Here is a 59,772-nt window from a genome sequence, read left to right on the forward strand (position 1 = left end):
ATTTTGTTGAAGAGAAATAACATGTCAAGGGAGATAACTACGTGAGTTTTCACTGTGAGCATTATTAGCTCATACATAGTACAAAATCGGGCTGGTATCTCATGAACGTCAGTATTACAAATGGTCAATCCTACAGTTCTTTAAGTGGACCCCCTATGTTTCTAAACAGAAAGAAAGGACACAAATTCAGAAATTCCCTCTTCTCCTCACTCTCTATCCTCTCCCTCTTTTTACCTCCTAGCTACAACTTGAAAAGGAAAAGTGGGCGTTCTAAAAATATGATGAATCATAACTTATGATTAAAGGGTTGCTGTGGTTTTCAAGTGCAAAGGCTGAAATACTCACCATGACTTTCAAAGTCCTCAAACGCTGTGCCATAGTCTTGCTTACCCCCTTTCCTCCCAGGGCTTCTGCTCATGTGTGTTCCAGCATGCCTGACACTTGCTGTCCCTCATGAATATGTCCCAACCATATCATTCACTACATTTTCAGTATTTCCTAGTGGCTAAATGACCTTCGTCTGATAAACGTCCACCTTCCATTGCTTCCTGAGGATCAGCTGCTTATTTAATCCATTAAAAGAAAAAGAAACCCATATGTATAGGATACTAAACCTCTGCCCCCTCAAATATACCTCCCACCCTTTCGATAGGAATTTTTCCTGAGACTGTGCTGCCTCAAGCAGAGGCCAGTGAAAGCTGGAAGCCCTGACACATTCAGATCCTCTCATCACTAAGAAAAATATGTTCCCAGAGCTTCAAGCTTCTCAGGAGACAGAACTAAACCATGGCAACTTCCCTAAAACACAGTCCTGCATGGGAGGCAAGGAAAAGAACACAGTTTACTTGAGTTTGAAAACTTACCTTATTTCTCATAAAAGAGATGAGGTCCAATAGAGAGCTCCTAGATTTGCTCTCGCAATTCGGATTTACTTTGAAGATGAATCATGTGCAGTAAGTGTGCAACATGTGAACCGTACATCCAATAGATTTACTCAGCTTTCCAGTGCAAGGTCTGTGGGGAGAGGAGATACTCCACAGATAGCCAGTCTTTCCTAGAAGGCCTGAGTTAGAGCTGTAATATCAGCATAAAATTTCTCACTTCCAGTCTTAGAACTTTCAAGAATTAAAAGGAAACATCCCCACTATTCTATGATAGGAACATCTCTAAAAGCAGCTCTGTAACCACCCGCCCAAAAAAACCCTGGAAGAACACATGAATCAACATTTCTTCCTCCTCCATCATATATTTATAGAGATGTCATAGACGTTCACAAATGCTGAGCCTTTGAAGGGACAAGACTCTGCCCTTCCCACCCAACCCCAAGGGATAAACTCAGTCAATCCTTGACCACAGCAACCTCAGTGCCATGGATTCCTGAACAAGGCCATCAATGGGCAGATTCTGTCCTCAGAGCCCTTCTCCCCTACCAGTCTGTCCTAAGGGACACCTCTCATTTCAGTTACCAAGTGCTCCACTCCTGTCCCTGCCCTACGGAAAAAGCAAGCAGGTATAGATCACTGAAAGTTCCCAAATGTTCTGCTCTTTAAGCCAAATCTTTTGTAACCCCATACGAAACTCAGAGGCCATGTAGAGTTTGAAACACATGTGATATAATTGAATTCTAGCTTCAGTATTTTTGTCTCTGTCATTTTAAGCAAGGTTTTAAACTTCTCCCCCTTTCTCATTCTAGAAAATGTCACTCTTAGATATAATATTATAAATCTTAATGATACTCATAAAATATAAAATTATAATGAAACTAGTCATTAAAATTCCTACAATTTCTATATATTTTGAAGTCAGTTAGTTGGCAGGTAAAGAGAGAAGAGAAAAAATATGGAAATGAAGATGTTTTTAAGTAGTTTTTATTTTTAAATCAACTCAAGTTATACTTAACAATGAACTGCACTTTTGTTATTGAGCAATTCTACACATTACTCAGCGTTCATCACAAGTGTCACAGACTGGCTACCTCTGGAGTATCTTCTCTCCTTTTGATCTCCTTTACTATTTCACCCAGCCGCCCACCTCCCTTCGGCAACCAGCATTTTATTCTCTGTATTTTAGAGTCTGGGTTTTTGTTCTCTTCCTTCTTTGCTCATTTGCCTTATTTCTTAAATTCCACATATGAGTGAAATCATACGCTATTTGACTTCCTCTCTCTGATTTATTTACCTTATGGGCACTCTAAGTCCCTCCGCGTTGTTGCAAATGGCAAGATTTCATTCATAATAAGGCTAAGTGTTTCTGCATGTACGTACCACATCATTTTTTTTAATTTACATGCAAGTTAGTGAGCATATAGTTCACTAATGATTTCAGGAGTAGAATCCAGTGACTCATCCCCTACATCTGACATCCAGGGCTCATCCCAACAAGTGTCTTCCTCAATGTCCGTTGCCCATTTATCCACCCACCCACTCACAACCCCTCCGGAACCCATCAGTTTGTTCTCTACATTTAAGAGTTTCACGCATTGTCCCCTTCCCTGTTTTTACACTATTTTCGCTTCCTTTGCCCTATGGTCATCTGTTTTGTATCTTAAATTCCACATATGAGTGAAGTCATATGATATTTGTCTTCTCTGACTGACTAATTTCCCTCAGCACAATACTCTAGTTCCATCCACATTGATGCAAATGGCAAGATTTCATTCTTTTTGATTGCCAAGGAATACTCCAGTGTGTGTGTGTGTGTGTGTGTGTGTGTGTGTGTGTGTGTGTACCACATCCTCTTTATCCATTCATCTGTCAATGGACGTTTGGTCTCTTTCCATACTTTGGCTTTTGTCATTAGCGCTGCTATAAACAATGGAGTGCACATGTCCCTTCAAAACAGCATACCTGTATCCTTTGGATAAATATGTAGTTGTGCAATTGCTGGCTCATAGGGTAGTTCTATTGTTAATTTTTTGAGGAACCTCCATACTGTCTTCCAGAGTGGCTGCACCAGCTTGCATTGCCACCAGGAGTGCAAAAGGGTTCCCCTTCCTCCGCATCCTCACCAACATCTATGGTTGCCTGAGTTGCTAATGTGTGCCATTCTGACAGCTGTGAGGTGGTATCTCCCTGTGGTTTAGATTTGTATTTCCCTGGTGATGAGCGATGTTGAGCATGTTTCCATGTGTCTGTCAGCCATCTGGATGTCTTCTTTTGAAAAGTGTCTGTTCAGGTCTTCTGTCCATTTCCTCACTGGATTATTTCTTTCTCAGGTGTTGAGTTTGACAAATTCTTTATAGGCTTTGGATACGAACCCTTATCTGATATGTAATTTGAACACATCTTCTCCCATTCCATCATTTGCCTTTTGTTTTTGCTGATTGTTTCTTTCACCACGCAAAAGCTTTTTATCTTGATGAGGTCCCAATAGTTCATTTTTGCTTTCTTCCCTTGCATCCAGAGACATGTTGAGCAAGAAGTTGCTGCAGCCGAGGTCAAAGAGGTTTTTGCCTGTTTTCTCTTCTAGGATTTTGAGAGCTTCCTGCCTTACACTTAGGTCTTTCATCCATTTTGAGTTTGTTTTTGTGTACGGTGTAAGAAAGTGTTCCAGGTTCATTCTTCGGCATGTCGCTGTCCAGTTTTCCCAATACCATTTGCTGAAGAGTGTCTTTATTCCATTCTATTTTCTTTCCTGCTTTGTGAAAGATTAGTTGGCCATATGTTTATGGGTCCATTTCTGGGCTCTATATTCTGTTCCCTTGATCTACGTGTCTGTTTTTGTGGAAGTACCATACTGTCCTGATGATTACAGCCTTGGAATCCACCTTGAAGTACAGAATGTGATGCTCTAGCTTTGGTTTTCTTTTTCAGGATTGCTTTGGCTCTTCAGGGTATTTTGTGGTTCAACACAAACTTTAGGATTGTTTGTTCTAGCTCTGTGAAGCATGTTGGTCTCATTTTCATACAGATTGCATTACATACATAGATTTCCTTGGGTAGTATTGACATTTTAGCAATATTTGTTCTTCTAATCCATGACCAGGGAATATTTTTCCATCTTGTTGTGTGTCTTCTTCCATTTCTTTCAGTAGCTTCCTATTGTTTTCAGTGTATAGATTTCTCACCTCTTTGTTTAGGTTTATTCCTAGGTGTCTTATGGTTCTTGGTGCACTTGCCAATAGGATCAATTTTTCGATGTATCTTTCTGTTGCTTCATTATTGGTATATAGAAATGCATCTGATTTTGTGCATTGAATTTATATCCTGCGACATTGCTGAATTCACGGATCAGTTCTGGCAGCTTTTTGGCGGAACCTTTGGGTTTTCTATATGGTGTATCATGTCATCTGCAGAGTGAAAGTTTGACTTCCTATTTGCCAACTGGATGCATTTTATTCCTTTGTGTTGTGTGATTACTGAGGCTAGGACTTTCAATACTATGTTGAATAACAGTGGAGAGAGTGGACATCCTCGTCATTTTCGTGACCTTGTGGGAAAGCTCTCAGTTTTTTCCCCACCAAGGATGATATTAGTGGTGGATCTCTCATATATAGCTTTTATGAACTTGAGGTATGATCCTTTTATCACTACTCTTTGAGGCGTTTTATCAAGAAAGGATGCTGAATTTTGTCAAATGCTTTGTCCGCATCTATTGACAGGTTCATGTGGTTCTTCTCCTTTCTTTTCTAAGCAAGATGTATGACATTGATTGGTTTATGGAAATTGAGTCAGTCTTGCATCCCAGGTATAAATCCCACTTGTTCATGGTGAATAATTCTTTTAGTGTTGGCTAGGGTCTTGTTGAGAGCTTTTACGTCCATGTTCATCAGGGAAATTGGTCTGTAGTTCCTTTCAGTGGGGTGTTTGTCTGGTTTTGGAATCAAGGTAATGCTGGCCTCATAGAATGTGTTTGGAACTTTTCCTTCCTTTTCTATTTTTTCAAACAGAATAGGTGTTAACTCTTGTTTCAGTGTTTGGTAGAATTCCCCTGGAAAGCCATCCAGTCCTGGACTCGAGTTCTGGGGAGATTTTTGATTCAATGTCTCTACTGGTTATGGGACTGTTCAAATCTTCTATTTCTTCCTATTTCAGTTTTTGTAGTTTATATGTCTCTAGGAATTTGTCCGTTTCTTCCAGATCGCCCAATTTATTGGCATATAATTGTTCATAATATTGTCTTAATATTGTTTGCATTTCTGCAGCGTTGGCTATGATTTCCCCTCTTTCATTCTTGATTTGATTTATTTGCGCCCTATCCTTTTGCTTTTTTGATCAAACTTGTTAAAGGTTTATCAATTTTATTAATTCTTTCAAAGAACCAACTCCTGGTTTCATTGATCTGTTCTATTGTTTCTTTTTTTTTTTTTCCAATTTCGACAGAATTGATTTCTGCTCTAATATTTATTATTTCCTGTCTTCTGCTGATTCGCTCTTCTTTTCCCAGCTCTTTTAAGAGTAAAGTTAGGTTGTGTATCTATGACCTTTCTTCCTTCTTTAGGAAGGTGTGCATTGCAACATACGTCCCTCTTATGACTGCCTTGGCTGTGTCCCAGAGGTGTTTATCTGTGGTATTATCATTTTCATTGGCCCATATACTTTTATGTACCACTTTAACTTCTTGGTTAACCTATTCATTTGTTAGTAGGATATTCTTTAGTCTCCAAGTATTTGTTGCCTGTCCAAATATTTTTTGAGATTTCGCGTTTCACTGTGTTGTGGTCTGAAAATATGCAAGGTATGATCTTAATCCTTTTGTACTTATTAAGGGCTGATTTGTGTCCCAGTATGTGATCTATTCTGGAAAATGTTCCACGTGCACTGGAGAAGAATATGTATTGTGCTGCTTTAGGATGAAATGTTCTGAATATATCTGTTAAGTACATCCAGTCCAGTGTGTCATTCAAAGCCTTTGCTTCTATGTTGATTTTCCACTCACATGATCTGTCCATTGCTATAATTTGGGTGTTGAAGTCCCTTACTATTATTGTATTATTGTCAATGATTTCCTTTATATTTGTCATTAATTGATTTATAAATTTGGGTTATTTCACATTGCGGCATAAATGTTTACAACTGTTAGATATCCTAGGTATATAAACCCCTTAATAATGATCTAATGCCCTTCTTAATCTCTTGTGACAGACTTTATTTTAAAATCTACATTGTCTGTTATAAGACTGGCTACTCCAGCTCTCTTTTGGCAACTGGGAGCCTGTTAGGTGGTTCTCCATCTCTACTTTCAATCTGAAGGATTCTTGATGTCGGGCGCCTGGGTGGCTCAGTCGGTTGAGCGTCCGACTTCAGCTCAGGTCATGATCTCGCGGTCTTGAGTTCAAGCCCCTCATCGGGCTCTGGGCTGACAGCTCAGAGCCTGGAGCCTGCTTCATATTCTGGGTCTCCCTCTCTCTCTCTGCCCTCTCCTGCTCATGCTATCTCTCTCTGTCTCTCAAAAATAAATAAACACTGAAGGTGTCCTGATGTCTAAAAGGAGTCCCTTGTAAACAGCATATAGATGGATCTTGTTTTCTTTTCCATTCTGTTACCTAATGTCTTTGATTGCAGCATTCAGTCCTTTGACATTTAGAATGAGTCCTAAAAGATATGAACTTATTGCCATTGTATTGTTATGGAGTTGAAGTTTCCGGTGGTATTCTCTGGTCCTTTCTAGTTTTTGTTGCTTTAGATCTTTTTTGTTTTGTTTCGTCTTTTTCCCTCCCAAGGAGTTCCCCTTAAAATTTCTTGCAGGGCTGGGTTAGTGTTCACCAACTCCATCCGGTTTGTTTGGGAAACTTTTTATCTCTCCTACTATTTTCAATGACAACTTTGCTGGATAATGAATTCTTGGCTGCATACTTTTCTGATCCAACACATTGAACATATCTTGCTACTCCTTTCTGGCCTGCCAAGTTTCTGCGGATAGGTGTGCTGTGAACATGATCTGTCTTCCCTTGTAGGTTAAGGTTTTTTTTTTCCCCTTGCTGCTTTCATGACTCTTTCCTTGCCTGAGTATTTTGTGAATTGGAATATGATATGCTTCTTTGATGCTCTGTTTTTGTTGGCTCTAATGGCAGTTTTCTGGGCTTCCTGGATTTTGAGGTCTACTTTTCCACTCTTATTTACTCACATGACCCTTCTACCCCTTTTTCTCTCTCTTCATCTTCTGGGACCCCTACGATTTGGATATTATTCCCTTTTAATGAGTCGCTGAGTTCTCTCATTCTTATCTCATGCTCTTTTGCCTTAGTTTTCCTGTTTTTCTCAACTTTATTATTCTCCATAATTTTGTCCTCTATGTCATTGGCTTGCTGCTCTGCTTCATCCATCCTTGCCACTATGGCACCATTTGAGATTGAATGTCAGTTATAACTTTTTTAATTTCACTCTGACAAGAGTTTACTTCTTTTATTGCCACGGAAAGCGATTTTGTGTGTGTGTGTGTGTGTGTGTGTGTGTATGTTTTAAGCTGAGTAGTATTCTTAATATTGTGATTCTAAATTCTGGTTGTGACATCTTGCTTATAACTGAGTTGATTAAGTCTCTGGTTGTCACTTCCTCTTCTTTCTTTTCAGGTGAATTTTTTTGTCTCATCATTTTGAGGGATGAAAAAGAATTAATAAAGTAAAAGAAAAAAAAATTTAAAACAACACAAAAAATATCAAATAAAGAATGCTGGATTGTAGGTGTGTTTTGGTCTGGTTGTTGAAAGAAGCTTGATAAAATAGAGAACAAAGGAAATAAAACAAGTGAAAAAAGGGGGACAAAAAGAAAATCATTTGAAAATTTAAAATAACAAATACAATAAGAATAAAATGAAATGATTAAAGTGAAATAGGATTTAAAAATTTACAAAAAAGTAAAAAGTAAACTAGAAAACCTAAAGAGAAATCTTTTTATAAAACTGGAAAATAAATATGTTTTTCTCTTTGTCTTTTCAAGAATGAGAAAAGAAAAGAAAAGAAAAAGAAAAAAAATGGAATAGATGGACCAGTGAACAGAATGAGATATGGTTGAAAGAAATCCAGTTTCCCCCAGGAGTCAAACTATCAAGCACTTATGGTTGTAAACTAAGTAGGCAGACACTTGTGGCATTCCTCTAGAGCACCATTGGCCCACTTGGAAGGGTCTTGGTGTAATGGCTCAATCCTCCACGAGATGGCGCTGCTTAGTTTGTTAGAGTGGAAGGTTGTGGCCAGCATGGGTGTGTAATCACATGCTCAGGAGGGCTGAAAATGGAAACACCAAGCTACCCAGTCTCTAGTATCAGAACTCTGTGAACTCCCCCACCAGCAATCAAGCACTCCTCCTTTGTCTCAGGCTTCTGTCCACTCCCCACAACTACACTGCCTGTGACCAAGACATCAGTCCACCAGGCAGCACCTTCTCCCCATGTTTTATCTCAGATGGGGCCATGTATCCAAACCCATCGTTTCTGAGGGACTCACAGCTATGACCCACTGAGATGCTCTGGGGGAAGGTCTCAAGAGCAATGGCCGGTGCCTGCCTGCCGCCAGGAAGGTTCACATGACTGCAATGTTGCAGATACCCAGAGAGTTCTGCCTGGTGCCAGCCTGTGCTAGAAAAAGTTCATGCAGTCGTGTAGCAGCAGTGATTCAGGGATTATGAATTACGGTAAATCACAACACAGATATGGCACCAGGCTTCACCCTTAACATCCTCGTCGCAACTCCAGTGAACGTGGCTGTTACCCAGGGTCTGCTGGGACCTATGCCTGTGGGGAGGCCACCCAGCATTTACCAAATGTTATCCTGGAAGGGAAACTTCCTCTCCCCATGTGGCCCTAGCACCCCCTCGGACCTCACTGATGCTGAGGAATTCACCCTTCCAAACAGAGCTTCACCGGGTACTGAGCTGTGGAGTTTCAGCTTCTGCCCACCCCTGTTTATGGAGACATAATTAAACCCTCTCTTTTCTAAGTTCTCTTCCTCCCTTTCTTGTGGGTGTTTCCTCTTTTTTTCTTGTTCACTAACCTCTTTTAGGGGGAGTGCATTTCCTGTACTCTCGCCCTGTCTCTCTCCTCTGTCCACAAGCAAAAACAGCTCCCTACTATCCACAGCTTCTCTCTCCCCCAGTTTACCTCTCTGCACCATGTACCTGCTGAGTTCTGTGCCTCAAGTGGCAGATTGTTGTGTTAATCCTCAAATCTCTTCTCTAGGTGTGCAGGTGGTTTTGTGTTGATCTAGCTGTGTTTCAGGGACGAGAACGGGAAAAAAAGACTTCCCTGCTGCTCCACCATCTTGGCCCCTCCAGTGCTGTCTCCCATCACTTTCTAAATTAAAATAAATTCTGTTGAAGCCCAGTGTTCATACAAATTATAATGTAACTTTTCTTATGTAGCAAGGTGTTAAAACTGAAATGTTGTATAGACACAATGGATGTGAACTGTGTGTCTAAATCACCTTATGCTGATTTCCAAACAAAAGGAAAAGATGAAGGAAAGTATCCTACTAGAAAAAGGATATAGACGTGGTCAGGTTATAAAGTGGCCAAGAGAATTATGAAAAAAATCCTTAAGTAAATCACTGTAGACATATGTCAGTCCCTCACCCCAGAATTCACATGTGTCTGTGTGTGTGTGTGTGTGTGTGTGTGCACAGGCTTGTGTGCGTGTGTGTGTTTGCATGCTGGAGCACTACTTGGAGAACCTAGCATGGGGCCCTCCATATAGGTACTCAGAGCAGAATGAGATAAGAAAAGTCAAGGAAGGAAGAGAGACTGGTTGGTATCAGGTGAGGGTGACTGGTTGACATTAGCCTATGTTAGAAGTTTTCCATATAAATATAACTCTTTGGGAGCAGATATGCCTGGATCTTTCCCCACACACTCCCACAGAGAAGCCATAAGGAGAACTTCTAGGGACTAGCTCAAAAGAGATCACTGGGAAGGGTACAGAATTTGGAAGGAAACCACTGGCTTTCTGAGGGCTAACAAGGGGTCATCAGTGATCATAAGAAACAGAAATCTTCTTCCCACACCAAGGATACTAAAATTAGAAAGCCTACAAAAATCCCCCAAAAGGAAGTCAAAGAAAAATCTTTCACTATTTGCCAGAACCAGACTGGGTGAGTGAGTATGTTAAGGTACCAGGTCAAGTAAGACTTTTTAGTCCCCTGACCACTTCTTCCACCCCTATGAACTGACTTTATCTAAAATCTAAGGGAAGCTGGACCTAAATGATCTAAACATGAGAAGAAAATTCCCACAGCTTTCTGAATACTAATGAATATTTTCTTTCTCCCACTATATTAAATTTTAAAAATCAACAAATGATAAGAATTAAATGTTTATTTTTATTATGTCTTGGTCACTTAAGAATCGATTATTCTAAATATAAACTTCACATGACCAGATTCATGCTTCAGAAATGAAACTGCAAGACACAAAACTAGGAAGATCAGGAGTCTTCACTTAGAACATAAAACATAATTTCCTCTTGTAAATATGGCACTGAGAGCTCTGACAAATGTTCTCTTTGGGATTTAACTATTGATTCTGCCACTTCTTTCTATGTAGGAGTCTTGGGTATCTTAGATGAGACATGATAACATTTGGTCTTCAGTTGCTAGAAATGATCTCATACTTAGGAAGGTCATTGGATTCTTTTCTCATTAGCCTATATCACATAAAGTAATTCTTCTTGGTGTCAATTTGGTGTGAATTGTAAGTTCCGACACTGAAACAGCATCACATGACGGTACTTAATTATGAGATTAAGATGTGGTGGTGGCGGAGGTGGTGGTGGTTATGGTGGTAGGGTGTTTATTACAGATATCAATTAGTTTAACTTCAAAAATTAAAATAAGTATTTAAACATTCCTCTCAAAACCAGAAGACCATAATCAAAAAGCAGTAATGTGGACCTTCAATCCTGGGTTCTCCCAAGGAATAGGAAATTTGAATTTTCAGACACCATTGGGAACCATAAATAAATAAATAAATAAATAAATAAACAAAGTGTTTTCCTGATATGCAAATGAATGTAAGAGCCAAGGAAGTCAAGCTAATCTAGGTCAATTTTATAGAGATACCCAGAAACTGCATTTGTTTCCCTGCAAACGTTCAGATACCCAATGAGTGATTCTCCAATATAAAAAGGCAAAGCTTCTATCCCACCTGGATACAGTTACCACTTTCCTTTCACCTTTGCTTTCTCTACACTGTACATTGTTTTCTAGCCATGCTTCTACCCCTTAACCTTCTGCATATTCCTGCTGCCAAACCCCCTCACTGACCCTGATCTGTGACAATGAAAGAGAAGGACCCTGCCAAAAAGCAGTTCACTGGCTGATACCGCCCATCACTGCCAAGTGTAAAACTCTCCTTCTCCCACCATTCACTGAACACTGAGAGTGTTATCCAGTGACAGTCGAGGTTTTCACTGAGGTTTCCAGCTCTTCGTGGAGTTTAAGGGTCCATCCATGTCCCAGTGAGTCAGGCTCAGGCAAGGATTCCACCACAGAATTTTCTCAGAACATCTTCCCCAACTCCCAGGTTGTCAAGACCACAACCTTCATTTCTAAGTTCTGGGTCCATAGGGATTAGCTCTATGTCCAAGTTCTTAAAGACTAGAATAAAATCTGTAGAGAATTAGTGTGTGCGCGCGCACACACACACACACACACACACACACTCATTCTGTCAATAATCAATACATTATTTTCTGAAGACAAATCGTACAGGAAGAGAAATTATCATGTAAATATAGCCAGGTATCAAAAGAATTCAGCTGAGAGCCAGCCCAGTTTGTTCACAATATTTATGGATATTAAGTAATCCTATTCTAATGCCATTCTCTCTGAATAAGGGTTGTGTATATATTCGTACTTATTCATAATAATTCAATTAAATATATAAAATAATAGTGAAATTAAAATTTCCCAATGGATTTTTCCCACAATGAGAATAATTCACCTTGCCTGTCCATGAAGGAAAACCAAGCTGTTAAGGAAAAATACATTGAAATCCCTGAATATCGTGTATCCAAAGAAGTCATACTTTGCTACACCATAATTTCTTCATGGCTTTTTTCACTTCCATATTCCTCAGTGTATAGATCAGAGGGTTCAGCAGGGGCATCCCAATTGTATAAAACACAGCCACTATTTTGTCAATTGGAAATGTAGCTGGGGGACGTGTGTATATGAATATGCATGGACCAAAAAATAAGACAACCACAATAAAGTGGGAGGTGCAGGTGGAAAGGGCTTTTCGCCTTCCTTCAGCACTGTGGTTACGCAGAGAGTACAAGATGACAATATAGGACATAAGCAGGATTATGAAACTCACCGTGCATATGGCCCCACTGTTGGAAACAACTAGCAAATTTATCACATAAGTGTCCATGCAGGCAAGTTTCAACAAGGGCTGCAAGTCACAGAAATAGTGGTCAATCACATTGGGGCCACAGAAAGGCAATCTCAAAGCCAGGAAAATTTGTGCCGAAGAGTGGATACAAGATCCCACCCAAGCTAGAATCACCAAAACACTGCACACGTGCCGGCTCATGATGGTTGTGTATCGCAAGGGCTTACAAATGGCTACATAGCGATCAAAAGCCATGAGGATGAGCACCAAGATTTCCATGCACCCAAAGAAATGGAGTGTAAAGACCTGAATCATGCACTCATTGTAGGAAATGGTCTTCTTCTGAGCAAGGGCATCCACAATCAATCTGGGGGCTGTGGTTGTAGAGAAGCAAGTGTCAGCAAAAGACAGATAGAATAGGAAGAAGTACATGGGACTCGCAAGGCTCCTGCTTGTTTTAATAGTCACCAAAATGAGAAAGTTCCCCAACAGTGTTGCAAGGTAAAAGATCAGGAAGACCCCAAATACTGCCCTCTGCTTTCCTGGATCCTGTGTCAGCCCAAGGAGAATGAATTCAGTCACACTGCTATTCATTGCAATTCTACTGGCTGAAAGTAAGGTGCAGTGGAGGACAAGGCTGAATCTGCAAAGAGAAGAAAAGAAGTGACAGCTTGGGAAGATCGGTGGGCTGAACTCTGAATGCCTTGCTTTTGCTCCATGTTATGTTACCTCTGACTGCCTTCAATCCCCTATGACTCTTGGTAAAACTGCAGATGCCCAAGCCTCTCCCAGATCTATCTGCTGATTCAGAAGCTAACTGAATTGGATCAACAAAGCCTTCGCATCTGGGGAGATAAAATTAAATATCCTTTAAAAATTATGATTTCTACCAAGATTGAAAACTGCAGAACTTCACTTCTCCTTTGGCAAGTGCCTTAACTATCTCAAAATTTAGCTTTCATATGAAAAACAGAGTGCAAATATTTGCCTTACCTGATCCTGAGTTTTCTTAAGAATTAAAAGATTGTTTATGCACACAGATACACACATATATCTCATGTGTTTTGCGTTTTATCTATATGCTTTGACATCTAAAAAAGACTATTCCACTAAGAATAAGCACTCATATTGTCGGAGAATCCCTCTGGAAGAAAATACTCTCAGTTCAGTTCGCTTATTTTTGGGTCTCTGACCCCTTCGTCTCTGAACCCATCAGTTTCTTGGATGCAATATGCTTTACGTAAATCTATTTTGACCATCTTTTACTTACGCCTTTCCTGTTCAATGTCCGCTTCCCTGATGTCATTATATAACAAAGGTCAAGGCAACTTTGAGGTTGGAATAATAGAGGAAAACTGTTTACCCTCTTGACTGTACTCTGGGACTAAACTCAGAATATTGAGCGTCTCTGCCTCTGAATTAAACATGCCATAAAATTCCTAATGATGCCTATAATCTAAATAGTTTTGTAACCCAGAGATATTCATTTTATCCTGATTTCACCAGCATACTTCTAAAAACTTCATCTGAAACATATCCCATAATTCTAACATACTATGTTATGATTATTCTACATCAAGTTTTTGTTCATAACATATTGAGTTTGTCATTGAAATCTTAATATAATATCATTTTGTGTCCTGATTTTGACTTGGAATTATTATAGCCCTTCTTCCCATTTTACCATACTTATCGTTAGTTTCACTGTTAATTTAATTATGTGATATTGTGTTAAGTGTCTTAAATGGAATCTCTTTGACTGTTTGTCCTTTGAGATATTTATATTGCTTCCAATTTTGACTCACATAAATAGCAACTTAGAGTAGTTTCCCAAGTAATATGCTGCTGTCCCAAATGCTAGAGATTATCATTGCTGTGGATAATTAGTAAAAATGTTTTTCAATATGGTATGTCCATTTATTAACTATATTTATGATGAAATAATTCATGTTTATCATTAATATTTCAAAGTACATAGAAAAATGAAAGAAAATTTAAAGCTGTCTCCAAATTATTGAATTTATAAACGCACTCTCAGAAATAACTACTTTTGGTTTTCTTTTAGAAATATCTTTTAAGAAACATTCTCTAAGTATATTTACATATGAATGTATCTCTACATCCTTTTACTATATACACATATGGTCAATATTTCAAGGTTGATGATTTTGCAGAAAAGCTGATGAACATGCAAACAAACAAAAAAGGTTATTTTATGACGATCTTATTCTCTCATTTGGTTAGTAGAAAACAATTGAATTTTGTTATATACATACACATTTTTATCAGCAACCACATTTTACATTGTTACTACATTTTTAATGAAAATGTTGTTCTCTTGAGAATTTTTTGTATTTGTTCAGTTCATATTTTGCAATCTTGATATTTTACCTGGGATGGCTATTCATCAAGAAAATAACTACATTTCTTGGTCAAGAGCACAGTTGCTGCAGTCAGATGTCTTGGGTTCAAATCCCAGCTCCACTCTTTACTAGCTGGGGAAAGCTACTTTACACATAACATGGTTACACTGCAGATAAAATGAGAAAAACATCCAGCTTATGATAAGCGAGAGCTATGTAAGTCCCCGCCTCTGCTACTTTCCCTATTATGATTTTACTTTTTCCCTTTTTCTTGACCTTTTTTCCTTTTCTTATGTTACAAGCTGTCCATTTTCCCATTCTAATTTAGTCTTTTTGCAAAACATTTTATAATGGTACTGCCATCCCCTTCTCTCATACTTCCATAATCATCTTTGATTTTAAATATCAAATCACAATTACCTGGACTTATGGCAAAAATGGGCAAAATATTCACTTCTTGTTAATGATTTTTGAGTTTTAAGATACATGTAGATGAAATCATTAATTATGTAAGGGACTATGTGGTTGGTATTAGAAGAATAGAATCCATCTGCAGAGAGAAGAGTAAAAATTCCTAACAGACAGATGGTCAGTGAAAAACTCCAGATTCTGTTAAGAGATGAACTATAGTTTGACTGAAGAAAGTCAGAATCTGAACCAGGTTCCCTGAGATGCAAACATCCTAAAGCAGAGCAGAGAGGTAGGTTAGCACAGTGAGAGCATCGAGGCTGAAGCGGAACAGCTGGATTCATACCCCACCCACTGCGCAGTATGGTGCCATGTGGCAGAAGTCCTTACATACCTCTGTGCTTCATTTTCTTCACCTGTAAAAGAATCTACTTTTTAGTGTTTCTATGAAGGCTAAATAATTCAGTATGTACGACGCAGAAGAGATGCAGGTATTTAGTAACTGTGATTGGAATGGTTCTTTCATTATGATTACTAGTATCAATATTCCATTATGATTATTAATATTACCAAGATATTAATCTACCTGTTCATTTACCCATACTGCATCTGCACAATGCTTTTTCACACTAATTTCCTCCCCCTGAGTGACTGAAATCATCTTGGCACTAATTTGCTCATGGTGATCAGAAGCTGGTAATGGCAACTCCAAATATCGTTAATACATACTAAAAAACAAATACAAAGTGCAAACAGCTTCCCTATATGTGACCCATGATGACATGAAAGTAGAAATAAAATATACCCTGGTTTGTAAAGAGTTTGTGATGCAAAGATATGAAAATCAGAGGGGTGAGAGCATTTGACATGAAAGAAACCAACCAACGTTTTAATGGGGGTGATGGGACAAATAGAGAAGATCAATATGAAACCGCTGGTTTAGACGGACTCTAGCGTCAGCAGAAAAACTTGGAAAAGCAAGGTTTTGTCTCTGCCAAAAGCCATGGAAGCCTGGTTATGAAATTTGAACATATTTTTGCAGTCAAGTATGAGATTTGGAGATATACAAGATATGACAGCTGATTTTATTAAGATATATTCAGCGCAGAAGGAAAAACTCATTCAGCTGTTTATCAAAATTTAGTCATCTAGTTTTCTAAACATAGTCCAGTTGGATTTGAGCTTATCTGGACTGAGGTGCCTGCTCCCTTCAAGATGTCAGGGTTGCCCTGAAGATATCAGTCTTTGTACATCCTGCACTTAGAAACTCAATGGAGAGCATACAGGGGAATTCACTGTGGCCCCAACAGAATGAAGATTGACCCAGCAGGCATCCCGAGTATGATTCAGTGGTGACTCCAGACCTGTCCCTTCCCCTCTCAGAGGAGGAGCAGATGGGCTCCCTCTCAGCTGTCTCTGCGGGGGGCGGGGAGGAGGCAGCAAAATCACAGGCCTCCTCTCAGCTTTAATAAGATCTTTTGGTCGTTGTTGCTTCTTAGTTTGTTCTCGTTGCTAAGACTTAATTTTTTTAGACCAGTGCCACATTCACAGCAACACCAACACACAGGTACAGAGATTCCCCATATGGTCCCTAGCCGCCACCCAAATATCACCCCTGCCATTACCAACATCGCCCGCCAGAACGGTACATTTCCCAGAACTGATGAGCCTACCGTGACACATCCTCATCACCCAGAGTCCAAAGTTTACCCCAAGGGTCACTCTTGGGTGTGGTACATTCTATGGTTTTGGTAAATATTAGTAACATACATCCATCATCGTAATATCATACAAAGTATTTTCACTGATCTAAAAACATAAACATAAACATAAAATAAACATAAACATAAAATCTATGTTTAGATTCTCAAAACATGGGACATAAAAACTCCTTTCACACAGTGTCTAATACTCATTAAAATCTAATTAAAATGTCTCACGCCATCTTATTGGAGAAAATAACACGTCGAGGGAGATAACTACGTGAGTTTTCACTGTGAGCATTATTAGCTCATACATAGTACAAAATCAGTTACTCATAAACAGCAGTCTTACAAATGGTCAATCCTACAATTCTTCAGATGGACACTCTATGTTTCTATACAGAAAGAAAGGACACAATTTCAGAAATTCTGTCTTCTCCTCGCTCCATCCTCTCCCTCTTTTTACCTCCTAACTACAACTTGAAAAGGAAAAGTGGGCGTTCTAAAAATATGATGAATCATAACTTATGATAAAAGGGTTACTGTGGTTTTCAAGTGCAAAGGCTGAAATACTCACCATCACTTTCAAAGTCCTCAAACGCTGTGCCATAGTCTTGCTTACCACCTTTCCTCCCAGGGCTTCCGCTCGTGTGTGTTGCAGCCATGCCTGACATTTGCTGTCCCTCATGAATATGTCCCGACCATCTCATTCCCTACACTTTGAGTATTTCTCAGTGGCTAAATGACCTTCGTCTGATAACCTCCACCTTCCATTGCTTCCTGTGTCCAGAGTACCCTGTCCATCTCCTGAGCACAGCCTTCCAGGTTTTCCCAAACAACTTTCTTGCTACTTGCCTTCCACTGCTAAAATGTGTGTGTGCGTGTGTGTGTGTGTGTGTGTGTGTGTGTGTGTGTGTTTGAATCATGCAACCCTTGATTATAGTCTTCTTTCCTTTTCTCTTTAAAATCTTTTCTCATTGGAATTCACATCTCATTAGGCAAATTCACATTGTTCTAATTTGTGCACTTCCGACTAGGCTGGGAAGTAGCTTAGCAGAGAGCAGTCAAAAAGCAACCAGTACCAGAACTCAAATTTTTGTGCTCCATGGTAATCTCTCCCACTCTAACACTCCACACCTTACCCACCAGTGCCATGCAAAGCAGCAGACTCCATTCATTTGGGTGCAGTCAGCGTAAAGCCAGAAACCATGAATCAGTAAAGAAGAAAAGCACTTCCATGCCTAGTATGTATACCCTGACTCTCAAATGGATGCAAACTTGAAGAGGGATCAAAATAAGATCAGAATTTATTTATATTTATATTTATATTTATATTTATATTTATATTTATATTTATGTTTATGTTTATGTTTATTTATATATATTCATATTCATATTTATAACTTAAACCCACAGTGTAAGGTTGAGCAAAGAATCTTGTTAGGGATAAAGAATACTTCTCTCGGATTTCAATAGAGAGTTTGCTTCTCATTCCTCCACTCCATATATGCCCCTTACCCCAACAGCAGAAAGAGAATATAATTCTTAGCTGTAAGCAGGTTTTTCAGGAGGTATGGACAGCCAACTTTAGTATCATTACTGGCAGAACAATCAATATATCACAGATCGAGGTATCAACAGTATTAATGCATACAGACTGCATGTGGTCAGTATACAACCTGTTCCTTTTCCAGAACTTAAGCCTTGTAAATAAGAAATCCACATGAATAGGGGTGCTTGGGTGGGTCAGTCAGTTATGTGTCAGACTCTTCATTTCAGCTCAGGTCATGATCTCACAGTTCGTGGGATCAAGCCCCACATAGGGTTCTGCGCTGACAGCCTGCTTGGGATTCTCTCTGTCTCCCTGACTCTCCCTTACTCATTCTCTCTTTCTCTCTCTCTCCTCTCTCTCTCTCAAAATAAATAAAAAACATTTAAATAAAATAAATAAATTGAGGGTCAGCTGCTTATTTAATCAATTAAAAAAAAGAAACCCATATGTATAGGATACTATACCTCTGCCCCCTCAAATATACCCCCCACCTTTCCAATAAGCATTGGTCCTGAGAATGTCCTGCCTCAAGCAGAGGCCAGTGAAAGCTGGGAGCCCTGACACATTCAGATCCTCTCATCACTAAGACAAATATGTTCCTGGAGTTTCAAGCGTCTCAGGAGACAGAATTAAATCATGGCAACTGCCCTAAAACCCAGTCTTTCGTGGGAGGCAAGGAAAAGAACATAGTTTACTTGGGTTTGAATATTTACCTTATTGCTCGTAAAGGAGATGAGATCCAATAGAGAGCTCCTTGATTTGCTCTCGCAATTTGGATTTACTTTGAAGATGAATCATGTGCAGTAAGTGTGCAACATGTGAACCATATATCCAATAGATTTACTCAGCTTTCCAGTGCAGGGTCTGTGGGGAGAGGAGATACTCCACAGACAGCCAGTCTTTATTAAAAGGACTGAGTTAGAGCTGTAATATCAGCAGAAAATTTCTCACTTCTATTCTTATAATTTTCTAGAATAAAGAGGAAATATCCCCACTATTCTGCTATAGAAACGTCTCTTAAAGCAATTCTGTAACCCCAAAACAACTCCCCGGAAGAGCACACGAATTAAACATTTCTTCCTCCTCCATCTGATATTTATAGAGATTCCATAAATGTTCACAAATGCTGAGCCTTTGGAGGGACAAGGACTCTCCCCTTCTCACCCAACCCAAAGGGATAAACTCAGTCAATCCTTGGCCACAGCAAACCACAGTGCCAAGGATTCCTGAACAAGGCTGTCAATGGGCAGATTCTGTCCTCAGAGCCCTTCTCCCCTACCAGTCTGTCCTAAGGGACACCTTTCATTTCAGTTACCAAGTGCTCCACTCCTGTCCCTGCCCTATGGAAAAAGCAAGCAGGTATAGATTCCTGAAAGCTACCAAATGCTCTGATATTTAAAGCAAATCTTTTCCAACACCACACAAAACTCAGAGCCCATGTACAGGTTGAACCACATGTGATGTAATTGAATTCATGCCTCGCTATTTGTGTCTCTCACTTTAAGTAAGTTTCTAAACTTCTCCCTGTTTCTTATTCTAGAAAATGTCACTCTTAGATATAATATTATAAATGTTAAAAATACTCATAAATTATAAAATTACAATGAAAACTACTCATTAAAATTTCTACACTTTCTAAATATTTTGAAGTCAGTAAGTTGTCACGTAAAGAGAGAAGGGAAAATATATGGAAATGAAGATGTTTTCAAGTAGTTTTTATTTTTAAATCAATTCAAGTTATACTTAACAATGAAATGCACTTTTGTTATTGAGCAATTCTACACATTACTCAGTGCTAATCACAAGTGTCACAGACTGGCTACCTGTGGAGTATCTTCGCTCCTCTTGATCTCCTTTACTATTTCACACAGCCGCCCACCTCCCTTCAGCAAACAGCATTTTCTGCTCTTTATTTTAGAGTCTGGGTGTTTTTTTTTCTTTTTCCTTTCTTTGTTCATTTGCCTTATCTCTTAAATTCCACATATGAGTGAAATCATGTGCTATTTGACGTCCTATGACTGATTTATTTAGCTTATGGACACTCTAAGTCCATCCATGTTTTTGCAAATGGTAATATTTCATTCATTTTAATGCTATTACTGCATTGTACATACCAAATTATATTTGTTAATTTACATCCAAGATATTGAGCATATAGTTCACTAATAATTTCAGGAGTAGAACCCAGTGATTCATCCCCTACATCTCACACCCAGTGCTCATCACAATAAGTGTCTCCCTCAATGTCCTTTGCCCATTTATTCATCCACCAACTCACAATCAATCCAGCACCCATCCTTTTGTTTTATATATGTAATTTTATTTCCTTTTCTTGTTCATGAAGAGATAAAGAGAAAAAATTGATACTTATTCCCATTTTTATGAAAAGATTTTTCTTCAGTTTTTTCTACTGTATTTTTCCATTTTTGTGAACTTTTAAATCGATTTCACTTTCATCATTTCTTTTTATTCTATGTTATTGTATTCATTATTTTAAATTTTCAACTGTTTGCCTTTTTTCACTTCTTTTCTTTCCTTTTTTTCTCTATTCAATCAAACTTCTTTCCACAACCAGACCAAAACACACCTATGACCAGCATCCTTCATTTGATTTTTTTGTGTTGATTTTAATTTTTTAATTTTTATTTATTTACTTTATTTTGTTAATTCTTTTTCTTCCTTCAAAATGATGAAATGAAGGAATTCACCTCAAAAGAAAGAAAAGGAAGAAATGACAACCAGGGACTTAATCAACACAGTTACAAGCAAGATGACAGAACACGAATTTAGAATCACTATAATAAGAATAATACCCAAAGTAACATAAAAAACAAAAAACACAAAGAATCCCTTTCTGTGGCAATAAAATAAGTAAGCTCCAGTCAAGGTGAAATTAAAAATGCTATTACTGACATTCAATCTCGAATGGTGCTATGGTGGCAAGGATGGATGAAGCAGAGCAGCAAATTCATGATACAGAGGACAAAATTATAGAGAATAATGAAGCAGAAAAAAAAAGAGGAAAACAAAGGCAAAGAGCATGATATAAGAATGAGAGAACTCAGTGACTCATTAAAAAGGAGTAACATCCAAATCATATGGGTCCCAGAAGACAAAGAGAGGGAAAAGGGGTAGAAGGGTCATGGGAGCAAATAATAGTGGAAAAGTAGACCTCAAAATCCACAAAGCCCAGAAAACTCCCATTAGATTCAACAAAAACAGGCATCAAAAAGGCATATCATAGTCAAGTTCACAAAATATTCAGGCAAGGAAAGAATCATGAAAGCAGTAAGGGAAAAAAAAAGTCCTTAACCTACAAGGGAAGACAGATCAGGTTTGCAGCAGACCTATCCTCAGAAACTTGACAGGCCAGAAAGGAGTGGCAAGATATGTTCAACATGTTGAATCAGAAAAATATGCAGCCAAGAATTCGTTACCCAGCAAGGTTGTCATTGAAAACAGAAGGAGAGATAAAAAGTTTCCCAGACAAACAAAACTGATGGAGTTGGTGAACACTAAACAAGCCCTGCAAGAAATTTTAAGGGGAACTCTCTGAGAGGAGAAAAGACGAAACAAAACAAAAAAGATCAAAAGAAACAAAGACTACAAAGGACCAGACAATACCACCAGAAACTCCAACTCCATACAACACAATGGCAATAAGTACATATCGTTCAGTACTCACTCTAAAGGTCAACGGACTAAATGCTGCAATCAAAGACATAGAGTAACAGAATAGATAAAAAAGAAAAAACAAGATCCATCTATAAGCTGTTCACAAGAGACTCATTTTAGACTTAAGACACATTCAGATTGAAAGTAAGGAGATAGAGAGCCATCTATCATGCTAATGGTTACCAAAGGAAAGCTGGGGTAGCCAGTCTTATATCAGAAAATCTAGATTTTAAAATAAAGAGTGTAACAAGAGATGAAGAATGGCATTAGATCATAATTAAGGTGTCTATCTACTAAGGAGATTTAACAATTGTAATCATTTATGCCCCCAAGTTTTGATACAACAAATTTACAAATCAATGAATCACAAACATAAAGGAAATAATTGACAATAATACGATAATAATAGGGGACTTCACCCAAATTACAGCAATGGACAGATCATCTGAATGGAACATCAACAAAGAAACAAAGGCTTTTAATGATATACTGGACTGGATATACTTAACAGATATATTCAGAACAATCCATTCTAAAGCAGCACAATACATATTCTTCTCCAGTGCACGTGGAACATTCTCCAGAAAATATCGCATACTGGGACACAGATCAGCCCTGAATAAGTACAAAAAGATTGAGATCATACCTTGTATATTTTCAGACCACAACACTGAAACACAAAATCAACCACAAGAAAATATTTGGAAAGTCAACAAATACTTGGATACTAAGGAGCATCCTACCAAAGAATGAATAAGTTAACCAAGAAGTTAAAGAGGTACATAAAAAGTATATGGGCCAAAGAAAATGATAACACCATAGCACAAAATCTGCGCACAACCAAGGCAGTCATAAGAGGGAGGTATGTAACCATGCACGCCTTCTTAAGGAAGGAAGAAAGGTCTCAGATACACAACCTAGCATTATACTTAAAAGAGTCGGAAAAAGAACAGCAAATAAAACCCCAAATCAGCATTAGACAGGAAATAATAAACATTAGAGTGGAAAACAATTGTATCAAAATTGAAAAGAAAAAAGTAGAACAGATCAATGAAACCAGGAGTTGGTTCTTTGAAAGTATTAACAAAATTGGTAAACCTATAACAAGCTTGATCAAGAAGAAAAGGAAAGGACCCGAATAAATCAAATTGAGAAAGAAAGAGGAGAGATCACAACCAACACTGCAGAAACACAAACAATATTAAACAGTTGTATGAGCAGTTATATGCCAATAAATTGGGCAATCTCGAAGAAATGGACAAATTCCTAGAGATATATAAACTACAAAAGCTGAAATAGGAAGAAATAGATTTGAACAGCCCATTACCAGTAAAGAAACTGAATCTGTAATCAAAAATCTCCCCAAAACCAGAGTCCAGGGCTGGATGGCTTTCCTGGGGAATTCTACCAAACACTGAAAGTAGAGTTAACGCCTATCCATTTGAAGGTGTTCCAAAAAGTAGACATAGATGGAAAAGTTCCAAACACATTCTATGAGGCCAGCATTTACCTTGATTCCAAACCAGACAAACACCCCACTAAAAAGGAGAATACAGCCAATTTCCCTGATGAACATGGATGCAAATCTCTCAACAAGATCCTACCCAATCTGATCCAACAATACACTAAAAGAACTATTCACCACGATCAAGTGGGATTTATACCTGGGATGCAAGGATGACTCAATTTCCACAAATCAATCAATGTGATACATCACATTAGTAAGAGAAAGGAGAAGAACGACATGAACCTGCCAATAGATATGGAGAAACCATTTGACAAAATTAAGCATCCTTTCTTGATAAAACCCCAGTTTGTAAACGTAAACTTTCTTTCTAAGTTTTGTTTCTCTCTTTCTTGTTCAGTCCTTGTGGGTTTTCTACTCCCTCTCTTCCTCATCAGCTGCTGTTAGAGGGAGTGCATTTCCTGTACTCTCGCCCTGTCTCTGTCCTCTGTCCACAAGCAAAAACAGCTCCCCACTATCCACAGCTTCTCTCTCCCCCAGTTCACCTCTCTGCACCATGGACCTGCTGAGTTCTGTGCCTCAAGTTGCAGATTGTTGTGTTAATCCTCAAATCTGTTTTCTAGTTGTGCAAGATGGTTTGGTGATGATCTAACTGTATTTCAGGGAAGAGACAGAGAAAAGAAAAACTACCCTGCTGCTCCACCATCTTGGCCCCTCCAGTGCTGTCTACCATCACTTTCCAAATGAAAATAAATTCTCTTCAGGTCCAGTGGTCATACAAATTGTTTATAATGTAACCTTTCTTATGTAGCAAGGTGTTAAAACTCAAATGTTGAATAGACACAATGGATGTGAACTTGTGCCTAAATCATCTTATGCTACTTCCAAACCAAGGAAATGATCAACAGAAGTATCCTACAACTAGATAAAGGATATAAGCGTGGTCGGGTTATAAAGTGGCTGAGTAATTTGTGAAAACAGCTTTAGAGAATTCACTGTAGAGATATGTCTGTCCCTCACCCCAGGGGTGTGTGTGGTGTGTGTGTGTGTGTGTGTGTGTGTGTGTGTGTGCACGTGCGTGTGTGATGGAGCCCTACTCTGAGAATCTAGCATGGGACCCTCCATATGGGTGCACTGAGCAGACTGAGGTAAGTAAAGTCAAGGAAGGAAGAGAGACAGGTTGGTATCAGATGAGGGTGACTGTTTGACATCAGCCTATGTTAGAAATGTTTCTTCATTAATAGAACATTTTGGGAGCAGAGATGCCTGGACGTTTCCCAGAAACTACCACACAGAAGCCATAAAGAAATCTTTTAGGGACCAGCCCAAAAGAGTTCACTGGGAAGAGTACAGAATTTGGAAGTTAACCACTGGCTTTCTAAGGGCTAAGAAGGGGTCATCAGTGATGAAAAGAAATAGAAATCTTTCCACATCAAGGATGCTAAAATTAGAGAGCGTACAAATAGCCCCCCAAAGGAAGGCAAATAAAAAGCTTTCACCATCTTTGATGTGACACAATAACATTTGCTCTTCAGTTGGTATCTCACATACTTATGTAGGTCATTGGATTCTTTTCTCATTAGCCTGTATCACTTAAAGTAATTCTTCTTGGTGCAAATTTTATGAGAACTATACATTCAGATACTGAAACAGCATCACATGACAGTACTTAATTATGAGATTATGATGTGGTGATGGTGGACGTGGTGGTGGTTATGGTGGTAGGGTGTTTATTGCACATCTCAATTGGTTAACTTCAAAAATCAAAATATGTATTTAAACATTCTCCTACAAAACCAGAAGACCAGAATTGAAAAGCACTATGTGTGGAGCTTCAATCCTGGGTTCTCCCGAGAAATAGAAAATTTGAATTTTCAGACACCATTGGAAATCATAAATAAATAAATAAATAAATAAATAAATAAATAAATAAAGTGTTTTCCCGATATGCAAATGAATGTAAGAGCCAAGGAAGTCAAGCTAATCTAGGTCAATTTTATACAGACAACCAGGAACTGCATTTGTTTCCCTGCAAACGTTCAGATATCCAAAAAGTGATCATCCAATATAAAAAGGCAAAGCTTCTTCTATGCCACCTGGATACAGTTACCACTTTCCTTTCACCTTTGCTTTCTCTACACTGTACATTATTTTCTAGTGCCCTTCTACCCCTTAACCTACTGCATATTCCTGCTGCCAAACCCCCTCACTGACCCTGATCTGTGAAGATGAAAGAGAAGGACCCTGCCAAAAACCAGTTCACTGGCTGATACTCCCCATCACTGCCAAGTGTAAAACTCTCCTTCTCCCACCATTCACTGAACACTGAGAGTGTTTTCCAGAGACAGTCCAGGTTTTCACTCAGGTTTCCAGCTCTTCATGGAGTTTGAGGGTCCATTCATGTCCCAGTGAGTCAGCCTCAGGCACACATTCCACCACAGAATTTTCTCAGAACATCTTCTCCAACTCCCAGGTTGTCAAGACCACAACCTTCATTTCTAAGTTCTGGTTCCATAGGGATTAGCTCTACATCCAAGTTCTTAAGGACTAGAATGAAATCTGTAAGAATTAGTGCGCACACACACACACACACACATACACACAATCATTCTGCCAATAGTCAGTATATTTTTTTCTGAAGACAAATTGTACAGGAAGAGAAATTATCATGTGAATATGGCCAGCTGTCAAAAGATTTCAACTGAGAGCCACTCCAGGTTGTTCACAATGTTTACGGATTTTAAGTAATCCGATTCTAATGTCATCCTCTGTGAAAAAGGGATGTGTATTTATCCGTACTTATCCATAATAATTCAATTAAATATATAAAATAATAGTGAAATTAAAATTTCCCAATGGATTTTTCCCACAATGAGAATAATTCACCTTGCCTGTCCATGAAGGAAAACCAAACTGTTAAGGAAAAATACATTAGAATCCCTGAATATCCTGTATCAAAAGAAGTCATACTTTGCTACACCATAATTTCTTCATGGCTTTTTTCACTTCCATATTCCTCAGTGTATACATCAGAGGGTTGAGCAAGGGGGTCCCAATTGTATAAAACACAGCCACCATTTTGTCTATTGGAAATGTAGCTGGGGGGCGTGTGTATATGAATATGCATGGACCAAAAAATAAGACAACCACAATAAAGTGGGAGGTGCAGGTGGAAAGGGCTTTTCGCCTTCCTTCAGCACTGTGGTTACGCAGAGAGTACAAGATGACAACATAGGAGGTAAGCAGGATTATGAAACTCACCGTGCATATGGTTCCACTGTTAGAAACAAGTAGCAAATTTGTCACATAAGTGTCCATGCAGGCAAGTTTCAACACGGGCTGCAAGTCACAGAAATAGTGGTCAATCACGTTGGGGCCACAGAAAGGCAATCTCAAAGCCAGGAAAATTTGTGCCAAAGAGTGGATACATGATCCCACCCAGGCTAGTATCACCAAAACGCTACAAAAGTGCCAGCTCATGATGGTAGTGTATTTCAAGGGCTTACAAATGGCTACATAGCGATCAAAAGCCATGAGGATGAGCACCAAGATTTCCATGCACCCAAACAAATGGAATGTAAAGACCTGAATCATGCACTCATTGTAGGAAATGGTCTTCTTGTGAGAAAGGGCATCCACAATCAATCTGGGGGCTGTGGTTGTAGAGAAGCAAGTGTCAGCAAAAGACAGATAGAACAGGAAGAAGTACATGGGAGTCCCAAGGGTCCTGCTTGTTTTGATAGTCACTACAATGAGAAAGTTCCCCAACAGTGTCGCAAGGTAAAAGATCAAGAAGACCCCAAATACTGCCTTCTGCTTTCCTGGATCCTGTGTCAACCCAAGAAGAATGAATTCAGTCACACTGCTATTCATCGCAATTCTACTGGCTGAAAGTAAGGTGCAGTGGAGGACAAGGGCTGAATCTGCAAAGAGAAGAAAAGAAGTGACAGCTTGGGAAGATCGGTGGGCTGAACTCTGAATGCCTTGCTTTTGTTCCATGTTATGTTACCTCTGACTGCCTTCAATCCTCTATGACTCTTGGTAAATATGCAGATGCCCAAGCCTCTCCCAGATCTATCTGTTGATTCAGAAGCTAACTGCCTTGGATCAACAAAGCCTTTGCATTTGGGGAGGTAAAATTAAATGTCCTTAAAAAATTCTGATTCCCACCAAGATTGAAAACTGCAGAACTTGAACTGTCCTTGGGCAAGTGCCTTAACTATCTCATAATTTAGCTTTCATGTGAAAAAGGGAGTGCAAACATTTGCCTTAGCTCATCCTGAGTTTCCTTAAGAATTAAAAGATTGTATATGCACACAGATACACATATAGGTGTTATCTATTTGCTTTGAAATCTAAAAAAACTCTATTCCACCATGATTAAGCACTCATATCGTTGGAGAATCCCTCTGGAAGAAAATATTCTCTGTTCAGTTCACTCATTTAGGTCCCTGACCCCTTCATCTCTGATCCCATCTGTATCTTGGATGTAATATGCTTTACAAAAGTCTGTTTTGACAATCTTTTACTTACACCTCTCATGTTCAATGTCAGCTTCTCTGATGTCATTATAAAACAAATGTCAGGACAACTTTGTGGTTGGAATAATTGAGGAAACTGTTTACCCTCTTGACTGTATTGTGGGACTAAACTCAGAATATTGAGCATCTCTGCCTATGAATTCAACATGCTATAAAATTCCTAATGATGCCTATAATCTAAATAGGCATCAGAGATGTTACTCAGAGATGTTCATTTTACCCTGAAGTCACCAGCATGCATCTAAAAATTTCATCTGAAAAGTATCCCATAATTCCAACATACTGTGTTATGATTGTTCTATTTCAAATATTTGTTCATAACATGTTGAGTTTTCACTGAAATCATCATATAATATCATTTTGTGTCCTGATTTTTGACTTGGGACTATTATAACACTTCTTCCCATGTTATTATGTTTATCATTAGTCTAACTGTTAATTTAATTATGTGACATTGTGTAAAGCTTTTTAAGTGTCATCTCTTTGATCATTTGTCTTTTGAGATATTTATATCGCTTCCAATTTTGATTCACACAGATAACAACTTAATTTCCCAAGTATGACGCCCCTGTCCCAAATGCTAGAGATTACCATTGCTGTTTACAATTATTAAAAACGTTTTTCAATATTTTGTGTACATTTATTAACTATATTTTTGATGAAATAATTCACGATTATCATTAATTATTCCAAGTACATAGAAGAATGAAAGAAAATTTAAAAGCTGTCTCCCAATTATTGTATCTATAATCCTACTCTTTGGAAATAACTATTGGTTTTCTTATATGTCTTTTAAGAAACATTCTCTAAGTATATTTACATTTGTGATTATCTCCACATCTTTTTACTATATACACATATGGTCAATATTTCAAGGTTCATGATTTTGCAGAAGATGCAAACAAACAAAAAAGGTTATTTTATGACATGATCTTATTCTCTCATTTGGTTAGTAGAAAAAAATTGCATTTTGTTATATACATACACATTTTTATCACCAGCCTCATGTTACATTTTTACTACTTTTTTTACATGTTTACTACATTTTTAATGAAAATATTGCTGTTACGAGAATTTTTTTATGTTTGTTCAGTTCATATTTTGCAATGTTGATATTTTATCTGGGATGGCTATTCATCAAGAAAATAACTACATTTTTTGGTCAAGAACACAGTGGCTCCAGTCAGATGTCTTGGGTTCAAATCCCAGCTCCACTTTTTACTAGCTGGGGAAAGATACTTTAACATAACATATAATACTCACTTCTTAATGATTTTTGAGTTTTAACATACATGTAGATGAAATCATTCATTATGTAAGAGACTATATGGTTGGTATTAGAAGAATAGAAACCATCTGCAGAGAGAAGTGTAAAAATTCCTAAGAGACAGACGGATCAGTGAAAAACTCCAGGTTATGTTAAGGGATGAACTACAGCTTTAACTGAAGAAAGTCAGATTCTGAACCAGGTTCCCTGAGATGCAAACATCCTAAAGCAGAGCAGAGAGGTAGGTTAGCACAGTGACAGAGCATCGAAGCTGAAGCTGAACCACCTGGATTCATACCCCAACTGCTGCACAGTATGGTGCCATATTTCACAAGTCCCGATATATCGCTGGGCTTCATTTTCTTCACCTGTAAATGGGAGGAATAAAATAATCTACCTTTTAGAGTTTCTATGAAAGCTAAATAATTAAATATGTACAATGCATAAGAGATGCAGATAGGCAGTACATGCTTTTGGAATGGTCCTTTCATTAAGATTATTGGCATCAATGTTGTATTACGATTATTAATATTATCAAGATATTAATCTACCTGTTCATTTACCCCTAATACAGCTGCACAACTGTTTTCACACTAATTGCCTGTGGGGGATAAGCTTAGGAATCCTCTGGGCTTACACCGATGGGTTAACAAGGCATAGAGAATTACAGTCATAAAACAATCACACCCGACTTTGAGTTAGCCAGATTGACACCCCAAGAATAGGGGGTTGCAAAGGCACCCCGAGTATAAGGAGGCAAAAAGGCGCCAAGAAGGAATAAGGAGGTGTAAAGGCACCCCAAAATAGACACCAGTGCAGAACCCCCAGCATAAAGAGGGATTGGCAAAGGCCTAAAATAGGAACAGGTGCAAAGGTGCCCAACACATAGGTATATGAAATAAACTAGATTAGATGTTCAGGTTGAAAGCATTCCCAATTTAGTGCTACATCAGAAAAGCTGCTTTCGCAGGAGCATAGGGCCAAGTTAGGTAAATTGGTGAATTGGACTCTGCACTGCTGCGCTGCAGGCAAAGCAGCCCAGAGCAGAGAGGGTTAACAAAAGAAAAGGTGCCTTGTTAACTCTGAGGTTATTTCCCCTACCTGCCTCATGCCCTAGGCTAGCTAAGATAAACAGAGGTTCTGCCTCATATACACTGTAAACAACCTTCCTCCTGATTGCCCTGCACCCAGATTTGTTTTGTATTAACCCAAACCCCTAACCCCAAATACCTTCAGGACCCCCTTTTCCTCACAACCACAAGTTAATGTTGACAAATTCATTCTCTCTTTGTGCACGTCCATCGCTATGTTTGTAATCCTTCTCATCCTAATAAAAACAGGGCAAAGACACTTATTCAGATCTCTTGTCCTTCCCAGACATTAGCCATCTCTCGTTTTTCATCCTGTGTCCCACTCTCTTGCCAGACAAAAGAGAATTTTACAGCCAGAGCCTCTGACAATTTCCTTCTTCGAATGACTGAAATCATCTCGGCACTGTGGTTTCTGCTAATTTGCTCATGGTGATCAGAAGCTGGGAATGGCATCTCCAAATATCGCTAATAAACACTAAAAACCAACAACAAGGTGCAAACAGCCTCCCTAAATGTGATCCATGATGACATGAAAGCAGAAATAAAATAGGCCCTTGGTTGTAAAGAGTTTGTGGTCCAAAGACATGAAAATCAGAGGGGTGAGAGCATTTGACATGAAAGAAACCAACCAACGTTTTAATGGGGATGATGGGACAAATAGAGAAGATCAATATGAAACCTTTGGTTTAGACTGATTCTAGTGTCATAGTAGAAAAACTTGGAAAGGTAAGGTTCCCTCTCTGCCAAAGCCATGGAAGCCACGTTATGAAATCTGAACATATGTTTGCAGTCAAGTATGAGATTTGGAGATATACAAGATATGACAGCTGATTTTATTAAGATTTATTCAGCACAGAAGAACAGAATCATTCAGCTGTTTATCAAAATTTAATCATCTGGTTTTTCTAAATTTTGCCCAGTTGGATTTGGGCTTACCTGGAATGAGTGCCTGCTCCCTTCAAGATGTCAGGGTTGCCCTGAAGACATCCATCTTTGAATCCCCTGCATTAGAAACTCAATGGACAGCATACAGGTGGATCCGCTGTGGCCCCAACAGAATGAAGATTGACCCAGCAGGCATCCCGAGTATGATTCAGTGGTGACTCCAGACCTGTCCCTTCCCCTCTCAGAGAAGGAGCAGATGGGCTCCCTCTCAGCTGTCTCTGTGGGGGGCGGGGAGGAGGCAGCAAAATCACACGCCTCCTCTCAGCTTTAATAAGATCTTTTGGTCGTTGTTGCTTCTTAGTTTGTTCTTGTTGCTAAGACTTAATTTTTTTAGACCAGTGCCACATTCACAGCAACACCAACACACAGGTACAGAGATTCCCCATATGGTCCCTAGCCGCCACCCAAATATCACCCCTGCCATTACCAACATCGCCCGCCAGAACGGTACATTTCCCAGAACTGATGAGCCTACCGTGACACATCCTCATCACCCAGAGTCCAAAGTTTACCCCAAGGTTGACTCTTAAGTGTGGTACATTCTATGGTTTCAGTACATACTAGTAACAGACATCCATCATCGTAATATCATGCAGAGTATTTTCACTGATCTAAAACAGGATCAGTTTAGATTCTCAAAACATGGGACATAAAAACTCCTTTCACACAGTGTCTAATACTGTTAAAATCTAAATTAAATCTAAATTAAAATCTAAATAAAATGTCTCACACCATTTTGTTGAAGAAAAATAACATGTCAAGGGAGATAACTACGTGAGTTTTCACTGTGAGCATTATTAGCTCATACATAGTACAAAATCGGACTGGTATCTCATGAACGTCAGTATTGCAAATGGTCAATCCTACAGTTCGTTAAGTGGACCCTCTATGTTTCTAAACAGAAATAAAGGACGCAATTTCAGAAATTCCCTCTTCTCCTCTCTCTCCATCCTCCCCTCTTTTTACCTCCTAGCTGCAATTCAAAAGGAAAAGTGGGCATTCTAAAAATATGATGAATCTTAACTTATGATTAAAGGGTTACTGCGGTTTTCAAGTGCAAAGGCTGAAATACTCACCATGACTTTCGAAGTCCTCAAACCCTGTGCCATAGTCTTGCTTACCACCTTTCCTGCCAAGGCTTCTGCTCGTGTGTGTTCCAGCCATGCCTGACACTTGCTGTCCCTCATGAATATGTCCCGACCATTTCATTCCCTACATTTTTAGCATTTCTTAGTGGCTAAATGACCTTCGTCTGATAACCTCCACCTTCCATTGCTTCCTGTGTCCAGAGTACCCTGTCCATCTCCTGAGCACAGCCTTCCAGGTTTTCCCAAACAATTTTCTTGCTACTTATCTTCCACTGCTAAAATGTGTGTGTGCGTGTGTGTGTTTTGAATCATGCAACCCTTGATTATAGTCTTCTTTCCTTTTCTCTTTAAAATCTTTGCTCATTAGAATTCATATCACATTAGCAAGTTCACATTGATCTATTTGGTGCATTGCAGACTAGGCTGGGAAGCAGCTTAGCAGAGAGCAGTCAAAAAGCATCCAGTACCAGAACTCAAGCCTTTGTGCTCCATGGTCATCTCTCCATCTTGAACACTCCACACCTCACCCACCACTGCCCTGCAAAGCATCAGACTCCATTTATTTGGGTGAAGCCGGCATAAAGCCAGAAACTATGAACCTGGAAAGAAGAAAAGCACTGCCATGCCCAGTATGTATCCTGACTCCCAAATGGATGTAAATTGAAAAGGGATTAAAAAAGAGAGCAGAATTTGTATCGATACTTATGATTAGATTTATATTTATATATATTTTTTATGTTCATATTTATCATTTAAGCCCACAGTGTAAGGTTGAGCAAAGGATCCTATTAGGGATAAAGAGTACTTGTCTAGGATTTCACTAGAGAGTTTGTTTCTCATTCCTCCACTCCATATATACCTCTTACCCCAACAGCAGAAAGAGAATATAATTCTTAGCTGTAAGCAGGTTTTACATGGGGTCTGGATAGCCAACTTTAATATCATGACGTCGGAACAGTGTATCATAGAATCGTGGTATCGAGTGTATCAATCCATAGAGACTGCATATGGTCAGTATACAACCGGATCCTTTTCCTGAACGTAAACCTTGTAAATAAGAAATCCGCCTGGGGGTGCCTGGGTGGCTCAGTCGGTTAAGCATCGACTTTGGCTCAGGTCATGTTTTCACAGTTCATGAGTTTGAGCCCCACGTTGGGTGCTGTGCTGTCAGCTCAGAGCCTGGAGCCTGGTTCAGATTCTGTGTCTCCCTCTCTCTCTGCCCCTCCCCTGCTCGCTCTCTGTCACACTGTCTCAAAAATAGATAAAACATTTTTAAAAAATTTAAACAAACAAAAAATTCACCTGTATAGGGGCACCTGGGTGACTCAGTCAGTTATGTGTCAGACTCTTCATTTCAGCTCATGCCATGATCTCACGGTTCATGGGACAAGGCCCACATTGGGTTCTGGGCTGACAGCCTGCTTCAGATTCTGTCTCTCTCTCGCTCTCTCACTCACCCAGTCTCTCTTTCGCTATCTCTCCTCTCTCTGTCTCTCTCGAAATAAATAAATAACCATTTAAACTAAATTTAAAAAATTGAGGATCAGCTGCTTATTTAATCCATTAAAAGAAAAAGAAACCCATATGTAGAGGACACTATACCTCTGCCCCCTCAAATATACCTCCCACCCTTTCGATAAGAATTTTTCCTGAGACTGTGCTGCCTCAAGCAGAGGCCAGTGAAAGCTGGGAGCCCTGACAAATTCAGATCCTCTCATCACAGAGATAAATATGTTCCTTGAGCTTCAAGCTTCTCAGGAGACAGAACTAAATCATAGCAACTTCCCTAAAACCCAGTCCTTCATGGGAGGCAAGGAAAACAACATAGTTTACTTGGGTTTGAAAACTTACCTTATTGCTCGTAAAGGAGATGAGATCCAATAGAGAGCTCCTAGATTTGCTCTCGCAATTCGGATTTACTTTGAAGATGAATCATGTGCAGTAAGTGTGCAACATGTGAACCATACATCCAATAGATTTACTCAGCTTTCCAGTGCAGGGTCTGTGGGGAGAGGAGATACTCCACAGATAGCCAGTCTTTCCTAGAAGGCCTGAGTTAGAGCTGTAATATCAGCATAAATTTCTCACTTCTATTCTTAGAACTTTCAAGAATTAAAATGAAACATCCCCACTATTCTATCATAGGAACATCTCTAAAAGCAGCTCTGTAACCCCCCCCAAAAAACCCTGGAAGAACACATGAATTAACTTTTCTTCCTCCTCAATCAGATATTTATAGAGATTTCATAGACGTTCACAAATGCTGAGCCTTTGGAGGGACAAGGACTCTGCCCTTCCCACCCAACCCCAAGGGATAAACTCAGTCAATCCTTGACCACAGCCACCTCAGTGGCAAGGATTCCTGAACAAGGCCATCAATGGGCAGATTCTGTCCTCAGAGCCCTTCTCCCCCTCCAGTCTGTCCTATGGGACACCTCTCATTTCAGTTACCAAGTGCTCCACTCCTGTCCCTGCCGTACGGAAAAAGCAAGCAGGTATAGATCACTGAAAGTTCCCAAATGCTCTGCTCTTTAAGCCAAATCTTTTCTAACCCCGCACGAAACTCGGAGCCCATGTACAGGTTGAACCACATGTGATGATATTGAATTCTAGCTTCACTATTTATATGTCTGTCACTTTAAGCAAGTTTCTAAACTTCTCCCTATTTCTTATTCTAGAAAATGTCACTCTCAGATATAATATTATAAATCTTAATGATACTCATAAAATATAAAATTATAATGAAACTACTCATTAAAATTCCTACAATTTCTATATATTTTGAAGTCAGTAAGTCGGCAGGTAAAGAGAGAAGAGAAAAAATATGGAAATGAAGATGTTTTTAAGTAGTTTTTATTTTTAATTCAACTCAAGTTATACTTAACAATGAAATGCACTTTTGTTATTGAGCAATTCTACACATTACTCAGAGGTCATCACAAGTGTCACAGACTGGCTACCTCTGGAGTATCTTCTCTCCTTTTGATCTCCTTTACTATTTCACCCAGCCGCCCACCTCCCTTCGGCAACCAGCATTTTATTCTCTGTATTTTAGAGTCTGGGTGTTTTTTCTCTTCTTTCTTTGCTCATTTGCCTTATTTCTTGAATCCACATATGAGTGAAATCATACGCTGTTTGACTTCCTTTGCCTGATTTATTTAGCTTATGGGCACTCTAAGTCCATCCGCATTGTTGCAAATGGCAAGATTTCATTCATAATAAGGCTAAGTGTTTCTGCATGTACGTACCACATCATTTTTTTTAATTTACATGCAAGTTAGTGAGCATATAGTTCACTAATGATTTCAGGAGTAGAATCCAGTGACTCATCCCCTACATCTGACATCCAGGGCTCATCCCAACAAGTGTCTTCCTCAATGTCCGTTGCCCATTTATCCACCCACCCACTCACAACCCCTCCGGAACCCATCAGTTTGTTCTCTACATTTAAGAGTTTCACGCATTGTCCCCTTCCCTGTTTTTACACTATTTTCGCTTCCTTTGCCCTATGGTCATCTGTTTTGTATCTTAAATTCCACATATGAGTGAAGTCATATGATATTTGTCTTCTCTGACTGACTAATTTCCCTCAGCACAATACTCTAGTTCCATCCACATTGATGCAAATGGCAAGATTTCATTCTTTTTGATTGCCAAGGAATACTCCAGTGTGTGTGTGTGTGTGTGTGTGTGTGTGTGTGTGTACCACATCCTCTTTATCCATTCATCTGTCAATGGACGTTTGGTCTCTTTCCATACTTTGGCTTTTGTCATTAGCGCTGCTATAAACAATGGAGTGCACATGTCCCTTCAAAACAGCATACCTGTATCCTTTGGATAAATATGTAGTTGTGCAATTGCTGGCTCATAGGGTAGTTCTATTGTTAATTTTTTGAGGAACCTCCATACTGTCTTCCAGAGTGGCTGCACCAGCTTGCATTGCCACTAGGAGTGCAAAAGGGTTCCCCTTCCTCCGCATCCTCGCCAACATCTATGGTTGCCTGAGTTGCTAATGTGTGCCATTCTGACAGCTGTGAGGTGGTATCTCCCTGTGGTTTAGATTTGTATTTCCCTGGTGATGAGCGATGTTGAGTGTGTTTCCATGTGTCTGTCAGCCATCTGGATGTCTTCTTTTGAAAAGTGTCTGTTCAGGTCTTCTGTCCATTTCCTCACTGGATTATTTCTTTCTCAGGTGTTGAGTTTGACAAATTCTTTATAGGCTTTGGATACGAACCCTTTATCTGATATGTAATTTGAACACATCTTCTCCCATTCCATCATTTGCCTTTTGTTTTTGCTGATTGTTTCTTTCACCACGCAAAAGCTTTTTATCTTGATGAGGTCCCAATAGTTCATTTTTGCATTCTTCCCTTGCATCCAGAGACATGTTGAGCAAGAAGTTGGTGCAGCCGAGGTCAAAGAGGCTTTTGCCTGTTTTCTCTTCTAGGATTTTGAGAGCTTCCTGCCTTACACTTAGGTCTTTCATCCATTTTGAGTTTGTTTTTGTGTACGGTGTAAGAAAGTGTTCCAGGTTCATTCTTCGGCATGTCGCTGTCCAGTTTTCCCAATACCATTTGCTGAAGAGTGTCTTTATTCCATTCTATTTTCTTTCCTGTTTTGTGAAAGATTAGTTGCCCATATGTTTATGGGTCCATTTCTGGGCTCTATATTCTGTTCCCTTAATCTGAGTGTCTGTTTTTGTGGCAGTACCATACTGTCCCGATGATTACAGCCTTGGAATCCACCTTGAAGTACAGAATGTGATGCTCTAGCTTTGGTTTTCTTTTTCAGGATTGCTTTGGCTCTTCAGGGTATTTTGTGGTTCAACACAAACTTTAGGATTGTTTGTTCCAGCTCTGTGAAGCATGTTGCTCTCATTTTCATACAGATTGCATTACATACATAGATTTCCTTGGGTAGTATTGACATTTTAGCAATATTTGTTCTTCTAATCCATGACCAGGGAATATTTTTCCATCTTGTTGTGTGTCTTCTTCCATTTCTTTCAGTAGCTTCCTATTGTTTTCAGTGTATAGATTTCTCACCCCTTTGTTTAGGTTTATTCCTAGGTGTCTTATGGTTCTTGGTGCACTTGCCAATGGGATCGATTCCTCGATGTATCTTTCTGTTGCTTCATTATTGGTATATAGAAATGCATCTGATTTTGTGCATTGAATTTATATCCTGTGACATTGCTGAATTCACGGATCAGTTCTGGCAGCTTTTTGGTGGAACCTTTGGGTTTTCCATATAGTGTATCATGTCATCTGCAAAGAGTGAAAGTTTGACTTCCTCCTTGCCAATTGGATGCATTTTATTCCTTTGTGTTGTGTGATTACTGAGGCTAGGACTTTCAATACTATGTTGAATAACAGTGGAGAGAGTGGACATCCTCGTCATTTTCGTGACCTTGTGGGAAAGCTCTCAGTTTTTTCCCCACCAAGGATGATATTAGTGGTGGATCTCTCATATATAGCTTTTATGATCTTGAGGTATAATCCTTTTATCACTACTCTTTGAGGGGTTTCATCAAGAAAGGATGCTGAATTTTGTCAAATGCTTTGTCCACATCTATTGACAGGTTCATGTGGTTCTTCCCCCCTCTTTTCTAAGCAAGATGTATGTCATTGATTGGTTTATGGAAATTGAGTCAGTCTTGCATCCCAGATATAAACCACTTGATCGTGGTGAATAATTCTTTTAGTGTTGGCTAGGATCTTGTTGAGAGCTTTTACATCCATGTGCAACAGGGAAATTGGTCTGTAGTTGTTTTCAGTGGGGTGTTTGTCTGGTTTTGGAATCAAGGTAATGCTGGCCTCATAGAATGTGTTTGGAACTCTTCCTTCCTTTTCTATTTTTTCGAACAGCTTCAAAAGAATAGGTCTTAATTCTTGTTTCAGTGTTTGGTAGAATTCCCCGGGAAAGCCATCCAGCCCTGGACTCGGGTTATGGGGAGATTTATGATTATGGATTCAATTTCTTTAGTGGGGCTATTCAAATTATCTATGGAGTTGGAGTTTCCGGTGGTATTCTCTGGCCTTTCTAGTCTTTGTTGCTTTTGATCTTTTTTGTTTGTTTCATCTTTTTTCCTCCCAGGGAGTTCCCCTTAAAATTTCTTGCAGGGCTGGGTTGGTGTTCACCAGCTTCATCAGGTTTGTTTGGGAAACTTTTTATCTCTCCTTCTATTTTCAATGACAACATTGCTGGATAATGAATTCTTGATGCATACTTTTCTGATCCAACACGTGAACATATCTTGCCACCTCTTTCTGGCCAGCCAAGATTCTGTGGATAGGTCTGCTCTGAACATGATTTGTCTTCCTTTGTAGATTAAGGGTTTTTTTTTTCCCTTGCTGCTTTCATGACTCTTTCCTTGCCTGAGTATTTTGTGAATTTGAACATGATATGCCTTTTTGATGCTTGGTTTTTGTTGACCCTCATGGCAGTTTTCTGGGCTTTCTGGATTTTGAGGTCTACTTTTCCACTCTTATTTGCTCACATGACCCTTCTACCCCTTTTTCTCTCTCTTCATCTTCTGGGACCCCTATGATTTGGATATTATTCCCTTTTAATGAGTCGCTGAGTTCTCTCATTCTTATATCATGCTCTTTTGCCTTAGTTTTCCTGTTTTTCTCAACTTTATTGCTCTCCATAATTTTGTCCTCTATATCATTGACTTGCTGCTCTGCTTCATCCATCCTTGCCACTATGGCACCATTTGAGATTGAATGTCAGTTATAACTTTTTTAATTTCACTCTGACAAGAGTTTACTTCTTTTATTGCCACAGAAAGCGATTGGGTGTGTGTTTGTGTGTATGTGTTTGTGTGTGTGTATGTTTTAAGCTGAGTAGTATTCTTAATATTGTGATTCTAAATTCTGGTTGTGACATCTTGCTTATAACTGAGTTGATTAAGTCTCTGGTTGTCACTTCTTCCTCTTCTTTCTTTTCAGCTGAATTCCTTCATTTCATCATTTTGTAGGATGAAAAAGAATTAATAAAGTAAAATAAATAACTAAAAATTCAAAAATTTAAAACAACACAAAAAATATCAAGTAAAGAATGCTGGATTGTAGGTGTGTTTTGGCCTGGTTGTTGAAAGAAGCTTGATAGAATAGAGAACAAAGGAAATAAAACAAGTGAATAAAAGGGGACAAAAAGAAAAACATTTGAAAATTTAAAATCACAAATACAATAAGGTAGAATAAAATGAAATGATGAAAGTGAAATAGGATTTAAAAATTTACAATAAAGTAGAAAGTAAAGTAGAAACCATAAACAGAAATCTTTTTATAAAACTGGAAAATAAATATGTTTTCCTCTTTGTCTCTTCAAGAATGAGAAAAGAGAAGAAAATGAAAAAAAAATTGAATAGACAGACCAGTGAACAGAATGAGATATGGTTGAAAGAAATCCAGTTTCCCCCAGGAGTCAAACTATCAAGCACTTTATGGTTGTAAACTAAGCAGGCAGACACTTGTGGCATTCCTCTAGAGCATCATTGGCCCACTTGGAAGGACCTTGGTGTAATGGCTTGATCCTCCACGAGATGGCGCTGCTTAGTGTGCTAGAGTGGAAGGTTGTGGCAAGCATGGGTGTGTATTCACATGCTCAGGAGGGCTGAAAATGGAATCACCAAGCTACCCAGTCTCTAGTATCAGAACTCTGTGAATTCCCCCACCAGCAATCAAGCACTCCTCCTTTGTCTCAGGCTTCTGTCCACTCCCTGCAACTACACTGCCTGTGACCAAGACATAAGTCTGCCAGGCAGCACCTCCCTCCCAAGTTTTATCTCAGATGGGGCTGTGTATCCAAACCCCTCACTTCTGAGGGCCTCACAGCTATGACCCACTGAGATGCTTTGGGGGAGGGTCTCAAGAGCAATGGCCAGTGCCTCCCTCCCTCCAGTAAAGTTCACATGACTGCGATGCTGCAGATACCCAGAGAGTGCAGCCTGGTGCCAGCCTGTGCTAGAAAAAGTTCATGCAATCATGTAGCAGCAGTGATTCAGGGATTATGAATTATGGTAAATCACAACACAGATATGGCACCAGGCTCCACCCTTAACATCCTCATCTCAACCCCAGTGAACATTGCTGTTATCCAGGGTCTGCTGGGACCTATGCCTGTGGGGAGGCCACACAGTGTCTACCAAAAGTTATCCCGGAAGGGAACTGCCTCTCCCGGTGTGGCCCTAGGACCCCCTCGGACCTCACTGTCTGCTGCTGGGGAATTCACCCTTCCAAACAGAGCTTTGCTGGGTATTGAGCTGTGGAGTTTTAATTTTTCCCACCCCTGTTTATGGAGACTTAATTAAACCCTCTCTTTTCTAAGTTCTCTTTCTCCCTTTCTTGTGGGTGTTTCTGCTCTTTTTCTTCTTCACCAGCTGCTTTTAGAGGGAGTGCATTTCCTATACTCTCACCGTGTCTCTTTCCTCTGTCCACAAGCAAAAACAGCTCCTAGTATCCACAGCTTCTCTCTCCCCCAGTTCACCTCTCTGCACCATGTACCTGATGAGTTCTGTGCCTCAAGTTGCAGATTACTGTGCTAATTCTCAAATCTCTTCTCTAGGTGTGCAAGGTGGTTTAGTGTTGATCCAGCTGCATTTCAGGGAGGAGAAAGGAAAAAAAAACTTCCCTGCTGGTTCTCCATCTTGGCCCCTCCAGTGCTGTCTACCATCACTTTCTAAATTAAAATAAATTCTGTTGAGGCCCAGTGTCCATACAAATTGTAATGTAACCTTTCTTATGTAGCAAGGTGTTAAAACTGAAATGTTGTATAGACACAATGGATGTGAACTATGTTCTAAATCACCTTATGCCTATTTCCAAACCAAAGAAAAAGATGAAAGAAAGTTTCCTACTAGATAAAGGATATAGACGTGGTCAGGTTATAAAGTGGCCAAGAGACTTGTGAATAAAAGCTTTAAGTAAATCACTGTAGAGATATGTCTGTCCCTCACCCCAGACTTCACATGTGTCTGTGTGTGTGTGTGTGTGTGTGTGCACGCGTGTGTGTGTTTGTGTGCTGGAGCACTACTTGGAGAACCTAGCATGGGGGCCCTCCATATGGGTACTCACAGCAGAATGAGATAAGAAAAGTCAAGGAAGGAAGAGAGACTGGTTGGTATCAGATGAGGGTGACTGGTTGACATTAGCCTATGTTAGAAGTTTTCCATGTAAATATAACTCTTTGGGAGCAGATATGCCTGGATGTTTCCCCACACACTCCCACAGAGAAGCCATAAGGAGAACTTCTAGGGACTAGCTCAAAAGAGATCACTGGGAAGGGTACAGAATTTGGAAGGAAACCACTGGCTTTCTGAGGGCTAACAAGGGGTCATCAGTGATCATAAGAAACAGAAATCTTCTTCCCACACCCAGGATACTAAAATTAGAGAGCCTACAAAAATCCCCCAAAAGGAAGTCAAAGAAAAATCTTTCACTATTTGCCAGAAGCAGACACGGTGAGTGAGTTTGTTAAGGTACCACGTCAAGTAAGACTTTTTGGTCCCCTGACCACTTCTTCCACCCCTATGAACTGACTTTATCTAAAATCTAAGGGAAGCTGGGATCTAAATGACCTAAGCATGAAAAGAAAATTCCCACAGCTTTCTGAACACTAATGAATATTTTCTTTCTCCCACTATATTAAATTTTAAGAATCAACAAGTGATAAGAATTAAACGTTTATTTTATTATGTCTTGGTCACTTAAGAATCGAGTATTCTAAATATAACCTTCACAGACCAGGTTCAAATGCTTCAGAAATGAAACTGCAAGACACAAAGTTAGGAAGATCGGGAGTCTTCACTTAGAACCTAAAACATAATTGCCTCTTGTAAATATGGCACTTAGGGCTCTGACAAATGTCTTCCTTGGGACTTAACTATTTATTCTGCCACTTCTTTCTATGTAGGAGTCTTGGGCATCTTAGATGGGACATGATAACATTTGGTCTTCAGTTGGTAGAAATGTTCTCATACTTGGGAAGGTCATTGGATTCTATTCCCATTAGCCTATATCACTTAAAGTAATTCTTCTTGGTGCCAATTTGGTGTGAATTGTAAGTTCAGACACTGAAACAGCATCACATGACGGTACTTAATTATGAGATTATGATGTGGTGGTGGCGGAGGTGGTGGTGGTTATGGTGGTAGGGTGTTTATTACACATCTCAATTAGGTTAACTTAAAAAATCAAACTATGTATTTAAATATTCTCCTACAAAACCAGAAGCCCAAAATTGAAAAGCACTAATGTGGGCTTTCAATCCTGGGTTCTCCCGAGGAATATGAAATTTGAATGTTCAGACACCATTGGGAACCCTAAATGAATAAATAAATAAATAAATAAATAAATGTGTTTTCTCAATATGCAAATAAATGCAAGAGACAAGGAAGTCAAGCTAATCTAGGTCAATTTTATAGATACCCAGGAACTCCATTTTTCTCCTTGCAAATGTTCAGATACACAATGAGCGAGTCTCCAATATAAAAAGGCAAAGCTTCTTCTATCCCACCTGGATACAGTTATCACTTTCCTTTCACCTTTGCTTTCTCTACACTGTACATTGTTTTCTAGCCATGCTTCTACCCCTTAACCTTCTGCATATTCCTGCTGCCAAACCCCCTCACTGACCCTGATCTGTGACAATGAAAGAGAAGGACCCTGCCAAAAAGCAGTTCACTGGCTGATACCGCCCATCACTGCCAAGTGTAAAACTCTCCTTCTCCCACCATTCACTGAACACTGAGAGTGTTATCCAGTGACAGTCGAGGTTTTCACTGAGGTTTCCAGCTCTTCGTGGAGTTTAAGGGTCCATCCATGTCCCAGTGAGTCAGGCTCAGGCAAGGATTCCACCACAGAATTTTCTCAGAACATCTTCCCCAACTCCCAGGTTGTCAAGACCACAACCTTCATTTCTAAGTTCTGGGTCCATAGGGATTAGCTCTATGTCCAAGTTCTTAAAGACTAGAATAAAATCTGTAGAGAATTAGTGTGCACGCGCGCACACACACACACACACACACACAATCATTCTGTCAATAATCAATACATTATTTTCTGAAGACAAATCGTACAGGAAGAGAAATTATCATGTAAATATAGCCAGGTATCAAAAGAATTCAGCTGAGAGCCAGCCCAGGTTGTTCACAATGTTTATGGATATTAAGTAATCCTATTCTAATGCCATTCTCTCTGAATAAGGGTTGTGTATATATTCGTACTTATTCATAATAATTCAATTAAATATATAAAATAATAGTGAAATTAAAATTTCCCAATGGATTTTTCCCACAATGAGAATAATTCACCTTGCCTGTCCATGAAGGAAAACCAAGCTGTTAAGGAAAAATACATTGAAATCCCTGAATATCGTGTATCCAAAGAAGTCATACTTTGCTACACCATAATTTCTTCATGGCTTTTTTCACTTCCATATTCCTCAGTGTATAGATCAGAGGGTTCAGCAGGGGCGTCCCAATTGTATAAAACACAGCCACTATTTTGTCAATTGGAAATGTAGCTGGGGGACGTGTGTATATGAATATGCATGGACCAAAAAATAAGACAACCACAATAAAGTGGGAGGTGCAGGTGGAAAGGGCTTTTCGCCTTCCTTCAGCACTGTGGTTACGCAGAGAGTACAAGATGACAACATAGGAGGTAAGCAGGATTATGAAACTCACCGTGCATATGGCCCCACTGTTAGAAACAAGTAACAAATTTGTCACATAAGTGTCCATGCAGGCAAGTTTCAACAAGGGCTGCAAGTCACAGAAATAGTTGTCAATCACATTGGGGCCACAGAAAGGCAATCTCAAAGCCAGGAAAATTTGTGCCGAAGAGTGGATACATGATCCCACCCAGGCTAGAATCATCAAAACCCTACAGACGTGCCGGCTCATGATGGTTGTGTATCGCAAGGGCTTACAAATGGCTACATAGCGATCAAAAGCCATGAGGATGAGCACCAAGATTTCCATGCACCCAAAGAAATGGAATGTAAAGACCTGAATCATGCACTCATTGTAGGAAATGGTCCTGTTCTGAGCAAGGGCATCCACAATCAATCTGGGGGCTGTGGTTGTAGAGAAGCAAGTGTCAGCAAAAGACAGATAGAACAGGAAGAAGTACATGGGACTCGCAAGGCTCCTGCTTGTTTTAATAGTCACTACAATGAGAAAGTTCCCCAACAGTGTCGCAAGGTAAAAGATCAAGAAGACCCCAAATACTGCCTTCTGCTTTCCTGCATCCCGTGTCAACCCAAGGAGAATGAATTCAGTCACACTGCTATTCATCGCAGTACTACTGGCTGAAAGTAAGGTGCAGTTGAGGACAGGGGCTGAATCTGCAAAGAGAAGAAAAGAAGTGACAGCTTGGGAAGATCGGTGGGCTGAACTCTGAATGCCTTGCTTTTGCTCCATGTTATGTTACTTCTGACTGCCTTCAATCCCCTTTGACTCTTGGTAAATCCGCAGATGCCCAACCCTCTCCCAGATCTATCTGTTGATTCAGAAACGAACTACCTTGGATCAAAGCCTTTGCATTTGGGGAGGTAAAATGAAATGTCCTTTAAAAATTCTGATTCCTACCAAGATTGAAAACTTGAAACAGAACTTCAATTCTCCTTCAGCAAGTAACTTAACTGTGTTAAAATTTAGCTTTCATTTGAAAAATGGAGTGAAAGTATTTGCCTTACCTGTCCCTGGGTTTCCTTAAGAATTAAAAGATTGTTTATGCACACAGATACACACATATATCTCATGTGTTATACGTTTTATCTATGTGCTTTGAAATCTAAAAGAGACTATTCCACTAAGATTAAGCACTCATATTGTTGGAGAATCCCTCTGGAAGAAAATACTCTCAGTTCAGTTCACTTATTTTTGGGTCTCCTACCCCTTCATCTCTGAACCCATCAGTTTCTTGGATATAATATGCTTTATAAAACTCTATTTTGACAATCTTTTACTTAATGCCTTCGCGTTCAACATCAGCTTCCCTGATGTCATTATATAACCAATGTCAAGAAAACTATGAGGTTGGAATAGTTGAGGAAAACTGTTTACCTTCTTGACTGTACTGTGGGACTAAACTAGAATATTGAACATCTCTGCCTATGAATTGAACATGCTATAAAATTCCTAATGATGCCTATAATCTAAATAGGCATCAGAGATGTTACTCAGAGATGTTCATTTTACCCTGAATTCACCAGCACACTTCTAAAAATTGCATCTGAAAAGTATCCCATAACTCCAACATACTATGTTATGATTGTTCTATTTCAAGTATTTGTTCATAACATATTGAGTTTGTCATTGAAATCATCATATAATATCATTTTGTGTCCTGATTTTGACTTGGAATTATTATAACCCTTCCTCCCACGTTATCAAACTTATCATTAGTTTAACTGTTAATTTAATTGTGTGACTTTGTATAAAATTTATTCTATGGAATCTCTTTGACCGTTTTTCTTTGAGATAGTTATATTGCTTCCAATTTTGACTCACATAAATAGCAACTTAGAGTAATTTCCCAAGCATGATGTTGCCGTCCCAAATACTAGAGATTATCATTGCTGTGGATAATTACTAAAAATATTTTTCAAGATTGTGTGTACATTTATTAACTATATTTTCTGATGAAATAATTCATGTTTTTCATTAATTATTCAAAGTACACAGAAATATGAAAGAAAATTTAAAGCTGTCTCCAAGCAATTGAATATATAATCCTACTCTCCAGAAATAACTACTTTTGGTTTCTTTTAGAATGTCTTTTAAGAAACATTCCCTAAGTATATTAACATATGTGTGTATGCCTATATCCTTTTGCTATATACACATATGGTGAATATTTCAAAGTTGATGATTTTGCAGAAAAGCTGATGAACATGCAAACAAACAAAAAAGGTTATTTTATGACATGATCTTATTCCCTCATTTGGTTAGTAGAAAAAATCGTATTTTGTTTTATACATACATACACATTTTTCTCACCAACCACATTTTACATTTTACTACATTTTTAATGAAAATATTGCTCTAATGAGAAATTTTTATCTGTTCAGTTCATAATTTGCAACCCTGGTATTTTGTCTGGGATGGCTATTCATCAAGAAAATAACTACATTTCTTGGTCAAGAGCACAGTTGCTGCAGTCAGATGTCTTGGGTTCAAATCCCAGTTCCACTCTTTACTATCTGGGGAAAACTACTTTACACATAACATGGTTACACTGCAGATAAAATGAGAAAAAGATCCAGCTTATAATAAGCGAGAGCTATGTAAGTCCCCGCCTCTGCTACTTTCCCTATTATGATTTTACTTTTTCCCTTTTTCTGTGACCTTTTTTCCTTTTCTTATATTACAAGCTGTCCATTTTCCCATTTTAATTTAGTCTTTTTGCAAAACATTTTATAATGGTACTGCCATCCCCTTCTCTCATACTTCCATAATCATCTTTGATTTTAAATATCAAATCACAATTACCTGGACTTATGGCAAAAATGGGCAAAATACTCACTTTTTCTTAATGATTTTTGAGTTTTAAAATACACGTAGATGATAGCATTAATTATGTAAGGGTCTATGTGGTTGGTATTACAAGTATAGAAACAATCTGCAGAGAGAAGAGTTAAAATTACTAAAGGACAGATGGGTCAGTGAAAAACTGAGGATTCTGTTAAGGGATGAACTACAGCTTTAACTGAAGACAGTCAGGATCTGAACCAGGTTCTCTGAGATGCAAACATCCTAAGCAGAGCAGAGAGGTAAGTTAGCACAGTGAGAGCATCGAGGCTGAAGCGGAAAAGCTGGATTCATACCCCACCCACTGCGCAGTATGGTGCCATGTGGCAGAAGTCCTTACATACCTCTGTGCTTCATTTTCTTCACCTGTAAAAGAATCTACTTTTTAGTGTTTCTATGAAGGCTAAATAATTCAGTATGTACGACGCAGAAGAGATGCAGGTATTTAGTAACTGTGATTGGAATGGTTCTTTCATTATGATTACTAGTATCAACATTCCACTATGATTATTAATATTACCAAGATATTAATCTACCTGTTCATTTACCCATACTGCATCTGCACAACGCTTTTGCACACTAATTTCCTTCCCCCAAGTGACTGAAATCATCTTGGCACTAATTTGCTCATGGTGATCAGAAGCTGGTAATGGCAACTCCAAATATCGTTAATACATACTAAAAAACAAATACAAAATGCAAACAGCTTCCCTATATGTGAACCATGATGACATGAGAGTGAAAATAAAATATACCCTTGGTTGTAAAGAGTTTGTGATCCAAAGATACAAAAATCAGAGGGGTGAGAGCATTTGACATGAGAGAAACCAACCAAAGTTTTAATGGCGATGATGGGACAAATAGAGAAGGTCAATACGAAACTGCTGGTTTAGACTGATTCTAGTATCATAGTAGAAAACTTGGAAAAGCAAGGTTTCCTCTCTGCCAAAGGCCATGGAAGCCACGTTATGAAATCTGAACATATTTTTGCAGTCAAGTATGAGATTTGGAGATATACAAGATATGACAGCTGATTTTATTAAGATTTATTCAGCACAGAAGAACAAAATCATTCAGCTGTTTATCAAAATTTAATCATCTGGTTTTTCTAAATTTAGCCCAGTTGGATTTGGGCTTATCTGGAATGAGGTGCCTGCTCCCTTCAAGATGTCAGGGTTGCACTGAAGACATCCATCTTTGAATCCCCTGCATTAGAAACTCAATGGACAGCATACAGGTGGATCCACTGTGGCCCCAACAGAATGTAGATTGACCCAGCAGGCATCCCGAGTATGATTCAGTGGTGACTCCAGACCTCTCCCTTCCCCTCTCAGAGGAGGAGCAGATGGGCTCCCTCTCAGCTGTCTCTGTGGGGGGTGGGGAGGAGGCAGCAAAATCACACGCCTCCTCTCAGGTTTAATAAGATTTTTTGGTCATTGTTGCTTTTTAGTTTGTTCGCGTTGCTAAGACTTAATTTTTTTAAAGCAGTGCTGTATTCACAGCAACACCAAGACACAGGTACAGAGATTCCCCATATGGTCCCTAGCCGCCACCCAAATATCACCCCTGCCATTACCAACATCGCCCGCCAGAACGGTACATTTCCCAGAACTGATGAGCCTATCGTGACACATCCTCATCACCCAGAGTCCAAAGTTTACCCCAAGGTTGACTCTTGGGTGTGGTACATTATGGTTTCAGTAAATATTGTAACATACATCCATCATCATAATATCATACAGAGTATTTTCACTGACCTAAAATAGGATCAGTTTAGAGTCTCAAAACATGGGACATAAAAACTCCTTTCACACAGTGTCTAATACTCATTCAATTCTAAATAAATGTCTCACACCATTTTGTTGGAGAAAATAATACATCGTGGAAGATAACTATGTGAGTTTTCACTGTGAGCATTATTAGCTCAAACATAGTACAAAATCAGGCTGGTTACTCATAAACAGAAGTATTACAAATGGTCAATCCTACAATTCTTTAAGTGGACCCTCTATGTTTCTATACAGAAAGAAAGGAAACAATTTCAGAAATTCCCTCTTCTCCTCACTCTATCCTCTCCCTCTTTTTACCTCCTAGCTACAACTTCAAAAGGAAAAGTGGGTGTTCTAAAAATATGATGAATCTTAACTTATGATTAAAGGGTTACTGCAGTTTTCAAGTGCAAAGGCTGAAATACTCACCATGACTTTCAAAGTCCTCAAACGCTGTGCCATGGTCTTGCTTACCACCTTTCCTCCCAAGGCTTCTGCTCGTGTGTGTTCCAGCCATGCCTGACACTTGCTGTCCCTCATGAATATGTCCCGACCTTCTCATTCTCTACATTTTCAGTATTTCTTAGTGGCTAAATAACCTTCTTCTGATAAACTTCCACCTTCCGCATTTACTTCCTGTGTCCAGAGTATCCTGTCCATCTCCTCGGCAGAGCCTTCCAGGTTTTCCCAAACAACTTTCTTGCTACTTGCCTTCCACTGCTAAAATATGTGTGTGTGTGTGTGTGTGTGTGTGTGTGTGTGTGTGTGTTTGAATCATGCAACCCTTGATTATAGTCTTCTTTCCTTGTCTCTTTAAAATCTTCGTTCATTGGAATTTATATCTCATTAGGCAAATTCACGTTGTTCTATTTTGTACATGTCCGACTAGGCTGGGAAGCAGCTTAGCAGAGAGCAGTCAAAAAGCAACCAGTACCAGAACTCAAACCTTTGTGCTCCATGGTAATCTCTCCCTCTCGAACACTCCACACCTCACCCACCACTGCCCTGAAAAGCATCAGACTCCATTCATTTGGGTGGAGCCGGATTAAGCCAGAAACCAAGAATCAGTAGAGAAGAAAAGCACTGCCATGCCCAGTATGTACCCTGACTCTCAAATTGAAGAGGGATTAAAAAAGAGAGCAGAATTTATATTTCTATTTATGTTTATATTTATATATATATATATATATATATGTTTATATTTATTTATGTTCACATTTACCATTTAAGCCCACAGTGTAAGGTTGAGCAAAGAATTGTTATGGAAAATGAGTACTTGTCTCGGATTTCACGAGAGAGTTTGCTTCTCATTCCTCCACTCCATATATACCCCTTACCCCAACAGCAGAAAGAGAATATAATTCTTAGCTGTAAGCAGGTTTTTCAGGAGGTATGGACAGCCAACTTTAGTATCATTACTGGCAGAATAATGAGTAAACCACAGATCGAGGTATCAACAGTATTAATGCATAGAGACTGCGTATGGTTAGTATACAACCTATTCCTTTTCCAGAACTTAAGCCTTGTAAATAAGAAATCCACATGAATAGGGGTGCTTGGGTGGGTCAGTCAGTTATGTGTCAGACTCTTCATTTCACTCAGGTCATGATCTCACGGTTCATGGGATCAAGCCCCACATAGGGTTTTGCGCTGAAAGCCTGCCTGGGATTCTCTCTCTCTCTCTCTCTCTCTCTGTCTCTCTCTTCCTGCCTCTCACTCACTCATTCTCCATTTCTCTCTCTCTCCTCTCTCTCTCTCTCAAGATAAATAAAAAAAATTCAATGAAATAAATAAATTGAGGGTCAGCTGCTTATTTAATCCATTAAAAGAAAAAGAAACCCATATGTAGCAGACACTATACTTATGCCCCCTCAAATATACCCCCCACTCTTTCAATAAGAACTTTTCCTGAGACTGTGCTGCCTCAAGCAGAAGCCAGTGAAAGCTGGGAGCCCTGACACATTGAGATCCTCTCATCACTAAGACAAATATGTTCCCAGAGCTTCAAGCTTCTCAGGAGACAGAATTAAATCATGGCAACTGCCCTAAAACCCAGTTCTGCATGGGAGGCAAGGAAAAGAACATAGTTTACTGGGTTTGAAAACTTACCTTATTGCTCGTAAAGGAGATGAGATCCAATAGAGAGCTCCTTGATTTGCTCTCGCAATTCAGATTTACTATGAAGATGAATCATGTGCAGTAAGTGTGCAACATGTGAACCGTACACCCAATAAATTTACTCAGCTTTCCAGTGCAGGGTCTGTGGGGAGAGGAGATACTCCACAGACAGCCAGTCTTTATTAAAAGGACTGAGTTAGAGCTGTAATATCAGCAGAAAATTTCTCACTTCTATTCTTAAAACTTACGAGAATAAAAAGGAAATATCCCCAATATTTGATGATAGAAAAGTCTCTTAAAGCAACTCTGTAACCCCAAAACAACTCCCCAAAAGAGCACGCGAATTAAACATTTCTTCCTCCTCCATCTAATATTTATAGAGATTTCATAGATGTTCACAAATGCTGAGCCTTTGGGGGGACAAGGATTCTAGCCTTCCACCCACCGCAAGGGATAATCTCAAACAATCCTTGACCACAGCAAACCTCAGTGCCAAGCATTCCTGAACAATGTCATCAATGGGAAGATTCTGTCCTCAGAGCCCTTCTCCCCCTCCAGTCTGTCCTATGGGACACTTCTCATTTCAGTTACCAAGTGCTCCACTCCTGTCCCTGCCCTACAGAAAAAGCAAGCAGGTATAGATTCCTGAAAGTTCCCAAATGCTCTGCTCTCTAAGCCAAATCTTTTGTAACACCACACAAAACTCGGAGCCCATGTACAAGTTTAACAACATGTGATATGATTGAATTCTAGCTTCACTATTTGTGTCTCTGTCACTTTAAACATGTTTCTAAACTTCTCCCTGTTTCTTATTGTAGAAAATGTCACTCTTAGATATAATATAAATCTTAAAAATATTCATAAATTATAAAATTACAATGAAAACTACTCATTAAAATTTCTACACTTTCTAAATATTTTGAAGTCAGTAAGTTGTCAGGTAAAGAGACAAGGGAAAATATATGGAAATGAAAATGTTTTCAAGTAGTTTTTATTTTTAAATCAATTCAAGTTATACTTAACAATGAAATGCACTTTTGTTATTGAGCAATTCTACACATTACTCAACGTTCATCACAAGTGTCACAGACTGGCTACCTGTGGAGTATCTTCGCTCCTCTTGATCTCCTTTACTATTTCACACAGCCGCCCACCTCCCTTCAGCAACCAGCATTTTCTGTTCAGTATTTTAGAGTCTGGGTGTTTTGTTTTCTTTTTCCTTTCTTTGTTCATTTGCCTTATTTCTTAAATTCCACATATGAGTGAAATCATGTGCTATTTGACTTCCTCTGTCTGAGTTATTTAGCTTATGGACACTCTAAGTCCATCCATGTTGTTGAAAATGGTAAGATTTCATTCATTTTAATGCTATGACTGCATTGTACATACCAAATTATATTTTTTAATTTACATCCAAGGTAGTGAGCATATAGCTCACTAATAATTTCAGGAGTAGAATCCAGTGATTCATGTCCTACATCTGACACCCAGTGTTCATCCTAACAAGTGTCTTCCTCAAGGTCCTTTGCCCATTTATTCATCCACTCACACACAACCCACCCAGCACCCATCTGTATGTTCTCTATGTTTACTTTTAGTTTCTTTTCTTGTTCGTGAAGAGAGAAAGAGAAAAAATTGATACTTATTCCCATTTTTATGAAAAGATTTTTCTTCAGTTTTTCTACCGTATTTTTCACGTTTTTGTAAACTTTTAAATCTATTTCACTTTCCTCATTTCTTTTTATTCTATGTTATTGTATTCATTATTTTAAATTTTCAACTGTTTGCCTTTTTTTCACTTCTTTTATTTCCTTTTTTTCTCTATTCTATCAAACTTCTTTCAACAAACATCCAGAACACACCTGTGGCCAGCATCCTACATTTGATTTTTTTGTGTTGATTTTAATTTTTTAATTTTTATTTATTTATTTTATTTTATTAATTCTTTTTCTTCCTTCAAAATGATGAAATGAAGGAATTCACCCCAAAAGAAAGAAAAGGAAGAAATGGCAACCAGGGACTTAATCAACACTGTTACAAGCAAGATGACAGAACACAAATTTACAATCACGATAGTAATTTCACCAGTAAGGTGAAAATAAGAATGCTATTACTGACATTCAATCTCGAATGGTGCTATGGTGGCAAGGATGGATGAAGCAGAGCAGCAAATTCATGATACAGAGGACAAAATTATAGAGAATAGTGAAGAAGAAAAAAAGAGGAAAACTAAGGCAAAGGAGCAGGATATAAGAATGAGAGAACTCAGTGACTCATTAAAAAGGAGTAACATCCAAATCATATGGGTCCCAGAAGACAAAGAGAGGGAAAAGGGGTAGAAGGGTCATGGGAGCAAATAATAGTGGAAAAGTAGACCTCAAAATCCACAAAGCCCAGAAAACTCCCATTAGATGCAACAAAAACCAAGCATCAAAAAGGCATATCATAGTCAAGTTCACAAAATACTCAGGCAAGGAAAGAATCATGAAAGCAGCAAGGGAAAAGAAAAAAAAAAGTCCTTAAACTACAAGGGATAACAGAGCAGGTTCACACCAGACCTATCCGCAGAAACTTGGAAGGCAAGAAAAGAGTGGCAAGATATGTTCAACGTGTTGAATAAGAATGCAGCCAAGAATTCGTTATCCAGCAAAGTTGTCATTGAAAATAGGAGAGATAAAAAGTTTCCCAAACAAAACTGATGGAGTTGGTGAACACTAAACAAGGCCTGCAAGAAATTTTAAGGGGAACTCTCTGAGAGGAAAAAAGACGAAACAAAACAAAAAAGATCAAAGCAACAGAGACTAGAAAGGACCAGACAATACCACCAGAAACTCCAACTCCACACAACACAATGGCAATAAGTTCATATCGTTCAGGACTCACTCTAAATGTCAATGGTCTAAATGCTGCAATCAAAGACATAGGGTAACAGAATGGATAAAAAAACAAGATCCATCTATATGCTGTTTAGAAGAGACTCATTTTAGGCTTAAGACAACTTCAGATTGAAAGTAAGAAGGTAGAGAACCATCTATCATGCTAATGGTTGCCAAAGGAAAGCTGGAGTAGCCAGTCTTACATCAGAAAATCCAGATTTTAAAATAAAGAGTGTAACAAGAGATGAAGAAGGGTATCAGATCAAAATTAAGGTGTCTATCTGCCAAGGAGATTTAACAATTGTAACTATTTATGTCCCCAAGTTTTGATACCACAAATTTACAAATCATTTAATCACAAATATAAAGGAACTCATTGACAATAATACGATAATAGTAGGGGACTTCAACACCCAAATGACAACAATGGACAGATCATCTGACTGGAACATCAACAAAGAAACAAAGGCTTTTAATGACATACTGGACTGGATGTACTTAACAGATATATTCAGAACAATCCATTCTAAAGCAGCACAATACATATTCTTCTCCAGTGCACGTGGAACATTCTCCAGAAAATATCGCATACTGGGACACAGATCAGCCCTGAATAAGTACAAAAAGATTGAGATCATACCTTGTATATTTTCAGACCACAACACTGTGAAACTCGAAATCAACCACTAGAAAAAAAATGGAGACAGTATTATGAGCAATTATATGCCAATAAATTGGGCAATCTCGAAGAAATGGACAAATTCCTAGAGACATATAAACTACAAAAGCTGAAATAGGAAGAAATAGAAAATTTGAGCAGCCCCATACCAGTAAAGAAACTGAATCTGTAATCAAAAATCTCCCCAAAACCAGAGTCCAGAGCTGGATGGCTTTCCAGGGGAATTCTACCAAATACTGAAAGTAGAGTTAATGCCTATTCTTTTGAAGCTCTTCCAAAGTGTAGAAATGGATGGAAAAGTTCCAGACTCATTCTATGAGGCCAGCATTTACCTTGATTCCAAAACCAGACAAACACCCCACTAAAAAGGAGAACTACAGCCAATTTCCCTAACGAACATGGATGCAAAACCTCTCAACAAAATCCTACCCACCCTGAACCATACAATACACTAAAAGAACTATTCACCACGATCAAGTGGGATTTATACCTGGGATGCAAGGATGACTCAATTTCCACAAATCAATCAATGTGATACATCACATTAGTAAGAAAAAGGAGAAGAACCACGTGAATCTGTCAATAGATATGGAGAAACCATTTGACAAAATTCAGCATCCTTTCTTGATAAAACCCCAGTTTGTAAAGGTAAACTTTCTTTCTAAGTTTTGTTTCTCTCTTTCTTGTTCAGTCCTTGTGGGTTTTCTACTCCCTCTCTTCCTCATCAGCTGCTGTTAGAGGGAGTGCATTTCCTGTACTCTCGCCCTGTCTCTGTCCTCTGTCCACAAGCAAAAACAGCTCCCCACTATCCACAGCTTCTCTCTCCCCCAGTTCACCTCTCTGCACCATGGACCTGCTGAGTTCTGTGCCTCAAGTTGCAGATTGTTGTGTTAATCCTCAAATCTGTTTTCTAGTTGTGCAAGATGGTTTGGTGATGATCTAACTGTATTTCAGGGAAGAGACAGAGAAAAGAAAAAACTACCTGGCTTCTCCACCATCTTCGCCCCTCCAGTGCCGTCTACCATCACTTTCCAAATGAAAATAAATTCTCTTCAGGTCCAGTGGTCATACAAATTGTTTATAATGTAACCTTTCTTATGTAGCAAGGTGTTAAAACTCAAATGTTGAATAGACACAATGGATGTGAACTTGTGCCTAAATCATCTTATGCTACTTCCAAACCAAGGAAATGATCAACAGAAGTATCCTACAACTAGATAAAGGATATAAACGTGGTCGGGTTATAAAGTGGCTGAGTAATTTGTGAAAACAGCTTTAGAGAATTCACTGTAGAGGTATGTCTGTCCCTCACCCCAGGGGTGTGTGTGTGTGTGTGCGTGTGCATGTGCGTGTGTGATGAAGCCCTACTCTGAGAACCTAGCATGGGACCCTCCATATGGGTGCACTGAGCAGACTGAGGTAAGTAAAGTCAAGGAAGGAAGAGAGACAGGTTGGTATCAGATGAGGGTGACTGTTTGACATCAGCCTATGTTAGAAATGTTTCTTCATTAATAGAACACTTTGGGAGCAGAGATGCCTGGATGTTTCCCACAAACTGCCACAGAGAAGCCAGAAAGCGATCTTTTAGGGACCAGCCCAAAAGAGTTCACTGGGAAGAGTACAGAATTTGGAAGTTAACCACTGGCTTTCTAAGGGCTAACAAGGGGTCATCAGTGATGACAAGAAATACAAATCTTTCCACATCAAGGATGCTAAAATGAGAGAGCCTACAAAAAGCCCCCCAAAGGAAGGCAAATAAAAAGCTTTCACCATTTGCCAGAAGCAGAGACAGTGAGGCAGTTTGTTAAGGTACCAGGTCAAGTAAGATCTTTCAGTTCCCTGCAAGTTCTCCCACCCCTTCCAACTGAGACTTTATTTAACATCCAAGGGAATCTGACATCTAAATGAACTAAGCATGACAAGAAAATTTCTGCAATTGTTCTAAATATAACCTTCATATGACCAGATTCAAATGCTTCAGAAATGAAACTGCAAGACACAAAGTTAGGAAGATCTTGAGTCTTCACTTAGAACATAAAACATAATTGCCTCTTGTAACTATGGCACTGAGAGCTCTGACGAATGTCTGTCTTCCTTGGGACTTAACTATTTATTCTGCCACCTCTTTCTATGTAGGAGTCTTGGGCATCTTTGATGTGACATGATAACATTTGGTCTTCAGTTGGTAGAAATGTTCTCATAATTGGGAAGGTCATTGGATTCTTTTGTCATTAGCTTATATCACTTAAAGTAATTCTTCTTGGTTCCAATTTGGTGGGAATTATAAGTTCAGATACTGAAAAAGCATCACATGACGGTACTTAATTATGAGATTACGATGTGGTGGTGGCGGAGGTGGTGGTGGTTATGGTGGTAGGGTGTTTATTGCACATCTCAATTGTTTAACTTCAATAATCAAACTATGTCTTCAAACATTCTCCTACAAAACCAGAAGACCAGAATTGAAAAGCACTAATGTGGACCTTCAATCCTGGCTTCTCCCGAGGAATATGAAATTTGAATTTTCAGACACCATTGGGAACCCTAAATGAATAAATAAATAAATAAATAAATAAAAAGTGTTTTCCCGATATGTAAATAAATGTAACAGCCAAGGACGTCAAGCCAATCTACGTCAATTTTATAGAGATACCCAGAAAGTGCATTTGTTTCCCTGCAAACGTTCAGATATCCAAAAAATTATTATTAATATAAAAAAGCAAAGCTTCTTCTATCCCAGCTGGATACAGTTACGACTTTCCTTTCACCTTTGCTTTCTGTACAGTGTACATTGCTTTCTAGCCGCCCTTCTACCCCTTAACCTTCTGCATATTCCTGCTGCCAAACCCCCTCACTGACCCTGATCTGTGACGATGAAAGAGAAGGACCCTGCCAAAAAGCAGTTCCTGGATGATACCGCCCATCACTGCCAAGTGTTAAACTCTCCTTCTCCCACCATTCACTGAACACTGAGAGAGTTTTCAAGTGACAGTCCAGGTTTTCACTGAGATTTCCAGCTTTTCGTGTAGTTTCAGGGTCCATCCATGTACCAGTGAGTCAGCCTGAGGCACACATTCCACCGCAGAATTTTCTCAGAACATCTTCTCCAACTCCCAGGTTGTCAGACCACAACATTCATTTCTAAGTTCTGGTTCCATAGGGATTAGCTCTATATCCAAGTTCTTAAGGACTAGAATGAAATCTGTAAAGAATTGGTGTGTGCACACACATACACACACACACACAATTATTCTGTCAATATTTTTTTTTTCTGAAGGCAAATTGTACAAGAAGAGAAATTATCATGTGAATATGGCCAGCTATCAAAAGAATTCAACTGAGAGCCAGCCCAGGATGTTCACAATGGTTATGGGTGTTAAGTAATCCTATTTTAATGCCATCCTCTCGGAATAAGGAATGTGTATTTATTCGTACTTATTCATAATAATTCAATTAAATATACAAAATATTAGTGAAATTAAAATTTCCTAATGGATTTTTCCCACAATGAGAATAATTCATTTTGTCTGTCCATGAAGGAAAACCAAGCTGTCAAGGAAAAATACTTTAGAATTCCCTGAATATCCTATATCCAAAGAAGTCATTCTTTGCTACACCATAATTTCTTCATGGCTTTTTTCACTTCCATATTCCTCAGTGTATAGATCAAAGGGTTCAGCAGGGGCGTCCCAATTGTATAAAACACAGCCACCATTTTGTCAATTGGAAATGTGGCTGGGGGACGTGTGTATATGAATATGCATGGACCAAAAAATAAGACAACCACAATAAAGTGGGAGGTGCAGGTGGAAAGGGCTTTTCGCCTTCCTTCAGCACTGTGGTTTCGCAGAGAGTACAAGATGACAACATAGGAGGTAAGCAGGATTATGAAACTCACCGTGCATATGGTTCCACTGTTAGAAACAAGTAGCAAATTTGTCACATAAGTGTCCATGCAGGCAAGTTTCAACAAGGGCTGCAAGTCACAGAAATAGTGGTCAATCACGTTGGGGCCACAGAAAGGCAATCTCAAAGTCAGGAAAATTTGTGCCAAAGAGTGGATACAAGATGCCACCCAGACTAGAATCACCAAAATGCTGCAGACATGCCGGTTCATGATGGTTGTGTATCGCAAGGGCTTACAAATGGCTACATAGCGATCTAAAGCCATGAGGATGAGCACCAAGATTTCCATGCACCCAAACAAATGGAATGTAAAGACCTGAATCATGCACTCATTGTAGGAAATGGTCTTCTTGTGAGAAAGGGCATCCACAATCAATCTGGGGGCTGTGGTTGTAGAGAAGCAAGTGTCAGCAAAAGACAGATAGAACAGGAAGAAGTACATGGGAGTCCCAAGGGTCCTGCTTGTTTTGATAGTCACTACAATGAGAAAGTTCCCCAACAGTGTCGCAAGGTAAAAGATCAAGAAGACCCCGAATACTGCCTTCTGCTTTACTGGATCCTGTGTCAGCCCAAGAAGAATGAATTCAGTCACACTGCTATTCATCGTAATACTACTGGCTGAAAGTAAGGTGCAGTGGAGGACAAGGGCTGAATCTGCAAAGAGAAGAAAAGAAGTGACAGCTTGGGAAGATCGGTGGGCTGAACTCTGAATGCCTTGCTTTTGCTCCATGTTATGTTACCTCTGACTGCCTTCAATCCTCTATGACTCTTGGTAAATCTGCAGATGCCCAAGCCTCTCCCAGAGCTGTTGATTCAGAAGCTAACTGCCTTGGATCAACAAAGCCTTTGCATCTGGGGAGGTAAAATTAAATGTCCTTAAAAAATTCTGATTCCCACCAAGATTGAAAACTGCAGAACTTGAACTGTCCTTGGGCAAGTGACTTAACTGTCTCATAATTTAGCTTTCATGTGAAAAAGGGATGCAAATATTTGCCTTAGCTGATCCTGAGTTTCCTTAAGAATTAAAAGATTGTATATGCACACAGATACACATATAGGTGTTATCTATGTGCTTTGAAATCTAAAAAAACTCTATTCCACTATGATTAAGCACTCATATCATTGGAGAATCCCTCTGGAAGAAAATATTCTCTGTTCAGTTCACTCATTTAGGTCCCTGACCCCTTCATCTCTGATCCCATCTGTATCTTGGACTTTACAAAAGTCTGTTTTGACAATCTTTTACTTACACACTCTCATGTTCAATGTCAGCTTCTCTGATGTCATTATAAAACAAATGTCAGGACAACTTTGTGGTTGGAATAATTGAGGAAACTGTTTACCCTCTTGACTGTGCTGTGGGACTAAACTCAGAATATTGAGCATCTCTGCCTATGAAGTCAACACGCTATAAAATTCCTAATGATGCCTATAATCTAAATAGGCATCAGAGATGTTACTCAGAGATGTTCATTTTACCCTGAAGTCACCAGCATGCTTCTAAAAATTTCATCTGAAAAG

General features: G+C 39.0%; 4 protein-coding genes across 5 annotated transcripts; all 4 read right to left on the reverse strand.

Annotated features, from left to right (window-relative positions):
• Positions 1-11,948: 11,948 nt before the first annotated feature.
• LOC132674739 (olfactory receptor 4C11-like) lies at positions 11,949-13,798 on the reverse strand. Of its 2 annotated transcripts, XM_081790175.1 has the most exons (2): positions 13,785-13,798; positions 11,949-12,849 (listed from the first exon to the last, which is right to left on the reverse strand). In XM_081790175.1, exons 1-2 carry the CDS (start codon positions 13,796-13,798, stop codon positions 11,949-11,951), a joined length of 915 nt encoding a protein of 304 aa, XP_081646301.1. The 2 variants fall into 2 exon arrangements, with proteins under 2 accessions (XP_081646301.1, XP_060483270.3); XM_060627287.3 differs by lacking the exon at positions 13,785-13,798 and having other exon boundaries at positions 11,949-12,857.
• A 12,595-nt stretch (positions 13,799-26,393) lies between these two features.
• LOC144613100 (olfactory receptor 4C11-like) lies at positions 26,394-27,302 on the reverse strand. The gene has a single exon (XM_078434018.2). The coding sequence runs from the start codon at positions 27,300-27,302 to the stop codon at positions 26,394-26,396; it is 909 nt and encodes a 302-aa protein (XP_078290144.2).
• A 16,454-nt stretch (positions 27,303-43,756) lies between these two features.
• LOC132677530 (olfactory receptor 4C11-like) lies at positions 43,757-44,665 on the reverse strand. Its single transcript, XM_060629339.3, has one exon. The coding sequence runs from the start codon at positions 44,663-44,665 to the stop codon at positions 43,757-43,759; it is 909 nt and encodes a 302-aa protein (XP_060485322.3).
• Positions 44,666-54,706: 10,041 nt separating this feature from the next.
• On the reverse strand, positions 54,707-58,855 carry LOC144612866 (olfactory receptor 4C11-like). Its single transcript, XM_078432626.2, has 2 exons — positions 57,963-58,855; positions 54,707-54,779 (listed from the first exon to the last, which is right to left on the reverse strand). Exons 1-2 carry the CDS (start codon positions 58,853-58,855, stop codon positions 54,707-54,709), a joined length of 966 nt encoding a protein of 321 aa, XP_078288752.2.
• Positions 58,856-59,772: the final 917 nt, after the last annotated feature.

The sequence above is a fragment of the Panthera onca genome, chromosome D1 (assembly GCF_046562875.1).
Source record: "Panthera onca isolate mPanOnc1 chromosome D1, mPanOnc1 haplotype 2, whole genome shotgun sequence".
Classification (NCBI taxonomy): Eukaryota; Metazoa; Chordata; class Mammalia; order Carnivora; family Felidae; genus Panthera; species Panthera onca.

Excerpts from the sequence above, each read along its gene's own strand:
- LOC144613100 (XM_078434018.2), bottom strand. The coding sequence starts at position 27,302 with ATGAATAGCAGTGTGACTGAATTCATTCTTCTTGGGTTGACACAGGAT.
- LOC132677530 (XM_060629339.3), bottom strand. The coding sequence starts at position 44,665 with ATGAATAGCAGTGTGACTGAATTCATTCTCCTTGGGTTGACACGGGAT.
- LOC144612866 (XM_078432626.2), bottom strand. The coding sequence starts at position 58,855 with ATGAATAGCAGTGTGACTGAATTCATTCTTCTTGGGCTGACACAGGAT. Across the intron at positions 54,780-57,962 it reads AAAGCCATGAAGAAATTATG|GGTGGGTAGGATTTTGTTGA; the intron begins GTGTAGCAAAGA and ends TGTATGGTTCAG.